This window comes from Urocitellus parryii, chromosome 7 (genome assembly GCF_045843805.1).
Source record: "Urocitellus parryii isolate mUroPar1 chromosome 7, mUroPar1.hap1, whole genome shotgun sequence".
NCBI classification, from domain to species: Eukaryota; Metazoa; Chordata; class Mammalia; order Rodentia; family Sciuridae; genus Urocitellus; species Urocitellus parryii.
The window spans coordinates 42,696,813-42,768,901 of NC_135537.1; positions in this window are offsets into that span (position 1 = coordinate 42,696,813).

The window sequence follows — 72,089 nt, forward strand, 5'->3', positions numbered from 1 at the left end:
ATTTATGGTAGAAAATAGGTAATAAAAAGGACAATATCATACACTCTGAGAGCTAAAGCAAGAAGGCAGACGGTAGCCTTGCTGGACCTCAGCTGAGAACATCCACACCAGGTGACTCAACTTGTTTGCCACTTTGTGCACGTCCATGGTGAATGGTGAAAGTATTACCAGCATTGGTTTGGAAATTCCAAATACACCTTAGCAAGGAAGTCAATTTGCAAATATGAAAACAGCAAATAATGAGAAATGACCGTACTTGAAATCATTCAAGAGGATAAAAAATAGTTTGGGGATAGACAAAGAATAAAACCTAGAGGGCAGGAAGAAAGAAGAGCTGACAGATGACAAGAAGCTGGAAGAGAGATGGGGGAGAGCAAAATCTTGGAGAAGTGGCAAGTGTCCAGTGGTACATAGTGCTTAGAATGTACAGTGAGGCTGGACAAATAGAGTGTGAATGTATCTGTTCTTCCAAGGTCACCTTAGCAGTGTGCGGTTCCAGTTGTGTGGATAGTGACCACAGAGGAAAGGGAGGTCCCTCCTAGGTACTGGTTATAGTGATATGACATTATCCATCTCCAGAGACTTTCTTACTCTGTAGAGACTAGGCAGGTAGGATGAGCTATTCCCTTAATATTCCCATATTAAACACCACTTTGTGTCAACGATTTAAACAGTGTGAACAGTAGGCCAAATTCTCGTCCACAGGGTTCCTCATTCTACTGTTGGAGTGTTCGATAGATTAACAAAGAGAAAATAATACAATGTTGAAAGTTCTCTGAAGACAAAGCAATATAAAGGGAAAGATATTGGTGGAAAGTGCTATTTATCTAAAATGATCAGGGATGAAATTTGGGCCTAAAGGAGGCAGGAACATGCAAGAACACATACCTCAAGGAGGAGTGTCCTAGGCAAAGGGAACTGGAAAGACTGTCTTCCCACCAGAGGAGCTTGTTCAGTGTGTTCCTGATAGAGCCAAGACACGGCAGTAGCTGGGAAAAGTGAAAAAAGAGGAAGGTGTAGGTGAGACAGTCAAGTGACCATAACCACAGCAATCTAAGGTGGCCCAGGGTAAGAGCTACAGGAATTCAGAGAAAAGAGAAATCCCCGAGAGCTGGAGCTGGTGTAGTTAGGAAGGCTTGGAAGGACAAGTCAAATAGAAGCCAAGATTTGAAAGAGAGAATGAAGCTCTGTGCACAGAGTGAAAGGGCAATTTGTGTGTGTTATGGTTGGGGAGGAGGTGAGTTATCACAAGGAAAAAATGGAAAGTAAAAGTGTTCAATCATTCTTCCTGGCTGGCACAGATGATCAGCACAAGGATGACTGAGGAGGAAACTTTGGAGTTGGATATGGTGTACCTTGAAGGCCAAGTTAACGGACAGCCACAGAGTTTCTGATAGTGGAGTGAGATCACAAGGTGCTTTGGAAAGGTGAAGATGGTAGTTGCATGCATTTAGCATGAAGGGAAGAGACAATCAAGGCAGGGAGACAAGTTGAGAGATGATTCATTCAGTGGCTGAGAGGATGCCCTGATGGGGTTCCTGGCAGAGGTCCTTTCTTCTAGAGGGGAAAGATAGTGGCAAATGAAAGTCCAGCAGCCCAGATGAAGAGACGTGGGGCGATGTAGAGGGATAACGGGAAGGACCATAGCACCATTGACAGACACCAGAAAAACTTCAGAGGAAGAAATAGACTATGGAACCACTGGTTAGGAAGGTGAGGAAAGAGTGGACACCAGATGAAGATACCTGCAGACTGCTAAAGTCACAGGCTGGCAACTGAGGAGGAGGTGAGGGATCAGAGGGTGCTTTGGGGTAAAAGCCTGGTCTAATTCTCTGCCTAAACCCGATCTTAGACACAACAACTGAAACTCCATCATACATGCATGGAAAGGAAGCACCTCATGAGTTCCGAGAGAGGAAAATCAGAGGTAAATGACTGACTCTGAGATGTGATGGGTGTCTGGTAGAAGGAGAAAGGGTGGGAAAGCAATCCAAAAGAGTCGAGAATTTTCACAAGATTATGCTAAGCTCATTTTAGAAAGAATTCAGTGGGCAGGAATTCTCAGGAGCAATTCAAGGCCTAAAAACACAGAGGCTACAACTGAGCAGGCAGGGAAAACACCATGCCTTGTCACTTGGGCCCATGCAAGTATCACACAAGCAGAGGTCACCGTGGGAAAAGAGGAGGCCCCACAGTTATCTGGAACAGGGGAAGAAGGTGGATTTCTTAAAGAGAGAGTCTCTAAGCAGCATCAGAATTGCAAGTGTTCAGTCTCGACTCCCCCATGATTACAGGGAGAATTTTCTATGGCTCCTACACAGCTTTATTTAAGACTGGAGAGGAGCCAACTGTCTATTGTTCAAGTTCACATTTTAGCTGATGATAGAAATTCACACATTCTGTACGAGGCCATCCTGAGGAGCAGTCCTCAGTGTGGGACTTTGGCAAAAAAAAAAAAAAAAATACTACATTCTAGGACAAACATGCTTTCCAGAGAGGCAAAGATTTTCAAAACAAACAAACAAATCAGCCAGCCAGAAAATAGATCTTTGTTTTAAGTGTTTACCACCGGGAAGCTATCTGTTGAAAAGTTTAAGAGTAGTGATAAGCATCATTTCCCCCATTAATTATTTTGCTCAATTAAAGAGGAAAACTTCCACACTGTCTTAGAATTTTCTTGTAATTAAAGTGGGAGACCCAGGTGATTCCCCACAAGCCATAATTTAAAAAAAAAAATTCAGAATCCTGAAAAAAAAGCAACTCCCAGTATTTATCAACATGTATTTTTAAAAATCTTGAGTCTGACATGAGTTTGGGAAAGAGAATGTTATACCTATGTAAACTTTGACACGTAGTCAACCCCACTTAGTTTTGTAAAATAAGAAGGGTGTCATAAACTCTGGGATTGTGATCATTTCCATAAGAAAACAGTAGCTAGCTATCCAATCTAAAGTAGCCAGTCAACTATGCTGTATTAACTACTCTCATTCATGTCTTTGCTTACCATTTATTGCTATCTAATATGTGTTTGCTGACTTACCTGTTTAATTTCTGTGTCACCTGAGCAGACTATAAGCTATAAGAGAACAATGACTATCCCTCACTTACTATTCTACCCTAGTTCATGTAACAATGCCTGTCATGTAGTAAATGCTCAATTAAAATCCATTGAAAGATGAAAGTGGGTTGCTTAATAAAAAGCTAGTCTTCTTTCACCTCCATTCCAAACTCACAAGCCAAACATACATTTTATATGCCTAGAAATATATCTAGTCTTTTAAATGGGGGTCCTTACATAACTGAGAGATGGACTGGGGATATATGAATCATTGTTCTTGAAGTAAACATTGAAATTATTCTATTACATTGTGTAGAGTTAGAACGGCTACAGCAATTTTTACTTCATTTATATATAAATATATATTATATAAAATATTTGTTATATATATATATATATATATGTATATAATCTATATTAAATGAGATGATACACCCAGGATGATGTTGGTCCATGAATAGGTGCTTAAATACATTTCTTTCCATTTCTTTCTGTCATATGTACTTCTGCTCAAAATATATTTTGGGTTAGAAAACAATGGTAAGAAAAGAACTCAGAAGAATCTCACAAACTCTGATTCCTACAAAAACTAAATGACAAAAAGGAACCAGAACATTTGAATTTAGGTTTGCTGCCTGATTTCATTAAGCATGACCTGTTTTCTTTTAGTTCCAAGAAAATTGCTGTTGCCATAGTACTTTTAATGTGCTTTTAGTTCCTTCTAAGAAAAGCTCCACCCAATACTGCCATAGATTTTTGTAAGTAAATCTTTGAGAATGACAGCTCAAAGTGTATTGAATTCAAAATACTCCAATCTTTCCCGAAACACTGCTTTGTAGAGGGGAGAAAAAAAAACACCTTAGTAGATTACCAATTCAATGTACAAAATTTCTCAGCATTTAGTTCTGTGAGGATATTTTTACTAAGACTCATTAGCTTTTTAAATATTATACTTGTCCTAATTTTCATGTAATGCACTGAACTGTGAGTCAGTTCAAGTAAGATTTAAAATAAGACTCCATTTTCTTGGGCCATAACTACTCTTAATTGAATAGAAGAAGTTTACACTGCCTTTGTCCAATGAAGACAAACGTAGAAGGGATCATTAAAAATCAATTAAAATAATAAAATGTTATAATTGTAATTCCACCTTACATGGTGTTTGGGATTCAATTTTATTTTGTTTCACATTAAAGTCTGACATAAAAAAACTGTGGATTTAAAGAAATGGTTTCTCAGCTTGAGAAATGTTGTACAGATCCTTCTGGGTAAATGTTTGACTTTATCTCCAAGAATGAACCCTAAGCAATGAGGGGATGGGATGTTTTCACCTTCTCTAAAGAGCTGAATTGTTTCCTCATCTGTAAAAAGTCATATAGACAATGTCAATATTTTCTGTACTGTTCATTAGATATAGAGTACACAAGGAGTTGTCATTTAATTAGCCTCAATTTGAATTATAATTGTCATCTTCATTTTTTGCAATTTTTACTTTAGCTCATTTTATTATTGAGAAATGCAGGTTGAGATGTTCAGGCTGTTAGAATATTTCAGTATATTCCCAAAGCGTTGAGTGCTTCTTTTAAACCAAGTTAACTCTGCTCTTATATTAAGAAATAATTAGAAACTAAGAGATCTGAGAATTCACTTGATAATTAACTTTCATCAATAAGTTTATGCTGGCTTAGAGCATCTACATTTTTAATTATTAACATTGTTTTCCCATTTTGATAAAACTCAATAAATATTTTTGTTTGTTTGTTTTAGGTGGACACAATATCTTTCTTTATTTTTATGTGGTGCTGAGGATGGAACCCAGTGCCTCGTGCATGCCAGGCCAGCATGCTACCACTTGAGCCACATCCCCAACCCCTCAATAAATATTTTTAATGATGGTTTTAAGTCTTTATGAACTTGACTTCTTTCATCTCTGCATATCATGAAGGATGGACTTATTTAAATTGCATAAACAATACTGAAAAGAACATCTTGCCCACAAATTATTTTTGCATTTCCACATATTCTATAATAAGACAGGCTTGAGAGGCAGTTTCAAAGTTTCATATAAAAGTCTATTTTTCATGCTTCTCTGTGGGACTCAATGCATTAGTGGCATACTAGAAATAGAACAATGAAGGCATGGATTACAAATAGATTTCCCTAGTATAAAAATTATTCAGAGATGGAACTATTATATAAGAAATGTTTGTGACAGTCTTGTGCTTCACTCACATGCCCAAGGGACATAATGAAGTTCATCTCCTTGTTAGTTCTAATCTCCTCTGAACCCCTAGAGATGACAAAATAAATCTTGGTTCAGAAGAAAATATTTTTAATTAATTTGTTTCCAAACAAGATTTGTTGACCAAAAATATATAGGAATTCTACAGCCATGTGAAAATAATTTGGGATATAATATGTTCCCCTAAATAAAGGCTCAAGGCATACACTACAAAGACACTATATACTTTTTGTAGAAGTTAAATGTGCATGTCCCTGCTTCATAGTTAATATTCAGGAACAATCTGCTGATACTCATTCACAAAACCATTATACAAAGTCAAGTCTATGTTTTGAGAAAAATCTATCACATAATTCCTAATTGTCAATTACATACACTGGAAATTTATACAAAGAATGATTTAGAAAGACACCCCCCAAAATCCAGAAGCTACCAAAATACAGACTTATATTATCTATTCAAAAGATAAGCCTTTCAGAGATTGGCTTTGCCATATGTCTATCTGAATGTATGTGACCATCAATAATAATTTCAAAAAATGAAATGTCAGAACTCATATTTCATTATCTTTTATTCCTAAACCCTTCTTGGTTCTGTTGTAATTGCCATTATCATTTCTAAACCAAAGATTTTTTTCTGGTAATAAAAGTAATAAACCCACATTGAAAATTCATAAAATAAAAAAAAATGTATCAAGAAGATAATAATGGATCACCCATAATCACACTGTGTGGCAAGGCCCTTATAAACATTGTTTCATAATTACTTTTTGTCTTTTTTCTACTGATTTTTTCTTTTACTATTCCTGTGTCAGCATATCTTCTGATTTCTTTCCTATCTATTCTTCACTTAATATTTGCAATCACACTGTATATATAATTTTGTGTGCTGCGTTTTGCTCAACATTACTGATTATTAAAAGCATTTTCATGTCATTAAAGCACTCTTCATTTTTAATTACTACATAAATATTCTATTGTGCAACTGTACCATAATTTACTTCCTCTAATTCAGGATATTTAAGGAGATTTTATTTTTTGCTGCATAAGTAAAATTGTGGTAAACAGTGTTGCTTCCAATTTTTTTTCTTGTATTTGCAATTATTTCCCAATGATCAATTCCTATAAGGCCACAAAGTACAAATGTTTAAGGCTTCTCAAAAAAAGCTATAGTACCTACAACTTACATGATTAATTTTTAATGGAAATATTGATTATTAAATCTTCAATGAAATTCAAAATATAAAACATTAATAGATGTGATTTATTAGTTTATGTGTTAAGGAATCCCAAGATAAGCACTTTATAGACACTTTCAAATCTGCTTTGAGTTTCACCCCAGCAGAATGCCTCATGAATGACACAATCGACTTATATACTCATGTTTGTACCAGGTTGACATAATATATCCAATACACAAGTTCCTCAAAAAATGAGAAAAATTAAAGAACAAAATCTTGATCATGTCGCATCTTTAAATTGTTGTATTTGTATGAAGTCATCATTATCATTTTGAAAAAGAAACATATTAGACATATTCAATATTAGGTCAGTCATTTTACGGTCTCCTTAAGAAGATTCTAGATTTTTTTTGTGTTTTTCCTCATCCTCATCAGCAGTGACCTGAACACAAAGAATGGAGGGAGAAAGCATTTCTATGGGGCGGTGGGCAGCTAGGTGAACTGTAGTGTTTCGCCACTCAAATTACCTGCATATGGATCCAAATCCTAACACAATTTTGTGCAAATGAGTATATTTTATTCATATAAGAAAATTAGATTCTTAAAACTTTAGTCTTCAAAGAAAGACTCTTTTAAACAAATATGGCATATTTGGGATGTGCTCATCTTCTCACACTATTGAAAGTTTAAGCTCATATTTACAAAATGTCATACGTTTTTCTTCCATAATCATCAGCATTGCACATTACTTAAGTGGACTCTGTAGTTAAAACCCCTGAGCTCAAATCCACACTCCACCATTCACCTGCTGGGTGGCACAGGGCAAGTCACTTCTTCTGTGCCTGAGTTTTGTCATTGTTTTAGTTAGTTTTTTCACTGTTGTGACTAAAGGATTTCATCAGAATAACTGTAGTGGAGGTAGAGTTTATTTGAGGGCTCATGGTTTCAGAGGTCTTAGTTCATAGAAGGCTGGCTCCATTTTTCAGGACTCTAGGTGAGGCAGAACATCATGGCTGGAGAGTATGGCAGAGGGAAGCAGCTCACATCATGGTGATCCAGAAGGAGAGAGAGAAACTCCACTCTCCAGATACAAATACATAGCCAAAGCCATGCCCCAATTCTCACCTCCTCCAGCCACACCCTGTCACTTCAGATAATCCCATTAGGGATTAACTCATTGATTAGGCTAAGGCTATATAACCCAATCATTTCTCCTCCAAACCTCCTTGTATTGTCTCATGTGAGCTTTCAGGGGACACCTCATATCCAAACCATAACAGTCATCTTTAAAATAGAGATGATAAGTCTATCTACTTCTTAGGATCACTGTGAGATTTAAATGAAGTAATGCATGCAAGGTGCCTAGAACACTTTGTTTTTCTGGCACACAGTGTTCGGTGTTAGCAATCGGCATCAATGCCACCAGACATTATCAACTGCAGGACCCCAGGAACATGACTCTTGTAATACACAGAACCCACATGCACAAAGATTAAGATATATGATAACATGGTGAAACATATCCTAGGTGCTAAGAGAATGCTCTAAGTATAGGAAGTTTCTAGACTCCCAGGCAGGAAGCAATTACTGAAGGATAGTTTTCTATCAGTAGCTTTCCCACAGAAAATATGGGACTTAAGCAGTCTTTGAAGAAGAGAAATGACCTACCACAAAAGTGAAAGAGCATTTTAAACAGTAGAAAGGTTGAGAGAAACCAGTGATATACTCTAGGAACAAGGAACAGGCCAGTTGTGCCATCACAAAAAAATGATCTTCAAAGGAACCAAAAGTGAGGGGCCTTCAGAAGTAGACCACACAGGAATTTGCTTATCTGTAAGCATCTGAGAATAAGGACAAATGACAGTAGAACATTGAGGAGGTTGGTCCATCACTGGTTTTCAAGGTGATTTAAGATTGGGAGATACTAAAGACAAAAAATAAAATTAAAACTAGCCATGAAGTTCCTGAAATATTCCAGAAACTAATTCTGGGGTATTTCATTCCTTTAGAGAGCTGATCATTCATACTCTTCTTCCCTGGAAATTCCTTTCTCTTTGTGAACTATAATTTAGGGAAAAAATTCTTGCCAAGCCTAGTAACTGAGTTTAGTTTTAAATCTTATGTCCCTTATAGAGTTCTAAAAAGAGTACTGAACTCTATCAAGCCTATTGCCCTTCTTCCACCAAAAGAGAATATGGTAAGGATTTGCTATGCATCATTTGAGAATTCAGGTATCTAACAAAATCTTATTTGTAGTTCTCTGGCTCTGAGCACAAATATGGTGAGTCTAGAATTTGTAGGAGTGATTTCTGGACATTCCAAAATTGTATTTTTTAAATAAACAAAGAGTTAACAATTTTGTTAGCAAATGACCCAGTGCTGAGATTGTGCAGCTTGATTATGAGTATTCAGGCATACTTGAGAAATTTCAAAAATGGCTCATGATATTAAAAAACACAGGCAGTTGAGAGGTACTTCCAGGAGAGCTTACAGAACATTTGTCTTTGGAAATCTTGAGGAGACAATTAGCAATCATCCATCTTTTTTCTAACACAGAAAATTTGGTAGTTAGGCGTTATCTTTTAGGACAACTCTGAAAATAAACACTGTCCAATATATCTAAATTTTTAAAAATTGGTATAATTGTGGACATGACAAAATTAATTAAAATACATGAAATATTTTCTCCACGTTTTTACAGGCTTTTTACAATGGAATTTTCTTTCTGTGAATAACATGAAATATTTTTTTTTCCCCTGAAAAGCCTATTACCTTAAAATTATGAGATTGGCATAAAGAAGGTAGAGAGACATGTCTATTTTCCAAGCCAAAAAAGAAGCCTTGTGGGTATAATTCACTCTGCAAATGTATGGGAAGACTATTTTTAAATCCTTCTGTTATTGTGATTGTGTGATATTATGAAACTTTGCTGTTGAATTACTATTGACCCTGGAAAGTCTCTCCAAGTCACTGAACCTCAGTTTCCTGATCTATAAAAGAAGGTAAAACAGCAGGAGAGTGATGAGGGCACATTCCATTAAATGCTTATAAGGCTTTTTGCAAAATATAAAATGTTGATAATCACTTCTCTAACAAGAGTTCACTCGCTATAAAATTATGTGGCTTGCTCAGTTCTTTAGAAACTGTTCGGGCCAAGTGGCATTTCTTTTACCTGAATGCATTGTGTGGTGAACAGCATCCTCCCTTCAACTGGCAGAGTCTGAAACCAAATGAGTGCTCAATTATCGTGACATTTCTCTTCCAAGGTGAGCCCACACTGGCTACAATAATAAGAGTCCCAATTAAGCTGAAATTCTCAGAGAATTTATTTACGTTTTAATAACATGGAAGATTCTGTGAGAGGCTATGGATGCTAACCATTGATTAAGTCCAAAGAACTATTTTGTTCTCTTCATTTCTCATGTTCCTTTCTCCACATTTTGCATTTTTAGTCCTTTCCTGATGTCTCCTAGATTGTACACGCTAACACCAAGCCCCAGCATTTCCTCTTGATGAAACCCCTGTTAGTCCAACCTTGCTCTACATTTTCAGTCTGCCATTTGCTAACATATTACATGACCAGCTGAGCCACCAAGCTAGAATAAACAGAATGCACTTTAGCATACAGGGATATTTTGCAAGAGATATATTCTCAAGTCTTGGAAACTTAACTGTGTGTTACCATATTGTCTTCCTTATGCTCCTTCTGTTTCTTAATTTCACACATCACTCCTTTCTTTGAAGAAATTTTCCCCCAATGTGTTAAGAAACTGAGTCATGTCCTAAATTCTGTGGAAAAACTCAGAAGGGTGGGAGGAGGTTTAGTTCGGCAAACTGGGATCTTGTTTACTCTCAATCAGTTAATTGACCTGGTCATTTCACATAGGAGTTAATGCTGGGGGGAAAAGGCTTTGAGAATTCCAGGACCATGGAAATATCCATTATTCCAGGATGCCTTCTCAGTTGTGAGCCACAAGCAGTCACACACACACACACACACACACACACACACCAGTCCTTTTGTACTTACCAGAGTCATTCTAGGGGAGGTGGCTTTCCTGAAGGTCCAAAGCTAAAAGCATTTTAGCTGTATTAGGTCACTCTCTGTCCTGAGCAATGGTGAGGTCCTCATTTGCAGGGAATTGACCCTTATGAATCTTGTTTGACTTAAGGAGCTGGAACTGGTCCTCTAATTAGCTAAATACAAAATCAAAATATATGTTTCTGGATGTTAAAATTCACTTGTTTATTCAAAATCAGTGACTTAGCTAATCTTATGGCATGCTGGCCTTTCAGACTAATATTTTCCCTCACTAAAACATTTTTTTTTTAAAGAATAGAGTCTCTCCCATCTCAGCAATAGAGAACTGAGCTATAACTAAAAACTGTTATTGAAGCCGGTAATTTGATTTCACCTTCGCAATTCGATGTGTCTCAGCTACATTCTGTGCTGTCCTGACATATGTTAATCAATGCATTTGTTACCACACAGCTTGACTATTGCATTTCTCTGGTGGCTGGCTTATCATCATCTATAATTATTTCAACTCCAATTAATTCTGAACTTTTTTGCAAGGTTATTTACTTGCTTTAAGCAATAAGACAACATGGCACCTCTTTGATTTCTAAGCATCTGGTCAACTGCAAATTGAATTCAGTGCCCTCTTCTTTGCCTGAGCAGTCTATTTCAGTGACCCTTCTCATTAGATCTTTGGCATTAGGGGTCATTGACCTGTCTAATGGCAGAGGGCAGAGGATGCTTCTAGTGAGATAAATGCTCTATCGTGACATTCTGAAAGTTATGGAAGAACACTAGAAGTAACACTAAAACTTATAGGGTCAAAGAATGAAAACAGTTTTGGAGGTGTGTTCATCCATGAACACACATAAACAAAAAATCTGACAATTCGGGTTTGGGACCCAGCTTAGGGAAAGAAGAGAAGTCTATTAATGTCCCAGGTGGTACTCAGGCACTCTGAACTTATCAGGACATTTGACTGAGAACTGTTAGCCCTCCATAATAGGCAGGCAGAGGGAGACTGAGAAAGTAAATAAGGGCTTGCTCAAGGATATACTGTAGTTAAGTGGCATTTACAGACTGGAATTCAGGCTTTCTAACTACAGCACTACAGAAGAAAACAGAGAAGCATTTAAATGAAAGTTTAGAAGGTTTCTGTGTATGAGGAAGTGGAAATAGTGGTGCACTCAGAAGTATAAAGTGCAAAGAACCAAAATCTTAAAAGCAAGGATATTAATTGATAGACAGAATAATATATAGGAATGGATCTCTATGGATATTTTCCTTTCTAGAGAAAGAGCTAGATAGTAAATACCTTCAGTTTTACAGCCCATAGTGTAAAAATAATAACACAAAGAAATAAAGGTGTATAGCTATGTTCTAAGAAAACTATATTAATGAAAGTAAGATGCAGTTCTAAGGACAGAGTTTGCAGATCCTCAGGTCTAGATGAGTGTTTCCAACGTGATACCATCCTCTAGGAATTTTTGGAGTAAAGAGGGATTTTTTTTCTTAATTATCACATTTCCAGGAATTCAAGAAGAGCATTTAGTAGATTCTGGCCCAGGATGCTAAGGATCCTCCTGCAAAGTTCCTGGGGCAGACACATCTCTACTAGAATTTTCCACTTCAAGTGACTATAGCTTCTCCATTGAGAAACACTAGATCAGGCAAAGGTGAACAACATATAAAATCCCTAAGGAATCAAAATCTTCATTGGAATCAGCAATAGGATGAGGAAAGAACCAAGACTTTATAGAAAGGGAACAGCCATTAAAATGAGATAATCTTCTCCGAATACAGTTTTCCTACCAAATGTGAGTGTCTTAAGCAAGGTTTTTTTTTTTAATTAATCAATTTATTTTAATTAGATATATTGGTTAGTTTTTAATGCAGGACAGTAGTTATATGGCTTCTTTCACTTCCTATTTTCTTTTTTATTTTAATTTTTTTTTAGTTATAGATGGACACAATAACTTTATTTTATTTATTTAGTTTTTTTACATGGTTCTGGGGATTGAACCCTGTGCTTTGTGCATGCTAGGCAAGCACTCTACCACTGAGCCACAACCCCAGCCCTTAAGCAAGCTTCTTGATATCTCTGAACCATGGCTTGTGTCACTAAATAGGGAATAATCATAACTTTCTCATCAATTGCTATAAAGACTTAGAATACATGTGAAGTATCCATGCATGGGGTATGGATCGTGTAGGCCCATGATCTCTAATACAAACCTAGTGTGAGCCACATGTATAGTTTAAAATGTCTGTTTAGCCACACTGAAAAAAAAGGGGGGTGGGGCAGTAAAAAGAAACAGAAAAAAAATAATCACATTGCACTTAAGCTAGTATATACAAAATTCTATCATAACATGCAATCATGATAAAAAAAATCATGTGATATTTTGCATTCTTTTTTCATAATCTAGTATGCAGTTTAAACTTACAATGCAACTCAATTCAGATCAGCCACATTTTCAGTTCTCAATAGCAACATGTAGCTAGTAGAGACTGTATTGAATAGAGCAGGTATAAACTGTTAGCTCAGATTATTTCCTTCCCATTCCTTCAGGTCCCAAAAAGTTACCTAACTCTCAGTCTACATAGGATTCATCCCTGTCATCTTCCATTTTTCCAAGCTGTTCTGGTGGGGAATTACCCCTTCCCATGCAGAACGGGGTCTCCTGTCTCTTACTGGGGTTCAGTGATAAAGTACTTCCCAGATTGCACTGCCCAAATGTAACAGAATGCAAAGTTAAAATAACTATATTTTCTTCACGTTCAAATACTCTGATGCCTAAGAAACAAAGAAAGCCAGGAGGGCTATATTTGGTGAAGCCTCTTTAGTAATTTCTGTATTGGGCCATTTTCTGAATTGTTATGCAATCAATTCTGATTACCCAGGAGTATCCTGTAACTTTAATATTCCAATTCCAAATAAGAAAATACTTTTAAGAAGTCCAGCAGAAGGGCATATCACAGGCACACAATTGGTGGAAAATGATTAAACAAGCCCTGTTGGTGGCCCATTGATGTTTATGAGGAATGTAAGTTTAATCATCAGCATGCCATAAGAATTCAGCTTTTCTAATTTGCTTTTTTTCTCCTACCGAAACAAATGAATTCCTTCTCTGTTATTGTTTTGAATCGTGTCCATCAAAGAAGTATGTGAAGAAATACATATGAGTGGAGGTGTTATGTATCAAAATATCTATATGTTATGAACTTATCATCATTAAGCTATGTGCCCCTGTGATTCACTTGGTATAGATAGTTCAAGAGCAAGGGATAGAAACCCATAAGTTATCCCCCCTTTCTTTCTCTAATTATTTTGAGCTGAATTTGCTGAGAATGAATATGAATAAATTTCTAGCTTTTAGGATTATGGAGGCGCCTAAAGCCTGCAGTGACTTTCATTAAAGCAGATGCTCTGCCGAAACGGCTTGACTCCGCAGGTTCCTACAGGCTGATTGAAGCCAGCACCACTTAGAGAGAGGCAGGGCTTTTAGGGAACATCAGCAGTTCAGGGGAAAAAAAAAAAAAAAAAAAAAGCCTGTTCTGTTTGATTCAGTTTCTCCTACTAGTAAAATCCTGCCTCCTCCGAAGATTTTCCTTGTCTTTTTATTTTTTTTGGTGGGTTGGTTGATTTTTAATAAAAGGCAGGACAAAGAAGATAATATTTGCTTAGTTAAAAGACTTCTCTCCAAAACCTTGCACCTACAGGTACAATGGTGTTGTGCTAATGGATACCATTGGTTCACACTCTGCTAATCGCATAACCTCAAAACTATCTCATCACATACTTATATATATACACACACATACATCATGTATCACCCAACTGTCATTGGTTAGGCAATATAAGAAACCAGCATTTTTCTAAACAATGTACTTTGGGACAGTTCCCAGAAATATTGATCTGGTTAAAGGCAAGAGAGACTAATGAATTTCAGTCCATATGGCCTGCTAATGAGGGTCTTACAGAGGCTGGAACACCTATTGATTAACCTGTTTAATATCTTAAAACCAGTGCCTCAACATGAATAGTGCCTACCCCACTGCCTACCCCCCCCCCCAGAGAATAATGCTATTGTTTGTTTTGCACATGGCAGGAGGAAGTCTCTGCTGATTCCCTAGATGACAAAGATGCAGCAAGGGCTCTCTCTCTCCCTCTCTGGCAATGAGAAAGCTGCCCCTCTAGCCGATAGGTCCTTCCCAAGTCCTGCAGGTAACTGTCAGTCAGACGGGGTGTGAAGTATGATAATTCCATCTGCGCCATTCGGATTGTCAGCTGCGTTGTTCTGCTCAGTGTGCTATGGATTGTGAAAAACAACCAGGACGGATGATTTTAAGTAATTGCTCTGACAGAGACTGATTACTACAGTAACAACAGTCAGTTATAGTTAAGGAGTAGCCTTGGCATATGGTTTACATTTGATGTGGGGAAGAGAGTGGGGGAGAGAAAGGGAAAAGCTTTATAATTTTACAGATTGCTTTATGTTTTCTAATGACTGAGTTTGCTTTTCCATCACTTGATTTGGAAAATATCACCAACAGAAGCCCGAAAAAAAAAATCTAAATATTGTTACAGATAAAGGAATTCAAAGAACATATTTAACTGCTATTAAGATAAATCATAAAATGATTAGGATTTGTAAGACCCATAATTATTTGTTGCCACAGCATTTATTATTCTGTGTATTGGGGTTTGTTTTCCACTTTGTGCATTTGGTGAACACCTTTATGAAACACTGGCTATTCACTGTATAAAACAATCGCATTCATTTTGAAAGATGAATCATGAACATTCCATAGCTTACCTTCCAACTAGTCTGATATTACACTCACTGAAAATACCCTAACAAAACACATGTTTGAACTCATATATCTTTAATAAAACACTGTGCATCTAATATTTAACAAAATAATATAGAGATTGTCGTAGCTTACTAACAGAATAATAATAATAAGAGAATAATAATAATCACAAATATTTCACACATAAAAGGATTGCCTTAAACTTGAAAAGAAAGACTTATTATGGAGCTTTGTAGCAACATGCAACTAACAGATTTTATTCCAGTTGGGTTTTAAATTTTTATACTATTCTTATTTTTCATTTTTTTTATAATACCCAAGAAGTGGCCCATAAGATTATATACAGGGCAATGAACTAGAAAGCACCTTCAAGAATAATTGAAATGATAGTGATTTTTTTAAATAAATGGTAATATGCTCAATAAAATAATTCAATACCAGATAAATAGGAAAGTCTTAGGAATAAAAATTAGGGTAATAATTTAACACTGTGAAAAGTAAGTATGATAAAGTACATCTGAAGGACATTAATTACTTAAACGTGCGTGAGCTATTGTTGGGCACATAATGGCTGATCCATTTGCCAGCATAGTCGTGCTGCTTCTCACTATTTTAACTCATTACTTTGTAAACCTCTTCCGTGCTACCTTGAGAATAAAAGGTGCTATTTTAAACCTACTCCTATTTAATATTAATTGGTGTTGAGCAAAATAATTTTCACCAATTTCTACTTAAACAAAAGAAAGTGCTGGGCTAACTAATATTTTCTAATATGTTGGCAGCAGCCGGAGGCCTAGAATTTCCAGGAGGGTTGGAAATATCATTTTAATTTCCAAATGAGTAAATGAGAAGAGCTGTGATTGAGCCCACTTGTACCATCAGGCTTCAGAAGTTATTTCCATGTACTCAGAAGTCTGAGTCTAGGGGAGTTTAGAAAAATAGAGAGCTTTTTCTTTAGTGATTTGGGTCATGACCTGCTGATGAAGAAATGCAAGTCACATTGCCAGTTGACCTTCTGGCTAGTGCAAACTATCCATACTAAATAAAATTCTCTGCTGGGAAAACTGGCAATTATTCAGGAACACTATGGCAATTGGTTCTAAATAGCACAGTTGCTTAGGATTTTTAGTTTCTAAAAATCGCTGTTCTCAAATATGCTTGTCATCTACCAAACACATCTATGCTTCAAACAAATTGGTTATAATTAATTCAAATTAAGTATCCTCCTTTACAATTCTTTGAAAATTTTTTAGCTGTGATATGATCCTGAGATTTTTCTTTAATCCAATGAAATTTCACTTAACAAATTACAAACTTTACATACTTTTAACTTGCTGAATCCAAATCTTGATATTTTGTCCTGGACATTAAGCTTCATTTAACAGGAGACAAGGTGGAAGAAACATTCAGTGGAGTCCTGCAAAGTTCTGGATCCACAGAATCATTAGAAACAATACAGCACTATTGTTTAAAGCCGCTGGATTTTGGTACGGATTATACTATAGTAGATGGTAAAGGCAGAGTTATATATTGTAGAATGATTTAAATTCTTAGTTATATTCTGTATGTTTTTATGTTTGTTCAGGATCTTCAAATGAGACTAAAATATTGAAATTTGGGTTAGCAAAGTTTTCAAACAAATGCTGTATTTTTAATTGGTTTGCTGGTCAAATATGTAGCCTCTCATTCTGCTGGCTTTAAATGCCAATGGGATGAGCTGAACATCCAGGAGAGTCTCACCCATATCACCCACATGCCTGACATGTCAATGCTTCTCTATATAGCATCTGTTTATCTATCTATCTATCTATCTATCTATCTATCTATCTATCTATCTATCTATCATCTATCTATGTATCTATCTATGTATCTATCTATGTATCTATCTATGTATCTATGTATCTATCTATGTATCTATCTATCTATCTATCTATCTATCTATCTATCTATCTATCTATCCATCCCCCTCTGTGTGTTAGGGGGAATAATATGTCTATCTCTCTGTGTCCATCTCTCTCTCTTTCTCTCTCTGGGTGTGTGTATATCAGTCTCCTGTCTCTGTCTCTCTCTTCATATGATCTTTATTCATTCAGTAGTCTTGCTATGAATTTCTTCATGTCATGATGGCTGAATTGCCCAGAAAGAGGAAGATTTCAGTCCCTTTAAAGGTTAGACCCCAAATTGGCATGGTGCTACTTCTCTATTTCCTGTTGATCAAAGCAAGCCTAAAGACAATCCCTGATTCTACAGGAGAGGAAATAGATTCTACTCTTGATGGGAAAAGCAGTCTACACACATAGAAAGAGGAGGAATTGATGGCAGCCATCTTTAGAAACTATTCAACACCTTCTAAGAAATGATTTGTCTACATGCCCAAGGTAAAAAAAGTTTTGCCCAGATAAAAGGTCATCAACTTCCTAAATATCATTGATTGATCATCATGGAGAATAGTGAACTACAAAAGTATTTGTTAATATAGTAAAAGTTTTGGCCCACTCATGCAATATTTACCAATCATGTCAATCTATATGCCTTGATAAGTTTTTGTTCTCAGTGTTTCAAGAAGTTTATACTTTTAAAGTGTAAAGTAAAATTTTTCACTGAAGATGATTACTAATGATGTTTCACAAGAGATCTAACTAACTAGGATAAAGAGTATTGACCTGATGTTCTGAAAAATTAGTTTTGGTTTTAGAATCAATTTGTTTTATAACAACATATTTGTCCTTATTCTGCTCTCATTACTCAAATATGCAAGGATTAAAGTTATTCTTCTAGGTTTAGATTTTTCTTATAGTGTCTCAGAGACTTTCCTGCAGGTTAGGTTCAGACCATTTCTAAATATATTCGTAAATAAATAAATCATTGGTTTTCAGGTTAACCTCTTAAACAAATTTTGTTACTTCCCCAAAAGAAGGGAGTCTTGTAACAGAGTATTTCTTTGCCATCAGACAGACCCAGGTTTAAAATCCCACTTCTACCAGTTTTAAGATATATGACCTTTAACAAGATTCTTAATAGTAAGTCATAGTTCACTCAGTTATATAAAGGGAATAAGTTCATCTACTATATAGAATTTTTGAAAGGACAGAATAGATGGTGAATTTCTTAGCTGGGACACAACACTTAGTGAATGGTAGTTTTTAATACTAAACTCTTCAGTATAGAGTTTCAAACACTATACTCAACTTAGTTGGTTTGCTTGTCAAAGATATAAATATAAAATGATTGCTTTAACATTCTTAAGCCTCAATTAAATAAAATCTTTGATTAATTTTCTTTGTCATGAGAAGCGATGTGTGCATGGGTCACTAATTTCCCAAAATGCTTCTTGAAAAGGGAATATTGTGATCTAATTAATTTAGGCAACATTACATACTCTTAACTCTTACAGAAAGTTATGAATGAATGAAATATTGTGAATAAAATTTTCAATATCATTAATTCATTTAACATAGCATTTTGCAAACTTTAATAAAATCTAAATGTATGATAGTCCAATTGAATCATTGATACACACACACACACACACACACACACACACACACACACACACCAGCCCACTATGAAATTCCACACTCATTGAGGCCTTTTCTGTTGTTGCTTTTTTTGGTTTGCTTTGGTTTCTATTTCATGGAAGAGACAGTGATATTTAAATATGAATGTTTCCCCTAAAAACTCAACCTTATACTGAATAACCAAAAAACCTAATATGTTTTAAAAGGTTTATTACAATTTGGGGCCACTATTAAGATGGTCAGTTTCTATATCCTCCCAATAAACTTGTATCCATTGTGAAAAGTTTCTTCCCTTTAGACTAAAAGGGCACAGACTGGTAAGTTTTAATAGTTGAGCTGTTTGGTTTTTTGTTTGTTTGTTTGTTTGTTTGTTGTTTTTTGTTTTTGTCTTTTATGGTCAGCTCAGCCTTATTGGTATGTCTGCTTTATGGCCCCTCTCCTTAACTGCTTTCCTGAGTCAATGAATTCAATGAAAGCAACAAAATTTCCAGGTGAATCAGATAACCAATTTGTTCAATCAATAAGGAAAACTTTATATCCTAAATAAATTCTATAAACTCTGTTTTCCTAATTCCTTATGATAAAAAGTTGTGTTATCTGAATTCCATTCCGCTTTTTTCCAACACTCATTCATTAAGTTATAAAAACCACTAGCTCTTCATAGTCTGACATCACGGTGCCTAGTAGTTGCTCTGTGGAACTGCATAGATAATGATCATTACAAAACAAAAAAATAGTAAATGAGGAAAGGACAAAGAGGGAAGAGGGAAGGAAAGAGGGAAGGGAAAATAGAGGACTAAAGAGAAGAGGGGGAGAAAGGACAAACTTGTAAGTTCACAGGTGTTCTGAAGAAATTTTAAGAACTGAGCACTAAATTAGTCAAATATCCTTCTAAGTTAAGAAACAAGTAGCAAACCTATGATAAAAACTGATGTGAATAAAGGCAAGGTCTACAGAATGAACATTTTCAGACAAATAGAATATTTTCATGTTTGTTTCCTTCTCTCATTCAAAGTATACTGTTAATATGGCCAACAACATCATGTTTTTTATATGTTGCTTAAATGAATAACTTTATTAGTTCTAATATTATTAAATATATGATTTTATCCTCCAAAGCTCTTGCCAAGTAACAAAAAACAAACAAAAAGGAAATACTTTGAGTGAACAAACATTACATATTTCCTGTGCTCAGGCATCCCATGAAGATCCATTATCTTCATATCATCACTATGCCTGCTTTTTGGGACCAAACGATGCCATTACAGGGAGAGTCCTTTAACAGTTAAGTCTCAAAAATTCCGACATTTTGCTCCCAAGAGCAAACAAAACTTTTCTTTCAGTATGACAGAAGACATCAGTTTTAAGGAAATATTTGGATGAAACATTTCATCCAAGGAATCAATTTAGCTGTATAAAAATAGCTACCCACAAATGCATGCCTCAATTGATGCTTTTTGGAGACATTTGTCTAGCACAGGTTAAGTCAGAATAAGTCAACGAGGGAGCATGTAAATTTGAATGACAAATATAGACTGCACATCTCATTTTGTTGAGATTTTTCTATAACAATAACATTTTTTAAATTACTATACTCATGACTTCTACAGAAAAAGATATACCCTTCACAAATTTCACACATTAATATTGCAAGATTTTCTGTGAAATAAATCAAAATCAACATTAAAATATTGATTTTTTTTCATAGCATAAAAGGGAACAGCATAAGAGAAAAAGATGATTTTCTCCCTCCCTCAGGTTTTTTAAAATTAATTTTCCAGAGATGGAAGCATTGTCTTTCTAAGAGAACAGGATGTTTCCTAATACTTTTAAAATGCTCTAATTTAGCTAAAACAAAAAAAAGCAAAGGGAAATGATTGAGAACTTCTCCATGGCTCAAAGGGTGGGATGGGGAGGAACAGAAAAATCACATAGAGCATACTAGTTATGAGTTAAGTTCTCTTAACTGATTTATTTTACCATTTTTTTGTTCAAGTAACCTATTTAAAAACGCATCCATGCATAGAGTGCCCCTATTATTAATAGTAAATGTACATTTCAACCTGTCAAGTTTTTCTAGCCCCATTTTTGCAAGGTTTTTTTTTTTTTAAGGGAAAAAAATTTAAAAAGCAAAGGCATTTCCTAGGGCACATGCTGCCAGACACCCAGCATTTATCTTATCTCAGTTGATGACTTTCCTTTTATCCTGAAATGATTTGACAATGACTCTATGATTTCCTGTACAAATTACCCTTTGAAAGTGGCAGTGGCGCTTGGCAGCGATCTTCACTTAATTACTGAGTGGATTATTAGCATACGGCTCCCCCCCCCCTTCATTTCTTTATATCTTCTAGATTGCGTTGACAGTTCCCTTTCATTGCCTGCTTTAACTCACTGAATACTAAACATTATGCAGATTGCAGCTGAGAAGTACCCGGGCTACTCCAAACCCCTAGTCTGCACCAAAACCTTTTTGATGGAGAGTAATTTACAGGTCAGAAATCAATAGTGTGTCTGGGAAGTGCATTTGTGGGTTTTCTTAATTTAGATTGGGGTGGGGTCGATCGGAGCACTCATGTTCAAAAGTGAATATTCCTCCAAAATCTTTCTGAAAAACAATTAGTTTTGTTCCTTCCTTTAATATCCTCTGTCTTTAAATAGACTAAGATCTTGAGATTCTATTTTCTTTTTTACTCCTTACGCTGTCACCCAACTTGATGGGAGAGTGTTAAAGAATCCCTGTTTTAAAGATAAGTCTCACTCTTCATCCCTCTCCAAAGTCAGGGGGAGCGAGAAGCTGACCTCCTGGGTTGGAGTGTTATTGTTTGCCAGGGTAAGACAAATACATGCAAATGATAAATTGCAAGGATCTCTTCGGCAGGCTCAGAAGGAACCTTCTCTTCTGTCTTGGCTCCCATCTTTTGGCACAAATTTGCACATATGTCGGGCATTCTCTATCCAGATCTTTATCCTCCCCCACCCCCCGAACTGCATTCAAAGGCATCTTCCATGTTTCCCAGGCTATAGTAGGAACATGAACCCCTTCCCATTTCAGCCTTATGGTATAGTTTAGTTATTTTTTTCCTCTCCTTGGGAGGAGAATACAATACATGAGTGATTTCAGGACTTGGAGGAAGTGACACCAAAGCAATAGGAGTCAGTGCGGGTGGGGGGAACAGCTGGGTGCTGACTATGTCATCTCCATTCCAGGACTATCAACCACCAGCTTTATTCTTCTAGTGTTACATCTGCTATGAAATTTGGGTCTTCCAGGTGGCAGCCCAACATGCTGTCCAGTGCTATCAGGCCATTTAAATGCTTTGAGCTAATGCTGCATATCCATTTTCTAAACAAGTTAGCAGATACCATATGCAGCAATTAAAGTTTTATTGAGTGGTGCCTGCTTACCATACTGAATTTGGATTGGCTACCATCTGTCTCAAAGCCTGTGGTACCATCCCTGTTGCTTGAGAGAGCATTTGTAAGGATAGAAGATTTTTCTCAACTTCTGAAGAAGCTGCTCACATTATTTTTTTTTTCAGTCAAGCCCACAAAAGTGGAATTTGTACAAATGAAAAATGCCAGAAAATTACAAGTTAGCATCAATTATGTGTTTTTGAGTGTCAGAGGCCATGAAACCAAGAACAACAGTCTTGGAACGTCTACCCTGGCTATTATTAATATATAGGTCCTACTGAATATGTTATTTGTCAGAGGTGCTTTCTATGAGCAACCCAACTGACCAAAAGTAGAGCTAAGCAAAGAACTTGGGAATTGTTTTGCATCTGTAAGAATTAATGCAATCTTTCTTGTTTTCTAAGAAAAATGTACATGGAACCACATGAGAAAATGAAAATATAAATTTACATTTTACTCACCCTACTGGTAATTCTCTAGGGAGACAAAGCTGTTTAGGACCAATCGGCTGAACAAAACGTTTTGAAGAAAGCATTTATTATAATATTAGTGATGCCTAAATACTAGAGCTATGATGGTTCACAAATACACTGCTAAGATTTGATATTTAAGAGATATGTTTATCTTTGTACATTTGACCTTCATGAATGCTGAGACAGAAAAAAAAATACTGTGAAAATCAGAACTTTTCAAAGTCTTAGAACAACTGCCTGAGCACTGGTGTGGTCTGACAGAGGAAGGACTGGAGAACAAATCTGTTGTCAAATTTTTGGTTGCACAGATCTTAAATATATTGGTATATTTCATGAAACTTTTCCCTATTAGATATAGATGTATTACATACTGTTTACTGTTTACATTATTTCTTTTAATTCTAACTTGGATATTCCCAATTTAAGGCTTTGAATCTTGAAAAGATCTGGCAAGTAAGAAGAAAATTATCTATAGTTTCTCAACAGGTTTCTTTTTTTTTTTTTTTTTTTTTTATTGGTCGTTCATAACATTACATAGTTCTTAATACATCATATTACACGGTTTGATTCAAGTGGATTATGAACTCCCGCTTTTACCCCGTATACAAATTGCTGTTTTTTTTTTAAATATTTATTTTTTAGTTCTCGGCGGACACAACATCTTTGTTGGTATGTGGTGCTGAGGATCGAACCCGGGCCGCACGCATGCCAGGCGAGCGCCCTACCGCTTGAGCCACATCCCCAGCCCTCAACAGGTTTCATTACATCATGTGGGGCTTTTGTTCATTGGAAGTTCCTTACTATTCAGGTCCTGGTAAGCAATGTCAATTTTCATGAATGACAAGTCCATAGTACTTCCTGTCAGCTTAAGGAAGTGTGATATGTCTGAACAAAAGCACTATGAGCCAGAATACCCGTGCCAGCCTCAACATTGCTACTCACCAGGAAGGAAAATCACCAGTTTATGACTCTCTTTCCTGTTTTGCAAAATGGAGTTCAAAAATCTATGTCAACTCTTTTGAGTTATTGTGACATTAAAAAGAGTCTAATAAGTCTCTGTAAATAATCAATGAAGTATGAAATGAAAAGTAGTTTCCAAGTTCAACCAAACATCAAATCTCATATCTTTCATAGAATCTTTAAGTAACAATCCTCTGAACCATAAAAGTATTTGTACTGTGTTAAAACAGTCTTCCTTAGTTTTAATAATCCTGGAGAAGATTTCCACAACAACCCCCAAATGTCTGCTGTTCAAAAAGTGTGTCCTATGGAATGGAATCAGCAGCTTCATGTGGAAACTGTTCAGGCATTCAGAATTTCAAGTCCCTCCCAGAACTGCTGAATCAGAATCAACCTTTAACAAGATCACCAGGTGGACTTAGGAACATTAAATTTTGAAATTCCCTTCTCTAAATAGTAATTGTGATTCTTAGGGAATACCTCATTTTTTATAATTAAGATATCTAATATGTGAAGATCTCTCAGTAAATTTAAAAGTTACTAGTACAACTCCTCTATCATTTTAAGAATGAAAGAGAGTAACTGAGTGGAATCCATATAAATGGTGAATTGCCTAAGATCAGATATCTGATTCTATCGTTTATTTGTTCAGCCATTACTGAATACCTACTGTTAATCATACACTGTCACAGACATGGAGAATTCCATTCAGAAGGAGACATAGTGCCCAGTCTCAGAATCTTGCAGGTTAGTTGAAATTTTCCCACTCCTGTTGGGTGCTCCTTCAGTCATCCCACATCTTTTTAAGGGATGTATTATCCTGCCTAGTAATTAATCTTGCCTTTGTCTTACATTTCTTCCAGATTCACACATTGATTTATCTTCACTGCTTCTGACATTGGAATATCTCTGCTTAATGAATCTTGTGAAATCAAATGGCATTCTTTGGTTACACATATATAAGAGAAAAATGGCTCTTTGGCCACCATTGGGGGATGCCACAGCTGATAACTCTTGAAGTATACCCTGTTCCTTTACTCTCCAACCCATCCTTATTCCATTTTAGAATTAATACCGTAAATAAGGATACCTAACATTTGTGGAGGGCTCACTATATGCAGGCACATTCCTAAATATGTTACCTGCATTATCTCACTTAATCCTCAACTATTTTGTGAGGCAAATACCAATCCCCTTTTACAGATGAGTTGAGGCACAGAAAAATCAAGTAATTTGCCCTATTTAAGAGAGTGATAGAGATACATTAGAACATTAAGTAATCTGACTTTTAAAACTTATCATTGTATATAAAATCTGAAGAAGATGATTGTAACTTTTGGAATAATTTTCAATAATATAGGTTTTCTCTAGTTACATCACTTTTTTTTTATCCTGAAACTAGCAGGTTTCCTATCAATGACAATGAGAGTTCCAGACACATTAGTTCCAAGAAGTTCTTTGAAAAGATTTAAACAAACTGATGACAATCTTAAGCTTAATTAAAGAATTTTCATTTTCCTGACTGAAAGGTCGGTAGAAGCAGAGAGGAACGGCAGTTTCAATTATTTATTGACTGCATAATGTTCTTCCTTTATGAACAGTCATTACCTAATTTTTAAAACTATAAATATCTCATAATCATTTTCTTTATTGCACAACATTGGATGAATGCCCATCCTGCTCCCTTGCATTTTCACTGTAATGGTTTCTTAGTGTATGTTCTTCTCACCTTTCCTGTTACAGATTCTCATCATTGAGTCATTTGTCTCTAAGTGGCCTAATAGTGTATTTAGATTTCAAGAGCTGTTTAGACTCTTATGAGGAGACTTGACCATCCAGTCAAAGGGTGACTCTAATCTCAAGTCTAAGAGTTTCTGTCAATCACCTCTTTGCTATTATAACCTTACTTTTACAATTGTATTTGATTGTTGCTTGGACAGATGCCAAGTCTACAGAAGAGAGCATACTCTGATGGTAGTGAGCTTCAGATCAAAGAACCTTCTTTCCTATGCTATCCGAAGGAAGCAACATACTAGTCACTTGATTTATGCCCTAAGTCCTAAAGAACACAAGCATAGACGTGAGTTCTTTGCTTTGGCTCCCTTGTATTCCGTTTTTCTGATTATTAATATCCCAAGAGAATCAAAGCATAGAAGTTGCATCCAATAACTAAGTCTAATGCACAGCATAATCTTATAATGCTGAAGATATTGATGGGAAATAAGATCTAAGGGTTATCTACATCTTCAATTGTCCTATTCTGTATAACTGAAGCAATCAAATACTGCATATTGTATTAACAAATTCTCTCCAAGGTTGGAACATGCAAAGGCTGTGCTTGACATCCATTTAAAAGACACATTTCTGGAAACTCACTGAAATATTTCCCACTCTGGAAAATTCCCTTGAAAACCTGGACCATTCTAAGAGGATTGTGGTTAACTATCAAAAAATCTCCTTATGACATTGTTGGACCAAAGGATGGTCTATGGTGTATGCTCCAAGGTCATATTGTATTTTGAGGTTATGTCACCTTTTTTCAACAAACTGAGGCTATCAATATGTAACCAGTAGTATCTCTACCCCTTGGCCTCTGCTTCCAGGGTTTATCACTAATTGCAGGTTTGTCCTTGGCTCCACAAATAGCTTTGTTCAGATCTCTGTTGCCAGCTTGATCTGTGGCTACCCAGATCTCTCAACAATCTTCATTGCTTTGAATTTTTCTTTGCAGTTTCTGTTCACCCTCTGCAATTTCATTTTCCTTCAACAATCAGTAATATTCTCAGCTAAGGGCTAAAAAAAAAAACACCAAAAATAATCCAAGATCAAAATCCTTCCACAATGGGCATTGACTAAAATATATAATCAGTACTCCTTAGCCTAACATTAGACATTCTCCAGGATCTGGCAACCACTCCCTTTTCCAGTTGTGGTTCAAATTTCTTCCTGCCTACAAGTCTCTCCTTCAATCAATCTGAATTACTTATGCCCTATAACTAATAATAAAATAAAAATGAGTGAAACCTGAGCCTAGCAGGACAAATTAGTGGATCACTCACACTAGCCAGCAAGGTCGAGAAGTAGCTGTGCCTGTTGTCTGGTTAGAGCAAGCCCCAGGGACTGAAGAATACACATTCTGAAGTGCCACTACCTGAATCTCCTCACATGACACCAGCTGACAAACTTGTCTATCCTCAGTCCTTTGGCTTCAATGCTTCTGACTGCATCCTGGAGGGATGTTATAATAGTAGAAACATCTAAAGGTAGGTTTGTCCCCCTTGTACATTTGTCAGATTCCTCCCAATTTAATCTTGATTTCCTTAATTTTCTTCCAAGAATCTCTTAAATGTCTTCATATAGATCTTCTCTGTGATAATAGAAAATACACTTTTCCCAGAACCCTTAATACCATACATATCCTAAAATAGGTATACGTTTGAGCCATAGGATTAGATTTGTTTCCTTGGATATTCAAATCCCACTCTTATTCTCATCTGATTTGTTTTTTTTTTCTAAGCTTTATTTGAAAACAAATAAGTCTCCAACCTAAACTTCCCTCACTGTCTCCCATGCCCCATTAACCAGAGTAAGATCATAATGCTAGGGCAATAAAAGTATGCATTCCTGAAACTCAACATGTCCAGTATGGAAGTTTTTGTTTACCGATTCCTGCTGCATCATGATAAATAAAATGATTTCCACTCCTCCAAATTGTAAGCTTATTTCCCTTTTACAAATTATATCTAATTCCTATCAATTCTCCTTCCCAACAATCTCTTGAATTTGAATTTCTCATCACATCTACACACCCACTATTTGCTCACCAGATACACATGAAATTTCTCTCTTAGAATACTGTAAAAGTCTTCTAACTTGCCTTCCTGATTTTACTGTCATATCTGTCTTTTGACATCAATCATCCACAGGATCTCTCTTGGAACTTCTATAGTCAGGAATAATCACCTCCTTAAAAGTACATCCAATGCTGCCTAGAAAAGGAAGTCTCATAAGAGGTACACTCCACCAACTTCCTAGCCTCATCCTGGACTGTTTCCATTGCTACAGAACTTAGGGGAGTCGGCCAAATGATCCCATCTCCACACCTTCTCCTTATTCTATTGTCTCCACCAAGAATGTTCTCCTCACTGGTCCTCCTGATGATTCCAACTCATCCTTCTAGATCAGGTTCAAATTTCATCTCTTTTTGGAAGTATTCCCTGATCATTTCTGATAATATTATACATTTCCCAGCTTTATATATACTTAGTCTTTTTGTAGATCTCTGATTTCCATTTATCAGACAAATGAAATGACTTAAATACAAGTCTGTCAGACTTCCTTACCAGTGGCATTTCTAAAAGAATACAAGGTTTGATGTTTAGCAATAAAATAGGTCTTTCTTGGCTAATATTTAAGGCCAAGTGCACTGTAGGCTGTTTACTTTCATCTGAATTAAGTGTTTCTCAGATATCTGGTCAGGTTTCAAGGTGACCTACCTGAGAAATATGCATTGCTTAGAAGAAATTTGGGGTTTCTCCAAAAAAATACAGTGTCGTTTTGCAGAGAATTTTTAAGTTTTTTTTCTGCTTTTCCTCTTTTGAGTTTGGGATTGTACTTCAGTCAATAATTTCAGTAATAATCACTGTATTTAAATGATTTCATACCTTCATATGGGCTATGTACTGGATAAGTTCTGTAATCATTAAAACAACCCTATTAGGTCAGCATTCTTTGTACTAATTTTCATATGACAAAGCTAATGATGAATTCTCCTCCCTAGTAAATACAAAATAGTAAATGATGAATAATCAATAACGTAACTTCAAAGCCTTTGCTCCTAACCACACTGCCATGCTACTTCACTGAATCAACAATTAACTCTTAGCTCTATTGCTATTTATCTTCCTAGGTGAATGCCTCTTCCTACTTTTTCTTGATGAAATGAGACCCAGTAACATCCCAAGAACTCCTTGTAAATTATATTACACCAGATTTAGTGCACATACACATATAAGACATCAAGACACTCTACAAAAGCCAGGCAGTAATATTTGGAGTTTTGTAGACATTTGAACCATCTCACTATTCTTTGGTATCTAAGCCAATTTGAATTTATGGTCATCTTGTCACCTTATTGTTTGCTGATTATATTGGGGAAAAAAAAAACCTAAGTTCTATTTGATCAGTTTTATTTGATCTGGCAGCATGAGAAAAAAAAAAAGTAGAGTACTTTAATGGCATTTCCTCTCTTAACATTTTACTATACAGAGAGATCCAAGATGGCGGATTAGAGGAAAGCTGCATTTTTTTCCCCCTAAGGTTAGGATTCAAGCGGTAGGAGTACTGCTCCTCAGCAAGGTGGGTAAAAGAGGGAATTTACTAAAATTTAATATCAGGAAATCAGTCTCTTAGAGACTTTGAAACTCAGGTGCATTGAACCAAGAATTGTTGGAGGCTATGTATGAATTATGAATTTGTTTGAGTCATCACAAGGCAGGGAGGTTGCTTTTCTGGGAACTCCCAGGTGAAATTTCCCTGTTCAAGAATGCCCAGATAATGTTGACACCCTGCCTTAGCTCACAGCCCTAGCTAGGTTCAAACACCTAGAAGGTAGAGGAGGTGGGCTTAACCTGCTAAGCTCCAACAGAGTTGTTTCTTCTGCCATCTTCCTGTTTCCTCAGTAAATGTTTCCTGAGACTCCATTTTGTGGGGTTAGACCCAGTCTCCATCAGAGCTGGTCCCCATTGGATCCTGCTTTTCACTTATTTTCATGTCTTGTCTTATTTCTTAACTTTCTCATACGTTTAATATTTCTAATCTGACTCACTGCTCTAGTCTGGAGAAACAGTAAACTTCCTGCAGGTCCTGACAAAGAATAAGAAAGTGTCCACTGGAGTCCAGCTGGCTGTTGCAGCGGAATGATGCTGGTTCACTGCAGAAGAGAAGCATAATACAAACGCAGAGAGAAACACAGATCAGAAAAGCAAATGAATACAGCTGATCCAGAGCCTGCACAGCAAACTGGTGTTTAAAAAATATTCCGTGTTTCTCATCTGGCCAGCAGAGAGTGAATTATCTTAAGGAAGCCATACTGGGGCTTGCTGCTGTGTGAGCTTAGAAGACTGCAATAAACACTGCCATTCTGTCCCAGCAAGCACCTATCATGTGGCCTAGGGTGCACCTAGTACAATGTGAGAAAAATGGGCACAGAGAATCCCCAGGGGGATTCAAGACAGCAACGAGAAGTGGAGTAGAACTTCCCTTTGAGATGGCAGCTAATGTGGACAGCCATAGCATGTGGGGAAGCTAAATAGGTGGGCAAGACTACCCATAAGAAGTAAGACTGGGAAAGCCATAATCAGGAGAAGAAACTGAATATGAGACCCATGGAGGCTTGGCTCCCCTGTCCTGAAAGTAGAATTCTTGAGAGGCTTCTGAAATCCAGATTTCCAACCTCTGCCTGACCCTGGAGATATGTTGATCTACTACCTCCAAAACAGATACCGCCCAACAAAATCTGTAAGACCAGGTCAGACATAAGCCCCAGCTGATGGAGCTCTGCTCTTAGAACTCTGCAGCATCCCCAAACTGAGAGTGCATTGATCTGATTTGTGCAGAAAAAAAAAAACCAATCAACCGTGCTTCCCACTACCTCATACTGTGAGAAGGGAAACTGAAAGCTCTTTCAACCGGCTTCAATATTAGACCACTCCAACTGCCAGCTCTGTGAACGACATATGTGAATGCTAATTCACAATGGGGTTGGGGGACATTAGGGAAGAATAGAGTTATTTTGGATTAGGTAGAGGGAGGGGAGGGATAATGGGATAGGAAGGATAGTAGAATGATTTTGACTTTATTATGTTAAATGTACATATATGATTACATGAACAGTGTGAGTCCACATCATGTGCAACCAGAAGAATAAGAAATTATACTCCATTCATGTATGATGTGTCAAAATACATTCTAGTGTCATGTATAACTAATTAGAATAAATAAAAAATCATTTTTGATTAAAAATCTTTTCCTTCTTTCTTCAGTGTGTATGTGTGTGCATGTGTATGTGTGTGTGTGTGTGTATGTGTGTGTTCTTGCTGTGCTGTTTGTGGATATATATCTATATATCTATATAGATATACATAGATCTCTCTATATATCTATATAAGTATATATCTATGTAAATATATATTTGTTTATTTTTTCTCATCTTTAACATTTTTTAAGATAGCAATTTTCCTTATTTTTTGAGAGGGTTTTTTTTTGTTTATTTTGCTTTTATTTGTTTCTCTTATTTTTCTTTTTCTCATTTCTTTTCCCACCAACAGCTAAATTCTCTTGTTCTCTCTCCCTTTACTGTTTTTTTTCTATTTTCCTCCTCCTACTTTATAACCATCACTTATTACATCTCTTCTGCTTTCTATCTGTCCACACTTTGAACATTCTTTTTTTACCTTTTGATCATATTTCTTTCCCTTTAATTAATTGTATTTTTACCATCTTTTAGAATTATTGGGTTTATATAACTCCTGTTCCCAATATTCATGCTGTTGCAGTTATTTCTCCTATTGATAGCATAGTTGACACCTGCTGTTTACCTTAGTGCCAGATCTAATATAGGACTATTTATGTTTTTTTTGCCATTAGCAAATGCTGACCCCACCATTTATGTTTTTGTGGTAATTAGTGTTGCAAATGTTATAGTAGACATTAGGTTTTTATTTTAATGCTGTATATTGTTTGTTTTGGTTCTTGATGTTGTTTATTTTCACCTTTTAGGTGAGAGGCTAGGAATCCACAGGGACACTACAACTTCACAGAGTAGAGACTGTTGCCAAACTAAACTCAGCCAAGAGACAGAGCACCGTGGTCTATACACAAATTAGCCACACTCAAACTTCATACTTTAATATGAAGAATAAAAAGAAAGAAAATCTCCAAACTAATTGCCAGGCCCCAGGAGTGAACAGCTGGTAGTGGGGGGAGCTCAAGTTTCACTCATGGACATCAACTACCATAGTAAAAACAAAGAATTAATACAAAGATTGTGGATAACACACATACAAATCACACTAGGATATAAAAAAAAGGAGACTGTGCCCTAAAAAGGCTCACACTACATCATGTGGAAGAGAAATTCATCTTAATAAATGTGCAACACTAAAAACAGGAATACAAGATATATGACAAAATAAAGTAATAGGATACCTCCTAAAGTTTACAAATCACCAGAAACTGACTTAAAAGATATTGAAGTAGATGAAATATCAGATAAAAAACTCAATGAATTCCAATAGAACACAGAAAAACAACTGAATACACTAACAAAGTCAGTACTGGATACAAATGAGAAATTCAATAAGGAGATAGAGATATTGAAAAAGAAACAAACAGAAATTTTGGAATGAAAGAAACAATATATCCAATTAAAAGTTCAGTTGAATAGAGTAGACCATGCTGAAGACAATCTCAGAGCTGGAAGACAAAATTCCCAGCCTTGAACATTCTGACAGCATTAAAGAAAAGAAAAGAAATAACCATGATCAGAATATACAAGAACTCTGGGATGATATTAAAAGACCAAATTTAAGAATCATTGGAATTTAAGAGGGTTATAAGAGGAAGGCTAATGGCATGGATAATCTCTTCAAGGAAATAATAATCAAAAAGTTTTCAAACCTTGAGAATGAAACGGACATCCACATACAGAAAGAAAGCAAACCCAAATAGACAAAATTTTAAAAAAAGTACTTCTCCATGGTACATTATAATTAAAATGCCTAACATACAGAATAAGGATAGAATTTTAAAGCCTCAAGAGTAAAACATCATGTCACAATTTTAGGCATGCCAATCAGAATTATTTCTGTTTTCTTAGTATGAATGCTAAAATTCAGGAGGCTTTGGAATGATGTGTTCCAAGTCCTGAAAGAAAATAACTGTCAAACAAGTTTGCTATATCCAGCAAAGCTATCCTTCAGAATCAAAGAAAACATAAAAACCTTGTAAGATGGGCAGAAATAAAAGAATTTATGACTACTAAGCTGACACTACAAAAATACTTTAAAAAATACTTTGCACAGAAGTAAATAAAAAGAAACTCCAGAGTATACTAAAGAACAGATCTCATTGTAAGAAAAGTTAAGCAAATGAGAAACAGGGTCAAATGAAACCTTAGAGATAAATTAAAATGGCAGGAATTAATAAACATCTCTTTGTGTTAATATTGGATGTAAATGGACTTAATTAACTCTCTATTCAAAAGACATAGGTGAAGCATGAATTGAAAAACAAGATCCAATTATATGTTGTTTGCAAATTGTTGTTTTCAAGAGACTCATTTTACAGGCAAAGACAGCTATAGGATGACAGTAAAAAAATGTAAATTGATATGCCATGCAAACAGAGCCTGAAAATAAGTAGGAGTAGCTACTCTTATACCCCCCAGAAATTGACTTCAAACCAAAGTTATTCAGAATAAACATAAAATGTCAGTTCATACTGATAAAGTAAATAATAAATGAGAAGATATAATGATATTAAGTATATCCCAAACATTGGTGCAACAAATTACCTTAAAACAGACACTACTCAAAGATTCAGTTAAGGGCCAGGGTGTGGCTCAGTGGTAGAGCGCTTGCCTAGCATGCATGAGGCACTAGGTTTGATCCTCAGCACCACATAAAAATAAACAAATAAAATAAAGGTATTGTGTTCATCTACAACTAAAAAATATATATATTTTAAAAAAAGATTCAGGTTGACCCTAGTACAAGAATAGTGGGTGATTTCAACACACCTCTCTCACCAGACATTAATTCAGAAAAGACTCTTTAGACCTAATGTGTGTGTGTCTCTCTCTCTCTCTCTCTCTCTCTCTCTCTCTCTATATATATATATATATATATATATATATATATATATATATATATATACAGACACACACACACGTATCTATAGAATATAACATCCAACAACAGCCGAATACTGTTTCTTCTCAGCTGCTCATTAAACCATCTCCAAAATAGACCATATTTTACCTCACCAAGAAGCTCTTAGCAAATTAAAAAATAAATAAAATTTTTATACCATATCTGATTATAATGGATTGAAATTAAAAATTAGAATTAAATACCAAAAAAAGAAAAAACAACAGAAACTAATAAATACATGGAGATTAAACATTATTTTTGAATGATGAGTGGGTGATAGATAAAATTAGGGAAAAAACAAAGAAATTTTTAGGATCAAGCAAGAATAGTGATAAAAAAATACTGGAACTTCTAGAACAATATGAAGTTTAACTCTAAGAGGTAAGTATATAGTTATGAGTACCTACATAAGAAAATGAAAAAGGTCCCAAATAAACAACTTAATGATGCATCTCAAGGTCCTTGGAAAACAAGAATGAATCAAATACAAAACCAGTAGAAGGAAGGAAATAACTAAAGTCAGAGCCAAAGTTAATAAAACTGAGAATAAAAAAATAGATCAATGAAATGAAGAGGTATTTCTTTGAATAGATAAACAAGATTGACAATTCCTTAGCCAAACTAACCAAAAGAAAAAGGGAGAAGAACAAAATTAATAAAATTAGAAATGAAAAAGGAGAAATCAGCATAGTTATCACAGAAATTTAGAGGATCATTGGGGACCATTATGAAAACTTATACTTAAATAAATTCTAAAATTAGAAGAAATTAATACATTTCTAGGCACATAGACCTGCCAAAATTGAATCAAGAGGCCATAGAAAATCTAAATATACCAATATAAGCAATGAGATAGAAGCATTAGCAAGAAGTCTTCCAATAAAGAAAAAGTCCATTACCAGATGGATTCTCAGCTGAATTCTACAAGACCTTTAAAGAAAAAATGCCAGCATTCCTCGAATTATCCCATAAAATAGAAAAGGATGGAACACTTTCAAATTCATTCTATGAAACCAGTATCACCCTCATACCAAAACCAAACAAAGGCATCTCAAGGATAGAAAACTATAGACCAATATCCCTGAGGAAATTATATGCAACAATCCTTAATAAAATATCAGCAAATCATATTCAAGAATATATTAACAAAATTACACATCATGTCCATTTCATTTTTACTCCAGAGATGCAAATATGTTTTAAAATATGCAAATCAATTAATGTAATTCACCATATAAATAGAACTAAGACAAAAATTGCAAAGTCAAATCAATAGATGCATACGAACCTTTGAGAAAACCCTGTAACCACTAATGATTAAAAAACTGAAGAAACTAAGGATAGAAGGAATCTACCCAACATAATAAAGGCTAAAATATGAAAAACCCAAATCCAACATCACAGTGAATGGGGAAAAACTAAAAGAATTTCCTTTAAAATTTGGAGCAAGATAAGTATGTCTACTCTCACCATGCTAGCCAAAGCAATTAAGCAAGAGAAGAAAATAAAAGGAATAAAAATAAAAAGACAGAAGTTAAAATGTCACCATTTGCATATGATATGATCTTATCCTTAGAAGAGCAAAAAACTCCACCAAAAGACTTCTTGAACTAATAAGCAAATTCACCAAAGTAGCAGGTTACAAAATCAACATATAAAAAATCAATAGCTTTCCTATATATCAATAATGAATCTTCTGAGAAAGAAATTTAAAAAATTCATTCACAATAGCCTCAATAAATAAATTAATAATAGATAGATAGATAGATAGATAGATAGATAGATAGATAAAATGCCTAGGCATAAATCTAACCAAGGAGGTGAGAGTTCTCTACAATGAAACTACAGAACATTGAAGAAAGAAATAGAAGAAGATACAGGAAGATGGAAAGATCTCCATGTTCAAGGATAGACAGTATTGATAAAATAGCCATACTACCAAAAGCAATATACAGATTCAATGCAATTCCCATCAAAATACCAAGGACATTCTTCATACTAGAAAAAAATAGTCTTTAAATTCATTTGAAAAAATAAAGGACACAGGATAGTCAAAGCAATTCTAAGCCAAGAAAGCAATGCTGCAGACATCACAATACCTGACTTCAAATTATACTGTCAAACTCCAGTAACAAAAAGTGAATGATGGTGGCATAAAAATAGACGCATAGACCAATAGTACTAAACAGAAGACACAGAGACAAACCCACACAGATACAGCTATCTGATCTTTGGCAGAGGTGCCAAAAACATACACTAGAGAAAAGATACTCTTTTTAATAAATGGTGCTGAGAAAATTGGTTAGCCATATGTAGAAGAATGAGACTAGATCCTTATCTTTCACCAGCACAAAACTGAACATAAAATGGATCAAAAATATAGAAATTGGACCAGAATCTATGCAATTTGTAGAAGAAAATATAAGATCAACACTCCAACATATAGAATCAGGCAATGACCTCTCAATAGAATCCACTAAAGCTCAGAAAATAATGCCAAGAGTTTTTAAAAAATGACATCAAATTAAAAAGATTCTGCACAGCAAAGGATATAAGAATATGAAAAGAGAACATACAGAATGGGAGAAAATCTTTGCTATCTATTCTTCTGGTGAAGGACTATCAGAACTTGACACCAAAACTTAACACCAAAACCCCAAATAATCCAGTTAATAAATGAGCAAAGCTACTAAACAGATACGTCTCAAAAGAAAAAATCCAAATGGCCAACAAATATATGTAAAGATGTTCAAGAACATTAGCATCCATCTAAAGTACAAACAATAATAAATTCTGGAGAGGATATGGAGAAAAAGGAGCACTTTAATTGTTGCTGTGATTGTAAATTAGTACAACTACAATGGAAATCAGCATGGAGTTTCCTCCAAAGACTAGAAAAGGAACCACCATATGAGTCAGTTGTAAAATTCCTTGGAATTTGACTTAAAGAATTAAAGTCATACTATAGTGGTATACACTATAGTGGTATAGTTTGCATAATAATGTAATATTAATGTTTACAAAAATCATTACCTTATTTCATCTAAAAATTCCCATTTTCTCACCTTTTGAATTATGTTGAAGCAAATCTTAAATATATCATTTCATTCATATATATTTCCAAATACATTATTTAGTCACTTAAAAATATTATCTACACCTAAAAACATCAACAGTAATTGCTTATTGATATTTAATATGCAGTCAGTATTCAAACTTCATCAGAGGTTGCCTCATAAACATATGTCTTTTTATGTATTAGTTGCTTTGGTCTCATTGGAAGTGAGTTAAGGTCCACAATTTTCACTGACTTGGTTTCATTCCAAAGGCTCTTCTAACCCATATTTCACACTCTTTTATTTCTCCTGGAGATTTATTTTTAAAAATATCTTTACCTTTTGTCCTGTAAGATTTCCCTCATTTTAGAATCTGCAGATTTCATCTACATAGTGTTACTTAATAGGTTGCTCTGTATTTCATAGTTCCTGTAAAGTGGTAAATAAGTCTAGGGACTTGATCTGATTTTTTGATGTTTCTTTCAGGGGTGGGAATACTTTGTTTCATATTTCATAAAAGGAGAATGTTCTTTATAGTTATTATTGTTATTTATATCTTAAGTTGTCCCTTCTTGGCCCAGTGGGAACCCCTTCAAGGCTCAAGATCCCTTGTTCCACAGTTACAGTTGTCCCTGAAAGTTTCCTGTTTTCTGGTACAAGATATATCAGGCTCATCTTACAACTGTCAGTGTCCAGAGTCAGCTATTTGTTCAAGAAGGCTATTTTGAAGGGGAAACTCATATTTATAGACCACAGTCTGGGGGTCAGAAATGCTCATTGTTTTTTAGGCTAAAGATTATTTCTAGATCTTTTTATAGTCAATAGTTTAAAGAATCTTGGTTTAAAACTTTTTAATTGTTCTATTGATTTACATATGTCACATATAATAGCAGAATGCTGTTTATTTGCCTTCGTTTAACTTAATGTATCTTGAAAACGATTTACTGAAAATTTATTAAGATATTCTTTATTTTTAAATAGGTGCATAGTACTCTATTTTCTGGGTAAACCATGATTTATTCAACTGGTCCCAATTATTATAGACAGTTAAGTCATTTCTATTGCTATTATAAATGCTATAATCAATAGTTATATATATGTATCATATATCTAATATGTGAGTATGTCTATATATATACACATATATATGTAGATATGTCTATATATATATACATATATATATATATGTGTGTATGTATGTATATATATAAAGAGAGAGAGAGAGAGAGAGAGAGACATATATATGGGGGTATTTTCTCCTGTATCTTTGGAATATACTTCCAGAAGTAGGATATCAGCCTGGGGATATGATAATCAATGATATATGAGTATACCTTTTACTCTACAGCCTCATTGACAGGTTATGTTGTCAGTTTTTGGATTATTTCCTAATTGACAAGTTAGAGATAGTATCTTAGTGAAGTTTTAATTTGCATTTCTCTTATAATGAGTAGGGCTGAACATCTTTTCATGTTTTAGGATTATTCATGCTTCTGTGAACTGTGAGTTTCTAATTCTGGCCCATTTCTCCATAAAGTTTCAATTTTCTTCTTCTTTTTTTCAGAAGATCTTATTATATTAGGACTATTAATCTTCTGACAGTAGAGTTTCATATTTTTTCTCCAAGTTGTCATTTGTCTTCATAGATTGATTAGCTTTTATTTTTATCCAATATAAAAGTTTTACATATAAAAGTTGACTGAGTTTGCATAATAATGTGTATCAGTCTTTATCCTTATTGCCTTTGGATTTCGAGTCATAGTAGAAAAGTTTAACACACTATCAGATTACAGAAGAAACCTTCATGTTTCCTTTCAGTATTTATATAAATTGTTTACATTTGTATCTCTTAAACAGAGAATTTAGCATAATGGATCATACAAGAATTAGATCTATCTTTATTTTCTTATATCGCTACTAGTTATCTTAACAGCAATTAATAAAATTTCATTTTTTTTCTTCCTACTGGAGATTGTGCTTTATACTGACATTCCATATGTAATGTTGGAAATATTTCTGAATTTGACTACATGTTATATTAAGACATCTTTATTCATGAGCCAACATTCTGTTTTAATTATAGAAGCTTCAAAATATACTTTTAAAGTCAGAGTCAGTTCCCCTTCATTATTCCTATTTTCCAGGGTTTTCCTACTTGTTCTTTCCTTTCATGCTTTTTTCAAATAAATTTAATAATCCAATTGTCTGGGCCAGTAACAAAACATGATGGAGTTTCTGAAACTGCACTGAATTCATAAATTAACTGGGAAAGAATAGACATTTTTATTGATGTTGAGACTTTAAATCCAAAACCATTGATATTCATTTCTGTTCTTTCAAATTTACTTTTATGCTTTCTAGTTTTCCTTATGTAGGTTTTGTACAATACTTGTTATATATTCTATTTTGTCCTTATCAGATATAGACGAATAGATAGATTTAGCAATGTTTAAAGTGTTAAGAAATTTAATGGCATTTTCACTGACAGTATAAGTTCATGTGCCTCAGGGCCTCTTACTTTCTGTGTTACGTGTTACAGTGTTCTCTTCTGGAAAGCATGTTAACCAACCATAAATGCAATTGTTGCAGAATGCATACTGGTCAGTAACACAGTGACAAATATAAAAAATTTTTGAGGCTTAGTGCCTTCCCTAGCTCTTATCAGAAGTGTCAAGATTTTTATTAGTAAGAAGATGAGAAACAACATAATCTGTATGTATTTTTTCATTGTTCCTGTTTTTTTTCATTTATTCAAATGATCATCCATTGCATGTAGTAACCCTAAACAGTCCGAATATTTTTTTTTAAAAAGAAATAACTTGGAATTTGAATAACTTAAGATTGGTAATTCTGACCAAATTAATTATGACTTGACTGTTATTTTGCCAAATGAATAAAATTTTCATTTGGAGAATGTGATAATTTCCTCATGATGTTTTATTTTGTTGTTGTTTGTTTGTTTCATTCCATACTAAACTTCTACTGCTCCTCTCCTGATTTTAGTGGCTCAAAACAATTTGCAGAGGGGCTTCCTGGAAGCAGTCCAGTGAAAACAACCTAGAGAGCTATAGTTCTTCATTTAAAATGGGCTATTTAAGTTTAATTATCCTTTGGCTGGTCCTCCAGATGCCACATTCATTCATCAGTACCACAGAGAGAGTACAACAAAATAAAGCTTTTTTTTTTCCCTTCTTCTTCTTAAGGATTTATTTCTAAACTTATCTTTTTCAGTTAAAATATGTTGATTCTATGTCATGGTAGATTTTTCTCATTGTGCCCAATTCGTGATCATCCTAGCATCCACATTTCCTATCTTGGCCTCAATGTAAGTAGAATGAACTTTCTTACCCCTTGTCTTTGCATTGACTCATGTGACTTCCTGTAGTTTGTAGCATGTGAAAGAAATGACAAAATACAGTTTCTGTACAAAGTTGGAATTTAAAAAGTCTCTTGTTTTCCCTTTTGCTATGTTGCAGCCATGAGAAGTAAGGGTCAAGGTCATGTCATTACCATGAGATTGTACCCTGGCTAACACTTGGTACAAGGAGAATAAGAGCCATAAAGGGGAGATCCCCAGCTGGATTGCAGTAAGGGGTTGAGCTGCCTTCACTGTCCCAGTGTGAACACAGTCTCATACCCAAGCCCAAATAACATCAGAAGGGCTCCATTTACCCCCAGATTTGCAACGTTATAAAATGATTTTTAAGTTACTGAATTTGGGGGTTGTTACACAGCAGTAATTGATTGACTCAGAACCACTCAAATGCCCAATCTAGGTCCTGACTTCATGTTTTGGTCTTCTTTTTCTCTTTCACTCTCCAAATCTTATCAATCATCAAATGTTGATTTGACCACTATAAAGTTTCTTCCATGTCCTCTTCCTTTCCATTTTCTCTAACCCTACTAATTCACACTATATCATCACCAAATTTGCAGTATTATAATAACCTTCAAACTAGCCTTCAATTTCCTTCCCCTCCAATTCATCTTTCTCCCTGACATGAAAATGATGTTTTGTATGCTTTGTTCTCCATATTATAGATCTTGCCATGTTTAGTCTTTGCTTGGAAAATTTAGATTAATGTCTGAAAAATCATAGCCATTTTTTCCTCATTTTCCTCATCATGGCTCATAGCTACAAGTTTTTCTACTGAGCCCCCAAAAGGGTCTTAACATGACTATTTCCAGCAGCTACTGCTATCAGTACTAATTGTCTCTTTCCTACACTAGAGGTAGATGATTCATCATCAGAATTTACTTCCACCAGCAAAGGCAGAGTATGACCCCAAATTATTTATCCCACCTTACCTTCTATGATTCTTTCCATGTCCCATTAATCTCATTGCGCGGACTTCACTTTCTTCAAACAAGCTGTTGCTCTCCACAATAATGCTCATGATGTTTTCTCTTTCAGATACACTATTCAGCTCTGCTCACATCAAAATGGAGCTAAAATATTTCACCCTCTATGGAGATCACTTTAACCTCACCCTGTACTCCTATCCCAAGGCTCCACTCCCTGAATTTCAGTAGAATTTGAGTGTCTTTTTATATCAGCAACATTGAACTTCTACCTTAGTATCTCCCCCGCTAGTCCTTCATTTAAAAATAGAAAACTTATCCTACTAACCAGGCCTCCCATGGTACATAGCATTTGAAACACCCATTATAGGCTGATAGATAAAACTCCAAGAGATACTTGAAAGTTGTGTTCAATGTCTCAGCTGGAAATTATAGCTCCCACCTGTAATTCTAGCACCTCAGGAGGCTGAGGCAGGAGAATCACAAGTTCAAAGCCAGACTCAGCAACTTAGCAAGTTTCCAGCAACTTAATAAGACCCCATCTCTAAATAAAATATATAAGGGATGGAGATGTGTTTCAGTGGTTAAGTGCCACTGGGTTAAATTTCTAGTACCAAAAAACAAAACAAAAAAAAAAAGGACAGAAGCAATGTGCAATATGTTCCTTCTAACTATGATCGAGAAGAGGATTTTAGTGTATCTTTTATTAAAAATGCTTTTCAATTGAAAATTATTTAGAAATCAGAGACTTGATGAAGCTCCAGGGATACTATCACGGAGTAGTATAATTTGTAAAATTAAATGAGTTTTCAAGGTAGATTTTACACATGCTAATTAATACCATTTAAGGAATGCCTGATTTAATGAGACACTATTGCACATAAAAGTGTTTGAACAAATTGGAGTAACAGAAAATTGATACCAAAAAAAAAATGTGAATGCAATTATCATTTGACCATGCTTATCCAAAAGCCATATGTACTCAACAGTTTATTTATGCAATAGAATAAAGAAAATAATTTTCAGCTTTTGAATCAGTATAATCACTTCCAGCAAATATAGGCATTGCAATAACAAATTAAATTTATGAAAGAAAAGAAATAGGTGTATCATTTATTAGGTTAAATAGAACATAAAATAAGCTCACTACTTAATAGACACATGATTCTGTATATGCTATTTATACCACAAGTATCAGTAAAGTTTAGAAATAGCAAAATGTATCACCTACTCAGTTAATACAATCCATGCTTTAGAAGACTGAGTGATCATGCTCAACAAGGCTCATGTTTTCCATGTCACTGCCCAACCCTGACAAAATGACCCTATTCCTTAGTTCAAGGGTTCAGGGGCCTGCTTTTCATCTCAATTGACAAATTGTAAGATAAAGTGGTTTCTTTTAGAGGATTTGTCAATCAAACTTGAAGTCCTGAGTCCATTGGGAGCTTGAGAATTCAGATGATAAGAGCAGAACCAAGGGAATCAGAGAGTCTGGACTACATTTCTAAGCACCACTGCTCCTGGGAAGGTGGGAAAAGAGGAAAAGTCATAAATATAGTCACCTATTGTGATCACCTCCTTGTTTATGATCATTCACATTTCTTCTTCCTTGCTTAAAAACCAAGGGGAAATTTCTACCAATAGTTTCTAAGAAAGTGTTTTTGAAAATAGGGTGCACAGGGGTTGGAGTTTAGCTCCATGGTAGAGCACTTGCCTACCATGAGTGAAGCCCTGGATTCAATCCTCAGCACCAAAGTAAACAAACAACAGAAACAAAGTAAGGTGTACAAACAACCAGCAATAGCAGGGAAAGCAAACATTAAAGCTTTCTGTTATGTATATTTTATCTTGACCTCTTTAATCCAAACATTTTATTTTCATATGTTTGTAATAAATATGTATACATAGTCCCTCCTTATCTATGTATAAATATACATAGTCCCTCTCTCTTATCTGTGGCTTTACTTTTCATGGTTTCAGTTACCTGCAGTCAAGGACTGTATGAAGTGGAAAATTCCAAAAGTACAGAATTCATAAATATTAAATTACATTTGAAAATAAATAAATAAATAAATAAATAAATGGCATGCTGAGCAACACCATGACATCTTGCTCATCCCACTCCATCTCATCCAGTACTTGAATCAAGATGTCCTTTCCATGCTGTACACACTACTCACTAGTCACTTGGCAACCACCTCAGTTATCAGATATGCTGTTGCAGCATCACCGTGGCTGTTTTCAAGTCACTCTTATTTTACTTAATAATATCCCCAAAGCACAAGAGTAGAGATGGTGGCAATTTGGATTTGCCAAAGAGAAGATGCAAAGTACTTCCTTTAAGTGAAAAGGTGAGCATTCTCAATAATAAAAGGGAACAAACAGCATGCCTAAGTTGCTGAGATCTACTGTTCAGATGAATAGGAAAATCATAGCATGTATGGGGTTTGGTACTGTCCATGGAATCAGGTGGACACTGGAAGTCCTAGAATGTGGATGAAGGAGACTACTGCAATTTATCACGATAATATGTGTACTTTTTTCTAAACATATAAACATGGTAGGGTATGAAATTAGTGAATATTTTTATATTTGAAATGTGATCCCAACCATTTGAAACAAGTTCACAATTTAAACAAGTTTGGTACAGATATATAAATAGATAAATACATGGATGGATAGATGTTATTTACATGGGTTTTAAATCTCAAAATAAGAAAAAAATGTTTTACTATATTCCACATGTGGTCATCACTGAGCCCCGCTCCTGATACCTCTCCTTAGTCCTTTGACTCAGAAGACCAACTGTTCATCAGCTATGTAAGACTTCTGCAGGAAAATATGGATCATGACTCTTGCACTTGTTTCTAAAATGTATTGTAGTGTACTATAGTTTCAGGATGTGCACATACATTGATTTAAAGGTTATATTTAGCATTAACTAACCAGATCGTCACAAAAAAATGGACAAGTTTTTTTTTTATTTGTTTTTTTTTCCCTGAAAATAAAAGCACAAACAAGAAACTGGTAGAGTTAATAATCTTCCTGTCCCTGGCATTATCAAACTATCTGCTGCATAGTAAGGTAGAGATAATGTCGATTCAACCACATATTACAAGAAAAGAGCTACCGATTCAAAATTATTGACAGGACTATTTAATATAGCCAAAAAAATCATTAATGAGGAACTGTGTACGGTTTATATTGCACCCTGAGATATTATGTATCTTTTTCAACCTAACTATATTCTTTTCTAATTTATAAAGGATATGTTTCAAAATGTACACAATTATATGTACATTTATAAATGACTAAATTGCATCATCTTATACATTAATATTTATTAATGCATAGTAAAACTTCAATAGATAAAAATAAATAATTTTAAAATAGCTATTACAACTCTAGAGAAAATAGCAAAAACTTGTTTTAATATTCCTTAAGAGCTGTTAAACAATTAGTTACCTTCACAAACCCTATAAAGATGTAATAGGTAAAACGACCTAGTTAGAAGGGGAGATAATTTTTAAAGCCAAATGCATAATTATTTCTCCTATTAATTGATTCTTATTGAACTCTTTGAGGAGAGGAGATTCTTCTCTGACTTGCTCCCAACAATCATGTGAACTGAAGAGTCCTGCTTAAAAAGTCCTTGAAGTTTGTCCACTAAGTCCTGTACTTTCACTTTCTAAATGAGTCCTTAATTCAAAAAGAAGAAGCAACTTGTGGAATTCCCACAGTAACTTAGGAGCAGAACCTGTTCTACAACACATGGAAAATTATGGGTAAGTTGTTCTTAATGTTTGTGGTTTATACACATATTTATACACTTCATCTCATTGGATAAGTCTCTGAGATAGGTAATCATTACTGCATTCATTGTACTGGAAGCAAACTAAATTGACTAGCCTAAAATCACATATCTGATTAAGGGTAGAAATGTGTTTACTGGAACCTGGGTCTTCAGATTTGACCTGCACCCTTTCCACTGTTCTTTTGATTTGGGCTTGAATGATGCATATTTACCTTTGCCATTCAGTTGTTCAGTGAGGTTGAGTAATTCCTTCAGCTGAATTGCTCATATGCATTGAACTCTACAAACAACATATTAATACTGACAGATATTAAATATGAGTATAATTCCTGACCTCTAAGAACTGATAGTTAAATGTTAAGAGTAAAAACATAATTAAGTTAATTTTTAAATATTAAAATTTTATATATTATGAAAATTATATATCTTACATATTAAGAAATATTTAAAACTAAAATTAAAAACCAGTATTGTATTTTGTTGACAGATTGCAAGCAATTACTTTTAATTTTCCATACTACATGAACAGAAATTATAAAGATTTGACCCTTTCTTTCTTCACAAGAAATTAATAAAAACTAAAAGGATATCAGATTTTGTCCTTCTTGAAAAAAAAAATTTTCAAGACTGTGAGCTTTTACTAGTATATATTTAACTTTGTAAAAGATAATGATACCATGATGTTATTTTTGAGTAAGTGAAAAACAATTGGCACCAAAAATGAAATGAATTTGAAAACTGAGCTATTAAAGTATAGAATTTTGCCAACAAAATCAATGTTTTCTTATTTAAAAGACAATTTGTGAATAACTCATTCTATTTAAACAAATTCTAATTTTTGTTTTCTGTAGTAAAGGAAGTATTTGTTCAACAAACTAGCTAAAAGACAGGATAAAAACCTCAATAATATTCCCAAATGTATATACTTTCTAGACACTATTTGGGTTACTAAATCCTTTGTGGCCCACCCCAAAATAAGTCCTGCCTGGTCATAAATCATTTCCATTTGAGTGAAGGTATTTTTTTACCCTTACACATAGCCACATCACTCTAGTGGGAAACTTTCCATAATGTTTCCAGTGTGTGGTGTTATTCTGGGTCGTATGTGTATATAACATGGGGCATGAAGTGCAGTTAGGAAAAATGAAAAGATGACATTCTCTTATATCAACAACTTTTTCTCAAAGTACTGGCAATTAGTGCCAAAGATTACATCAGCTTTGTAAAATTCAGACAGTTCAAGAAAAGCACAATATACAATAAGCCACATCACTGAAAGAGTCAGTCATAAGTTAGAGCAGTTAACTCTTCGTGATTTAAAATCTGAGTGTTATTTAGTGGAACAAACCTGATTTCTTTGGCTTCCTTCTTTATTTAAAAAAAAATGGGGTTACTTTGCTGCTTATTAGCACCTAATGGAGAAATGGAGAAAGAAAAGTAAAGGAAGCAAAATTCCTAACAGTAAAACTGTCTATAAGCAATTCTCATTAAAAAGCTGTGTAAGAAAATATACTAAAATATTATGCTAAACTGAGAATTGTGGTTTAGCTCTCTTTTTTTTTTATTTGGAGTCTTGGGCTCTTCTTTTTTTTCCAATCTTTTTTTAAAATTAATTAATTTATTTTAATTAGGTATATGTGACAGCAGTATGCATTTTGATTCATTGTACACAATTGCAACACAACTTTTCATTTCTCTAGTTGTACACAATGTAGCATCACACCATATTAATGTGCAGTCATATCTGTACCTATTATGTTCATCTCATTCCACCATCTTTCCTGTCCCCATACCTTTTCCTCTCTTTGCCACATCAATACCCCTCAATTTTTCCCATGCCCACCCATTATGGCTCAGCATCCACTTATCAGAGAGAACATTCAATCTTTGTGTTTTTTGGGATTGGCTTAATTCTCTCAGCATGATATTCTCCAACTCCACCCATTTACTTGCATTTGCCATGATTTTATTCACTTTTATTGCTGAGTAATATTCCATTGTGTATATATGCCACGTTTTCTTTATCCATTCATCTACTCAAGAGCATCTAGGTTGGTTCCACAGTTTAGTTATTGTGAATTGTGCTGCTATGAACATTGATGTGGCTGTGTTTCTATACTATGCTGATTTTAAGTCCTTTGAGTACAGACCAAGGAGTGAGACAGCTGGGTCAAATGATGGTTCCATTCCAAATTTTGTAAGGAATCTCCATACTGCATTCCAGATTGGTTGCACCAATTTGCAGTCCCACCAGCAATGTATGAGTGTGCCTTTCCCCCCATATCCTCACCAACATGTATTGTTGTCTGTATTCTTAATGACTGCCATTCTAACTGGCATGAGATGAAATCTTAGAGTAGTTTTGATTTGCATTTCTCTAATTACTAGAGATGTTGAACATTTTTTCCTATATTTGTCGATCAAATGTATATCTTCTTCTGAGAAGTGTCTGTTCTGCTCCTTAGCCTATTTATTGATTGGGTTATATGATTTTTTGGTGGTAAGTTTTTTGAGTTCTTTATATATCCTGGAGGTCAGTGCTCTATCTGACATGTGTGTGACAAAAATTAGCTCCCAAATATAAGTTCTCTGTTCACCTCATTGATTATTTCTTTTGCTGAGAATAAGATTTTTAGTTTGAGTCCATCCCATTAATTCTTGATTTTGTTTTTGGCACCTGTGTCTAGTATGAGATAACTATATTTATGTGGGTTTGTCTCTGAGTCTCCTATTCTTTCCCATTGGCTACATGTCTATTTTGATGCCAATACCATGCCATTTTTGTAAAGGTAAATGAGAACTCTGATACCACTTATCAAAATCTCTGGGACACTATGAAGGCAGTGCTAAGAGGAAAGTTCATTGCAATAAATTCATTTATTAAAAGAAGAAGAAGTCAACAAATAAATGACCTAACATTACATCTCAAAGCTCTAGAAAAAGATGAACAAACCCAACCCCAAAAGTAGTAGAATATAGGAAATAATTAAAATCAGGGTGGAAATGGAATTGAAACAAAAGATATGATTCAAAAAATTGAAAAAACAAAAAGCTGGTTATTTGAAAAAATAAATAAAATTGACAAACCCTCAGTGACCCTAATGAAAAGAAGGAGGACGAAAACACAAATTACTAAAATGTGTGATGAAAAAGATCAAAACACACACTATTGAAATACAGAAAACAATTAGAAACTATTTTGGAAACTTATACTCCAGTGAAATAAAAAACCTTGAAGACACTGACAAATTTCTAGAGATATATGATCAACCCAAACTAAGTCAAGAGGACATAAACAATTTAAACAGGTCAGTTTCAAGCAAGGAAAGAGAAGACACCTTCAAAAGTCTACCAACTAACAAAAGCCCAGGAACAAAGGAATTCACAGCTGAGTTCTAAAAGACCTACAAAGAAAAATTAATACCAATACTCCTCAAATTATTCCATAAAATAGAAAAGGAAGGAACCCTTCCACACCCATTCTACAAAGCTAGTATCATCCTGGTACCAAAAGTAGGCAGAGACACATCAAGAAAAGATAATTTAAGATAATTTCAGAACCAATATCCCTGATGAACAGTGATGCAAAAATTCTCAATAAAATACTGGCAAATTGCATACAAAAACATATTTAAAAAATAGTACACCATGATCAAATGGAGTTCATTCTGCATATGCAAAGTTAGTTCAACATACAGAAATCAATAAATATAATTCATCACATCAATAGACTTAAAGATAAGAATCCCATATGATTACATCAATCTATGAAGAGAATGCATTTGACAAAATACAGCACCCTTTCATGTTCAAAACACTAGAAAATCTAGGGATAGTAGTAACATACCTCAACATTGTCAAAGCTATCTATGCTAAGCCCAAGGTCAACATCATTCTAAATGGAGAAAAACTGGAAGCATTCCCTCTAAAAACTGGAACAAGACAGGGATGCCCTCTTTCACCACTTTTATTCAACATGGTCCTTGAAAGTCTAGCCAAGGCAATTAGAAAGACAAAAGAAATTAAAAGGATACAAATAGGAAAAGAAGAACTCAAATTATCATTATTTGCTGACTACATGATTCTATACTTAGAGGATCCAAAAAAAGCTCCACCATAAAACTTCTAGAATTAATTAATGATTCAGCAAAGTAACAGGATATAAAATCAATACCCATAAATCAAATGCATCTCCATACATCAGTGATGAATTCTCTGAAAAAAAATTAGGAAAAATACCCCATTCACAATAGTCTCAAAAAAATACTTGGGAATCAACTTTAAAAAGAGGTGAAAGACCTCTACAATGAAAACTACAAAACAGAAATTGGAGAAGACTTTAGGAGCTGGAAAGATCTCCCATGCTCTCAGATAGGCAAAATTAATATTGTCAAAATGGCCATACTACCCAAGGTGCTATTCAGATTCAATGCGATTTTAATTAAAATCCCATCATCATTCATTATAGAAACAGAAAAGGCAATCATGAAATTCATTTGGAAAAATTAAGAGACCCAGAATAGCCAAAGCAATCTTTAGCAAGAAGAGTGAAGCAGGAGGCATCACAATACCAGACCTTAAACTATACTACAAAGATATAGTAAAAAAAAAAAAAAAAAAAAATTTATCTCATTATGATGTTCCTGCATTCTCATAATAGAAATCAAATTTTGTTAGTTATTCTGCTATGTGATTGTAGAGGGAACACTTTATATTTATCACAGTGTACATGTGTGCTTGCCTCCCGTACCATTGAAGTTGGTAGTATAGCTTAGAAGTCAAAAGGTGAAGATGAGAGGCCATGTTTGGGGACCAGACGAAAGCCTCTCCAATACTGAATAAAAAAACATATTTCAAGGGCAGAGTCCAGGTAACAAGGCTTGACTCCATCTCAGATGTGGAATGTAGAATTCCCATTCTGCTGGGAAGTTCTCACTGCTAGGACCATCAATACCAACAGCTGCTTCTTGATAGTCTCATCACAACTACATACAGTCAAGTAGACACAAAACCAAATGCCAAATGCTTTTGTTTTGGAGTTCTGTGAAGAGAACAACCCCTACTTCCCATCACCCTTCTTACTTTATTTTGTCTCCATACCACTGAAGGTCATCCCTTTTGCCACCTATTTTATCTTGGTTCATAGCACATCTTCCATTGAAAAATGCAAGCTTCAGGAGAATAAAGGGTTTAGTCTTTGTAGTTACTGCTGTACAATTTGTTTGCAGAAAAGGACTAAGAACCTAGTAATTGCTGAATAAATATTTGTGAAGTGATTGAATGATTTCTCCCATATTCCACTTCTCTGCCTGGAAGCCTAGAGTTATTTGGGCCACATTGAAACCACAAGTGTCACCAAAGTACCTTCACCAGGGTATTAGACTGCACAGATTTCACTTATGAGAACCCCTTCCCTATCTACCTCTCTCAATCTTGGTCAAGGAATATGGGAAAAGGAGATAAAAAGAAGTTAAAAATTCTACCTGAAGCCAGAAATGTCTACTTATTCACAATCTAGTATTAATTGGTTTAGCATAAAATAATTAATTATTGTAGAAGAAAATGAATCTTGACCAAAACTTGGAAGTCAGACCCAACATGGAGGCTCACAATGGTGCCCTAACTACCTCTACTGTCACTTCCAAGGCCATACTCAGGGCTAATGTCTATTTTAGGGATGCTATTTCATACTTCTGAGTGCTTTACTCCATTGAGAATGCTATTACAAAATACTTCAGACTGGGTAATTTATAAGCACCATAATTTTATTGCTCACAGTTCTGGAAGTGAGGAAATTCAAGGTGATGGCCCTAGCAGATTTGATATCTAGCAAGGGTCATTATTCATTGATGGTGACTTCTATGTGTCCACACATGGTAGGAAGAAAGGGGAGGGGAGAGGGAGGGAGGAAGGGAGGGAGGGAGGGAGGGAGAGAGAGAGAGAGAGAGAGAGAGAGAGAGAGAGAGAGAGAGAGACTAACAACTAACTAATTCTCTCAGGCCTCTTTATAAGGACACTAATTCCATTAATCTCTACCCTCATGACCCAACCTCGTCCCAAAGGCTTCACGTCAAAATACCATTACTTTGGGGTTAGTATTCATCTTATGAATTTGGGGGAGATGTAAATGTTCAGACCCCAGCACCAAGCTAAAGGCAGTGCTGTCTACACCTGCTAAGGCCATGGTTACCCTTGAAAGACCCTAGCTGTCTCATGTCCTTGTTCTCACCCATCAGCCTGCTGCTACCACTGTCTATTAAAGTTATCAACATCACACACTGTATCAGGTGAAGCACCATGATTGACAGGAGCTGAGACTCGCCCCCATGCAAAATGAGCCAACAGGGTGGCTGCATTTTACTATTCACATTGAACAGAGATTTTGTGCATATGAAAACAAATTGGTCAGCTGTATAGCTAAGATCTTATTGGGTCCCTGTCCCCAAGTATCAAGAGCAACAAACATGGAAGGGGTTTGGTCCTCCAATGAGTCCAAGCAGCGCTTTGCTGAGTTCTCATCCCTGGGCCAAGTGTTTTGAACATGCTGTCTCATTTGATTCTCACACATTCCTCAGACTTGAGCGTCACTTTCAGTTTCAGTCAAGGATAACATTTTTTAGAGAGGTTGTTTGGAGCTGGAAATTAAATACCACTTCATCTCTCGTTGCTCCTCCCCTTTGCCTTCCACATTCAGGATTGACTACATCCAGTTCCCAAGTGGTAAGGCCTGTCATTCTTTCCACTTTGCAAGGGGAGAGCTGAGCCCTAAGAAGCTCAGTGACTCAGCCAGTACAACACAGTGGGGTACAGGACAGCTGAGACCCAAACACACACCCCAATCACTTCACAGCTCAGCTTCCTAATGATTCCTCAGACAAAAAGAAGGGAACATGCACATGTATGGCATTTCAAAATTCACAAACCTTCTCTCACACATTAACCCACCCCATTTGTGTAAGTCCTGTCGTCATTACATTAAGCCAGAGAGGAAGGACCTATAAAATGACTACATCAGACTTAGCAGAGTTGACAGAAAATGCAGCACAAGCAATTGTCACTGTTTTCCTCCTTCCATCTAGAATGACAGAGACTGGAAATCCTGACGGAGCAACTGAAAAACTTCCCCAACCCCTCTTTATTTGTTCTCATTTTTAGCAGACTTGTAGTTATTACTGACCAAGTCAGCTCCTGACTTCTATATGAAATGCAACATAATTAGGAACTTCACATACACAATCTCTCCACATAAACTATACAACATTCATCTAGGCTATACCAATGGAGGTGAAGAAGTTGTCTTTGTCTTAGACTTTTCAGATAGTATTTTCCCCAAGATTTCATGACTGTTGTTTTGATTGGGAAAATATTTTGAAAGTATTCTTGATGTAGAAAGTGCCTGAAATTGGAGGTGTCGGCATTCATTCTTATAATCACAGCCCTAGGATTACCTTCCTGAGAGACGCCATTGGAAAGAATTCATGTTACCCTAAATTTTAAATCAAAGCTAGAGGAAAAGTTAAGAATAGTGGTCATTTCCATAATTATCTCAGCTCTACTCTAATGAGGACTTGTAGCAGCTAAAGCCCATCTGCCAAAGTAAAGAGCTCTGAGTTCACATTTTTTGGTTTTTCTCATTCATGATACAAGATTGTGGCATGATCAACAGATATCACTTCACCAAATGCCTTTGGTGTCTACCTCCCACTAGTCTGGAGAGAAGAAATTCACTCAAAAAGACAGTGCCAAGCTCATTGAAGAGATCCTTGTGACAGGAATCATGATGTGTAGTCAATCTAGGCCTCCCTGGGCTGCATTAGACTTGTAGAATATATCTAGTGGACACTGCTTGTGAGTAGAAGTCACATTGTCTCAAAAGACAGTGACAACACTGTCCAACTAAGACATCAGAAAGCAAGCAGACAGATATTGTACTTTCAAGGAGCCATATTTTAGTTTAAAATCACTCACAAAGTGTCAATTGTGATATTGTTTTGAGAAAACAATGTGTCCCTGGCTTTCCTTCCCCACCCTTGCGCACTACATTTCAAGATTTTTCACTTGTAATCCCAGAGGAAACCAACCTCTCTTTACCCCCCCCCACCCTATCCCACCCCGCCCCGTGTCGATGCATGCACTGGTCTCTAACTAGAACACACTTTTCCACTTCTCTCTCTCTTCCTTTAATTCATCCTGCCTGTCTTGTCTTTGAGATGATTCAGAAAGTCTTTTAAGACCATGTTTACCCATTTAAAGGAAGAGGATGGAAATTCCTTATATTCTGCATCTAATTTACTTATAGTCTATATTCTCATTACCCATTGACTTGAACCTTTCTACTAGTGCCTCTAGTTGAAGGATTATAGCAGGTTTATCTGCCCAAACTTAACATCATGCCTGCAACCTAGAGGTAATTCAACAAATGGTGAAAGGATAAATAAATAAAAGAGGAAAACTAAATGGATTATAGTACGCATCATTCTTTCCTGGGACCCAAAGACTTTTGCTAAAGCAAATAGGAAGATAAATAGGTTAACGAGCTCCATGTGGTTGAAGCAGAGATCTATCTTCTGAAGTCTAAACTTAGGTCAGTGGGCTTGAGACCTCCATGCAGTTGAAAGATCTGCACTGACACCAGGAAGCAGTCAGTCATGGATAAACCACAGTGAGAAATTAAACTGGGAAATGCAAGTTGGAGAAATAAAACTAGGCTCATGAAGAAAGGAATGGATTAGAACCAATATGAAAACAGCTTTGGGCTCTTGACCAACAACAAAAATTCAATGTAGTATACATTTTGCAGGTGTGTATGTGATATATATATATATATATATATATATATATATATATATATATATAAAATTTGGGTATAAATTTATCATTGAGCTAACAGTAATTAAAATATCATATATATATATATATATATATATATACAGAGACACACACACACACACACACACACACACACACATATTTCATTCCATTATCAAATAATCATTTTGTGATTCCTCAAAAGTGTCCAAGGGAACTGGGTTTGTGACTTAGTGGTAGAATGCTTTCCTTGCATGTACAAGGCAATCCCCAACATGAAAAACAAAAGTGCTAAGGGGAAAGAATTTCTTTATGTTTTCAAAATAAGAATTGTTCAAATCAACTATTTTAGCAGATAAAAATCACATTGTATGTCAACCACCATGCCAACCTCTACATACACATCTTCTTCAATCCTCCTGATAACTCTGTGCTATAGTGTAACTAATAGTTAGGACTTAAGTAATTTCCTGTTAGTCTTTCATTTGGAAAGTTGAGGACAGGGCATAATTCAGATCCAAGTGTGTCTTGGTGTGTCTGACCTACTTCATACTCTTAATCACTGTATTATATTATCCCTACCAAAACAAAACGGGCAGTAGGTTCACTATTTTGCTAAAATATTTAGGTAAATCAGGTAAGCATCCCCTACTTAGCAGCATAAATATTTGTGTGGGTCAGATCTCACTTATAATGAACATAAACTCTGCATTTGTACTGTTCAAGGGCAATGCTTTCTGGCCAAGAATTCTAAAACAAGGGAATAGTGGCAAAAGTTACCTTCTAGCCAAATAAAAGAGATGATTCATTTTGTTTTTACTGTTGTCTTGGCTGAGAATACTGATTCATGCAAGTAAATTGATGCAAATCATACTCACGCACATTAAAAACTCACAGAGCCACCTTAGGGGAAATAAAATTATAATATCTGAGATTTTTGTGAGGATATTTTCAGAAAATGAGTATTCAGTTTCCACTTCAATTTAGCATTTTTTTAATTTATCATTTTTTGTAATATCCCTGTACTGGCCATTCTCTGACTAGTTTCTAGAAATATTTAAAATCTAAGGAACTGCATCTCCACATAAATATATCACACATATTGCTCAAGATGATTGTTTTTTCCTCCCACAGAGGGTTGTCCCATGAGCTACATATCCTCATTTGCTTCCTAAAGGTAACATTAATCAAAAGAAAAACTACATAGATATTCAAGCTCCTTAGTTTATCAGTTAAATTTAGCAACTTTCCTGAAAAATGGCTGATGTTAGATTTCCAGTTACCTGAGTTTTTTGTTTGTTTGTTTGTTTCTTATGTAATAAACTTTCTGAGTTCCAACTGTTCATCAAAGAAGATCTGTGATTAGCTTTATATCTTATCATCTGACCTGTCTTCTGCTTCTTTCAGCCTTTCCACAGAGCTTTAAGATGGGTTAATTTCATAGAACCATTATTGAACGCAATCAGAAGGATCCTTATGGGGAAAGGATTAATAATAATACCTCTTTCTATTTAAGTGTCAGGCCATCAAAGTCAAAAACTATCCTCATCATAGAATACAAATTGACTGCTTAAATAGCAATATGCTGTCTCACGTAACTCAAAAGCTTATAAACCAAGGCTCCCCAGAGAATATTTTCCAAAACAAATAATACATTTTTTAAACTTTATAAATCTTTGGGCCACTTTTATACAAGTGCAGACATATATGATAAGCAGATGGCAAAGAGAATAAATTTACTCTCACCTAGAGAAAATTCAACAATGTTTTTTTTTAAAATGATGCTAAAAAGTGCCAGAGTCATAATGTTGAATATGTAGTTTTGTACAGTTCCATAGTACTACCAAAAATATTGCCTTGGTCTTAAAAGACTGTTACAGCATTAGGCATTTATAATCAAATTACCTCTCTCCAATCCAAGGTCAAGATCCCAATCTGGGACATGTCTTGCCTTAGGAAGCACCTTTAACTGTTAAAGGGCTTATAGGATTCAACAAGACCAGGTCACTTCATAAGATGTTGCTCAAATGTTGATAACTCCTCTTATTAAATTTAATCCTTTGGAGAAATCATCTTATAGAAACATGGTTCAGGAGACCACCCCAGTTGCACACACCTGTAATCTCAGCAGCTCAGGAGGCTTAGGCAAGAGGATTGCAAGTTCAAAGGCAGCCTTAGCAATTGTGAGGCACTAAACAACTCAGTGAGACCCTGTCTCTAAATCAAATACAAAATAGGGCTGCGTATGTGGCTCAGTGGTCAAGTTGCCCCTGAGTTAAATCCCCAGTACCATCCCTGCAACCTCCCTAAAAAAGAAACATGGTTCAAGGAAGTTCCTGAGGCACCAATAGGGATGTTCCCTCTTGGAGAACACCTTGAGAAATCTGCTTCCAAGAGTCTCTTATGCTAAGAATAAATGTGGCCTATAGTTAATGTCCTTGTGATCTTAATTAGTTCCCAATCAATACTGGCGATACACAAAGTACTGAAAGTTGAGCCACTTACCACAAGAAAACAATAATGTATCGACCCTTGCTCTTCCAACTCTCTGGTTCAAAATTGAGCACATATTACCCTTTTGAGCCTCAAACTTCATCAAGTCTATATACATCATTCTTTAATCAAAATACAAATGTACCAACATCAAATATGCATCTCATGCATATCATAACGCTACTACATTACCTCAAAAATGCAATACTCTGACATTACCAGATAGTATTTTAAAAAATATTCTTGCCCAAACAAAACCTAACACAAACTCTATAAGCAAATGTGTGTATAGTCATGTCCTCTGCTTTGAGGTATTATTTCACCCAAAACTCTTAAGTAGTAGCATCTCATCTCCTTTGAGAGCAAGGACTTTATTTGACTGACTTGCTCATCTATACATTGTTCTAAGCAGTGTGGAGAACTGTGGATACAATGAATAAGTTCCCCGGCTTTTGGGAGCTTCTACTATTACCACTACTGCCATCAAAATGGCTCTGAAAAGGGACAGTAAAAGGACAATGCAGGAAAAGCAATAGAAATAAATCACAAAAGTCTCCTAATTTTAGATGAAGATGATAACGTGCACACCAATTTGGTTGTTCACAAGTAGGAGACTCACAAGATACTTCAATCTGTACCACTGTGCTGCCCATCTGTACAGTTCAGAGAGCCCAGCAAACTGCTGTCCTCGAGCTATCCTGCTGTGTCACATTGCTTGATGGAATGCCACTCTACCTCAAGTATTGCCTGCAAGATAGCTTGCCAGGCCATCCCACAAGTTGTCAAGAAATTAATATTTCATTTCCATTATTTTGATATCTTCTTAATAGAGGTATGGTAGAAGATTTTAGGAATAAGTCACGTAGACATCTGGGCTTTTGTTAGGTTGAGCTGGTCAGATTTGAAAATTATGTACTTGCCACACATGTTACTCTAAATGAGTGCCAGTCTGAATATCTAACATTTCTAACTCAGTCAACCATACATTGAATAACTGGGAGAATAAATGAATAAATGAATGAATGAATAGATGATGTAGTCAGAGAGCCAGGGTGGACTGAAACCCAAACAAGATTCCTTCCTATTGTTTCCCCTGTTTTCTGCTCATCTCTTTTTCATATTTCTGCCTCATAACCACTTTATAACATCCCTGAAGCTTCCCTCCAGAAAACCCCAAATTATCTCCCAAGAACATGTACATGCTAAGTTTTGTTATACCATACACCATTTATCTTCTCAGGAAATGGAAGAATCCCCCAGGGCCATATATCCATGTATGCATGACAGAGGGGCAAACCTTCCAAGAGATCAATCCATATATCTGACTGCTTTGTAAGGGATTTACTAAGTGCAAAACAAATCATTCTTGGCGCCTGACTTTTGAAACATTTCCTTTTGTGTTTAGAGAGTGCAGTCACCCGGTCACTTGCCTTCTGAGACATGAGGTCTTGCAGATGGTTTAGTGTGTGCTCACTAAGATGGTCTTCCCCATTAGCTCCTCTGCTCTCAGCACATGCTGTTTCCAAGTCTGTTTGGGGTGATAATCTCATGGCCTAGCAATAGCCTAGTAGAATTAGTTTTAGGTGCTTGGCTTAGCACTAAAAGATTTAGAAATATATTAACAGAAGTTCTACTAAAATGGCCCATCTGCAGAGCCTGAATGTAGAGGCTTTAAAACACACACACAAACATACACACAGAGAGAATAAAAGAGCAGCATTTGCAAAAGAGAAAGAAAGTTTCAGGGATCATCTAAACTTTGTACTCCTATGTTACTTTGAGTTCCTTTGAATCCTTGAGACTGGCATCTAAATTAATATTAGAAGGGTCCAGAGAGGGAGGAAAGCAGGATTTGGTAGAGGGGTCAGTGAAACAGAAAAGCAGTAATAGCTAAGATCGAAGCCAACAGAGGAGCACCTGGGCAGCATAGCACCCTGTGTTGACTCTGCCACGTCTAAGCCTAGATAAAAGGGCACACAATAGCCCGCTAAAAGTACATCCTTCTTTTTTTTTAAATACTATAATGGTTTTCTTCCAAAGTGTATCATAAGGAAAACATTCCTAAAAGAAAACTGGCATATCTGGAGATGTCACAGCTCTGGACTTGAACCTTTTAACAATTCTTTACCCAAACAAAGAATCCCAAACTAGATATGAGCTGCCAGTCCAACATGGGGGAAGGAAAAGCGATTTTAATCATTATTTTTATACTAACATGATCTCTCCAGTTCTTAAACCTATATTCAAACTAAGAAAACTATGTGTAGATGAATTATCAAAGGTACATATGTAGTTTAAACAATTCCTGGTTTCCGTTCAGAAACCTATGAGTTTGCATTTCACAGATAAAGAAGCAAAATCCTTTAGAGGTTCTTTTGTAAATATGGAAGAAAAATTCTTCTAATAAAATCACTCTTCCTGGGCTGGGGATATAGCTCAGTTGGTAGAGTGCTTGCCTTGCATGCACAAGGTGCTGGGTTCAATGCCCAGCACCAATCCCCAGCACCACAAAAAAAAAAAAAAAAAAAAAAAATCACTCTTCCAAATCCTAGAAAGTTAGAATTGGAACCCAGGAGTCACAGAAATTTGTAGGAATAAGGCACTCAGATACCTGGACTTTTATTAGATAGCTGGTTAAGATAGCAGGTTCACTTTTTAAATTAGCATATTGAGTGGAGAATGATCTTTTTGCTAGTGTAAAATGTTATAAAGTTTTGTGTATATATATATATATATGTGTGTGTGTGTGTGTGTGTGTGTATATGTGTGTGTGTGTGTGTGTGTGTGTATATATATATATATATATATATATATATATATATATATAATATGATTTTTCAGGAAGGGATTTGATGCTGTCTATAAAAAAAGGACACTGATTTTCCCCTTGAAATATATGAAGAAAATTCCTATCAAAAATATGGCATCTGCTATGTGCATCTATTATCCTAACTAGATATTATATTTTAAAAGATTCATTTTCTCAAGATTTAAAAGTAGGCACACTACTTTAAAGTTTTTCAGAAATTTTGAGACTGAAATATTTCTTGTTAAACCTCTAGAATATTACAACCATCGTGTTGAAGTCATCAATTATGACAGTTCCAAAGTCAAAATCATTCTCTCTCTGGTTACTAAGAGTTGTAAGGATGATTCATCCACTTAATAAAGTCTTTAATAGATGATTGCCTAGTAAAGTTGTAAGAGAGAATCCTGTTGACCTCTAACCTCAGGGTCTGTATCAAATTCCTTATTCTTTACTTTGTGATCTACCAAGACACTGTGAGATCCCAGCTAGGTCTTGACCCGTCCAGCCCTATACATGCTGTTCTGTGACCTGTTAGCCTGTGGTCTGTTAGGGAAATACAGGTCATCCAGAAGGTCAGAAGTCAAACAATTGGAAAATATCCATGTCTTCATCCTTTCAAAGTCTGTTGATACAAGCTTCAATGCTCATGAAATAAATCCAAGGGCAGAAAAGGCAATGCCATGTCTTGGTCAGCTAATCTGCATCGTTACCTCCTCCTCAGCCCAGCACTCAAGGAAGTACTCCACCCTGTAACTTAGGCTACATCCCTTGAAGTGCTGTGTAATGTCACTGACCAGATAGATCCATCAGCAAGGCTACCATGTCAATGACAACTCCAGCCCAATTATCTCAGCACTCCCAGGGGGGACACTTGACAGAGAAAACTGAGAGTTGCAGATTAATTCTTTTTTTTTTTTTTAAGTAAAGGGGATTGGGAAGAGAGATAAAGGAGAAAATAAATAAATAAATAAATAAATAAAATCTACTTGGTTAAAACTGTAAATGATTCACAGACAATGTCACTCCATTATCCTTCACTTCGTTTTTAAAAGGGTGTTTGATAAGTATATAATGTGCAAAAGGGACTGTGTTAAGTACTAAGGAACTAACTGTACATGAGAAAACATGGGTGGGCCATGTGAAAATAACCATATGGGCAGAAATACTATAGTTGTTAACCAGAACTTGTTAATATGAACCACTTGCTGGATTTTATGTGAATAGATAGTAAAGGATGCCTAGACAGCCAGTCCCTCAATTGTGACTCTTTGCCATGCGACAAAGGGTATATATCCTTTATTCTTAGCAGAAATGAGATTTTCCATCAGTTGTGTTTTGGATGTGAGGTATCTCCCAAAAGCTATGTATGAGACAATGCAAGAAGGTTTAGAGGAGAAATGATTGGGTTATGAGATCCTTAACCCAATCAGTGAATTACCTGCTGGGATTAATTGAGTGGTAATTGAAGGTAGGTGGGGTGTACCTGAGGTGATGGGGCATTCAGGGCGTGGCTTAGGGGTATATATTTGGATTTGGCAAGTGCAGATCCTGCTCTCTGCTTCCTCATCCCGTGAGCGACTTTCCTCCACCACACTCTTCCGCTGTGATGTTCATCCTCATCTCTAGCCCTGAGGAATGGAGCCAGCTGTCCATGGACTGACACCTCTGAAACCGTGAGCCCCCAGATAAATCTTCCTCCTCTAAAATTGTTCTGGTCAGATCGTGTAGTCACAGCAGTGAAAAAGCTGACTACAACATCATCCAAGAGAGATTTGGAGGTTTTGAGACATTATAGCCAGGGTGGTATTTGCTCTTTTAGGAACTGCTTAAAATTTGTGTTCAAATGAAGAAAAAATACACATACCCAGGTTACTCTTTCCAAGAGCATAGAAATTAATACAGTATAACACCAAACTCAAAAACAGATAAACAATCATAACTTCAACTAATAATAAAGGAAGTTAGTTAGATGGTGTTTTTAATTTCAAGCGTTTGTGGAGATATAAGCCAATGACCTTCAGACTCCGCCTAGGCAACTTGTTTTGAGTGGCTTCATCACTCTACTAGCTGCAGGTGCAAACACCGCACCTGCAGTTAATTGCAACCACAATTAGACCATTGTGGGTACAATTAGGCACTTAATTTTGAGGATGTAAGTGACTGGCCCACAATTAGTCCTGGCTAAAGCATTTGTAGCCATATGAAAGGAGATTCTATTCAAAGAGTCAACCCTGTTGACTGTGCACTTCCAAGTTCTCTGTTCTCCCTTTGAAGATAGAAATGAGGCAAATTGGGCATGCAGTGGTAAAACTCATGTGCTAAGAAAAAACACACTGAATGAAAACGAAGCTTTGTTGATAAACATACATGTAAACATAAACCAGAAAAGAAACTCTGTTGGAGGAGTTGCTTTAGACAATGAATTCCTTACTTATGTCTTCCTTGCCAAACTAGCAATTTACGATAATGGTGCAGGAAGATTGCTGTGAGCTTGAAATCCTTAGGTGAGTGTTCTTCACCTACAATACGTTCATCCTCTCCAGTGGGCAGATTGGTGGAGATTTATGCCTACACAGAAGTCACATCCAAACGGACTCTTTGCAGACTTAAATCTCATATTTTTTTAACCCTTAGGTCTTCCCATGGGACATGCCTCACCTGTTCATGTTTTGAAAATTCAAATGTTTTCTACTTGGGAATAGGGGAATTTATCACATTCAGTTACACGTTCAAAAGTGTTTACTGTCGATCCAAACCTGTTTCTTGGAACAGGTTAGACTTGAGAAAAGAAGGCATGATTTTTAGATTTCATTTTTGATTCTTATAAGAAAAACTGGAAGTCTTTCAATCACATTTTTATATTATACTAAATACTATATAAGCCTTAATTGTTGGTGTATTTGTTGCTTAACTAGAAAAATACAAGGCCAAATTCTTATCATAGCAAAGTACCCTTCTTAATGTAAGATAAAGAGAATATTCTTCTTTTGACCTATCGTTTCATTTTCTTGAAAGGTTTATATTTCATCTATCATTTAAAATATTAATAAATCTTAAAATGGAAATTTCCACATAGAAATGTCTTGCTCATGCTCACAGACAAGTCAGTCTATTACATTCTGCTGCAGACTTTTTAACTAAATCATTTAATTGGTTTTCAGAGTTCCTGAATTTACTGGCTGAAGTTTAAATGTACCCTTAAAATCAAGCAAGAGGAAATATAATAAACGTAGAAACTCTTTATCATCCCTTCAACTCCAGGACCACTTCTAAGTTAATGCCGTGCATCATAACTGCCAGTTACATAAGCTCTGTTTATAAATTATTAAGCACTTTAGATAGCAACACTAAAGCTTGTCCAAATGGAAAGATGCAGTGGAGTTCAGCCATTTCTATGACTACAAACTAGCAAGCCTTCCTTTGTTATGGCCACTGCACAAATGTCAGGAGGATGCTGTCAGGGATTTCATATCACCCTGAACTGCGACCTTTGCGTGGTACCATCCGTAACCAAGTGACCTGCTGCAGCTCATTAAAGTTAATGTAATGGATCATTCCCCCCTAATTGTAATCATCAGCAAATTAGACTCCTTTCTAAGCTAGCCAGGCGGTGGGGAAGTATGTGATCAAGTAGACTGCATGAATAACTTTTCTCTGTCAGCCATGGGCTGTTCAGCGCCAAGGAGAATAATGCAGAGGTATAAAAAAAAAAGATACAGATGTTCTAATAAGTGCTAGGATGTGTCTATTTACATTATTACAAGATAGCCACAAGATAATGCTTTTTCTGAGCTTCTGAGCTAGATCTTCATCTCAAAGGAGAGACAAAAATAGAGAAAATGATGTGGGTAATGCAGGTGTGGCTCTTATTTGGCTAATTTTGTAGTTATTGCCTTTTCCCTTTGGCTGATCTCTTCTACTCCCCAACATTAGAGATATTATTATCTAACTGCTGGTTGTAATTGTAAACTATTTGGAAACCCAAAGCTGTCTTATTGATTTTTTTTTCATTTAAAAAAATGATATATGGAAACCCAAACGCAAAAACACGTATGAAGGAAAAAAACCACAACTTTTTAGAATTAATCAGAATAATGTATCTACAATTCTTGTTCTATCTAATGGTTTATACTTCAAATACATTTGTCACTGAAAGATCATTAGTGCCCATTTTATGATCGTACTGTGGTTTTAATAGTTCCCTAGCATTTGGAATGTTACGGGAAATTGAAGGTTAAAGAGTAATCTCATTAGATCATGACATTGTGTGAAGGATTTTCTAATCTACTGGGCTAAGCAATCTCTAGAGGAGAGCAATTTTCAGCCTAAACAAGAAAGGTGCTAGGCTGTCATGGGAGGATTTATTGGCTCAGTTAGCAAAGTGAGCTCTCTACTGCTCCTCCAGGTGAAGGTTGACCAGCTGTCTTATGATTGGATGTCAAAAGTTCAATAAGCATCCAGAAAATGGATATGGAAGAATTAGGAAACACCCTTAATTCCTATGGTATAAGAGCCTCCAGACATGCCTTAAACATAGTGACACACACAAATGTTTTCTAATAGCCATGGTTCTCCATGTTTGGTCCCTCAATCTGAAAACCAGTAAGAGATGCAAGCTCTCAGCCTCACCTTAAATCTACTGAGTTGGAAACTCAGATAATGGAGTCTAACAGTCTGTTTTGCCAACTGCTCAAGATGACTCTGATGCATGCTAAAATTTTAGAACCACAGTTTTAGAAAAAAAAAAATGAAAGTTTTCTAGGCAGTTGCTATGCAGAGCAAATGGCCAAGGCCTCAAGAGGAAGAAGTTAAGGCTCAAATGATCTGAGTGAGGCATTTGAGGTGTCTGATAGAGTAAAAAAGGCCTGGACTCACTAAATAGATTCAAATCCTTGGATAAATCACTGAATAGGATGGGACTCTTGAAGATTCAGGTTGGACGGTCTATTAATAAGTCAAGATTCACCAGAGAAAGAGAATAGTACCTAGATATGTAACAGATAGGAAGGGATTTATTATAAAATTGCCTCACATGATTAGGAGGACCAAGAAGTTTCATCATCTGCCATTCTCAATATGGGAAACTGGGAAAGCTGGTGGTATAACTCATTCTGGGTCAAAGACCCATGAACCAAGGAAGCCTGGGGTCTAACTCTTAGACCAAGGCCAGAGGCATGAGAAACTGGAGGGATGTTGTAAAGGGGTAGGCACTGATATAAGTCCCTAGTCTAAAGACTGGACAACAAGGAGCTCTGTTCTATTCAGACCTTCAATGAGTTGTGTAATCCCTATCCACATTGGTGAGGGTTATCTTTATTCAGTGTACTATTTTAAACGCTAATCTCTTCCTGAAAAACTTTCAGGACCCACCCAGAAATAATGCTTTACCAACTACCCAGGATATTCCTTAATCCAGTCAATTTTACACATAAAATTAACCATCACAGATTATATCTAAATTGAACAATTAAAATTCCTTTTATCCATGCCTTGCAACCTTCGTCCTTATCACTTAGAGAACATTAACTACCTTTTAGGATTCAAAGGAGAGATAGGCATGATTTTTGCATTGTCTATTGGATAACATAATCAACTGAAGCAGATATGAGGTTTATGCTATTCATATTTTATGTATTCAATGCTTTACTGGCCTAAAGTAGAACAACTAATTTTGGACAATTTTTATTTTCCTATTTTCCTATACTTGAAAACAAAAGTGATTTTAAAATAGTTTTTCTATTCACAAAATATCATGACTAAAAGTCAAGTTTTATGAACCTGGTTTTTCATTTCCTCCTTTTTAAAATTGATGTATTATAGTTGTTCATAATGGTAGGATTTGCTGTTATATATTCATTTATACATGCACACATGCAACAATTCAACTTGGCCAATATCATTCCCTAAGATTTCTTCTTTCCCTCCTGTCCTCCTTAGTCCCTTTCCTCTTTTCTATTGATCTCCCTTTGATTTTTTTTTAATATTTATTTTTTAGTTTTAGGTGGACACAATATCTTTATTTTGTTTTTTATGTGATGTCGAAGATTGAACCCAGTGCCCCACACATGCTAGGCAAGCACTCTACCACTGAGCTACAGCCCCGGCCCCATCTCCCTTTGATTTTCATGAACTTCACATCCCCAACTTTCTTTTCCTTTTTCCTCTCCAGCTTCCACATAAGAAAAAATATATAACACTTCACTTTCTGATTTGGAGGCTTATTTCACTTAACATAATCTTCTAATGTTCCATCCATTTTTCTGCAAATAATTTCATTTTTATTTATGGCTGTATATAAACGTTTTCTTTATCCATTCATCTGTTGATGGACACCTACGCTGGTTCCATAGTTTGGCTTTTGTGAATTGTGTTGCTATAAACATGGGTATGCATGTAAGATGACTTGAATTCTTTAGGATAAATACTGAGGAATGGTATAGCTGTGTCACATGGTGGTTCAATTCCTTGTCTTTTCAGGAACCTCCATACTGATTTCCATAGTGGTTGTACTAATTTATAATCCCCAAAACAGTGCAAAAGTGTTTTCTTTACTCCACATTGTCTCTAGCATTTACTTGTTTGTATTCTTAGTGGTTGCCATCTGACTGGAGTGAGATAGAATCTCGGTGTAGGTTTGATTTCTATTATTTTTTTCAATTTTTAACAATGAGAAGTATTTTTCATATATTTTTGGTCATTTGTATTTCTTTGAGAAGTATCTATTTAGTTCATTTACCTATTAATTAGGGATTTGAAAGTTTTTTGAGTACTTTATATATTCTGGATATTAATCTTCTATCAGAACAGTAGCTAACAAAGATTTTTTTTCCTGTATGCTCTTCTCATTCTTAATATTCCTTTTGCTGTGCAGAAGCATTTTAATTTGATACTATCCCCTTTTTTAACTCTTGGCATTATTTACTGAGATTTCAGGTGGACCTAATTTCATGCCATGTATGAATAGAGTAGCATATCAATAGTTATTCTTTCTCATTCTGTGTGAGGGGAGAACTATAATTGTGCTTTGTGGTTAAAGGTATTAAACTGAACTATATGTCCTTAAAAAGATGACAGTTTTGTTTTACAGCTATAATATAGTAGTTGGAAAAAACCATGATTGCTGAAGAATGAGAGTAATTTTATAAAATTGTTATCTTACCATTTTATATGTATAGCATTTTATAGCTTCCTGTCTTCTTTACATCTTAAAATAATCCTCAAAAATATGAATTGGTTGATTATAAAACTAAAACATAAGACATTTAAATTTTGAACTTTAAACTTTGCTAGCATGTGTTCAGTAACTTGATTAAGTTTTCCACATAATATAAAATTTGCAACATCAAACAAAACTACTAAGAAACAATGAGCTATTGTCTTCCATTGCCTTTTTATATCTAAGTTGACATGTGTTTATACATTGCAAAAAATATTAATTCTAATGTGCTTGTACTTTTATCTCTGTTAGTTTTTCTTGGACTTTAAAATTTTCAAATCTTATGGAGTACCTTTATTGGAATATTATCTAATCATATGTTACTTGACTAATATTCTAATCATGACTCCATGTATTTTATCATTTTTTATCTTTAAATTTTTACTTTCAAAGATATCTCTGAAAAAAATTACATTAATAATTTACTTATATTCCAAATAAGAGGATAAGAAAATCTTGTACTTTTAGAGCTGAGGTTGTGGCTCAGCAGTAGAGCATTCACCTAGCACATGCAAGGCCCTGGGTTCAATCCTCAGCACCACACACACAAAAAAATATATAAATAAAGGTATTGTGTTCGACTACAATTAAAAACTCAATTTTTTAAAAAAAATCTAGTACTTTTAATTCTCACGAATTTTCTTGTAAACGGCCATACTTTTTCTTCTTAGAATATGTTTTTGGGACAGACATGATGGTGTAGATTTCTAAAACCAGAGACTCCAGAAGCTGAGACAGGAGAAGTGCAAGTTTGAGGTCAGCCTGAGCAACTTAAAACCTAAGCAACTTAGCGAAACCCTGTCTCAAAAAAAAGGCTGGGGATGTAGCTCAGTCATAAAGCCCCTCTGGGTTCAATTCCCAATACAAAAGAAAAAAAAAGAAAAATCTTTCAAATTTTTGCCCTTTTCTTTGTTTATTTCTTCATTAATTGTGAATTTTTCTTTACTCTTTTCATTCATTCCCATTTTCTTAAGCTATAGATTTTCAGAGAGATGGTTACCATTCCCTTCTGTCCCAACTAATTTTCTGTCACTAATTTTTCTTTGATGTTAATGAAGTTCAATTTATTCTGATGCTCACAAACATAAATCTATAAAAATGTTAACAGGTTGTATAAACTTTTCAAAACATTACATGTAAATACCTGTCAGTCTTCAGAGTTTTCCATTGAAGGTTCTTATTTTGGTTCAAAAATTCCACCATTATATAAAATATTTTTCCTTTTTTGGAATTTCCTTAAAAATTAGCTATTTTTCTTATAATCGCAACCAAAATAGAGTAACACACAGATTAATCACCCTCTTAGCTTTTCAATAATTAGCAGTATAGTACTTTTTAATGGTTATCCTTATCATAAAATATCATAAAGATTGCCACAATGTCTTTGATACTCTTTCCATCACAATTTAGTTTAGAGGCTCCTCTTTATTTTGGTGGATCTGTGATTGCTTTCACCAAGAGACTATGGAGGAAGTGAAGGACACCATGCTACATTCTAGGCAGCCCATAAGAACTGGAAGCTTCTATTCTCTTTCATAGCATTCATTTTTGAACTGAGTTAATATGTGAAATGTCCAACCATCTAAGCATACCATGCTGTGAGGGCACAGACCAGCCACATGGAGAAACAATGCAGAGGGAAGAACAGATGTCCAGGCAAACCCAGGTGGTACTCCCAGCCCTGAGTTTAAGCTATCTGAGGGGCCATGAATTAGAACAGAGACAGTCCATAACTACTTGCTCCTGACACACAGAATCATGAGTTGTGTTAATGTGTTTTATTGTTACTACTATAACTTTAATGGTAGATTTTTTTTTAAATACAGCAAATGATTCCTAGAACCTTAAAATAATCCTGAATTCATCCTGTTTGGGGGAAATTGGGTTAGTTTCAGTTTCATATTATTGTAAATGATTCTAGGTTAAACATATTTGTATATAAATCCATATTTCTTCAGTATAAATTCCCTTAAATATAATTATGAGGATAAAGTATATAAATAAATACGTTTAAGCTTTTTGATTCATACTGCCAAATTTCACTCAGGAAAGATTATGACAAATTACACTCGTACCAGCAATGTAAAAGGGTGTCTATATATTCACATCCTTTCAACATGGGTAATTAGTATTTTAAAAATTAGTGGCCAGAAATGGAAACTTTCATCACTTGGATACACAGATTAAACCTTTTACTTTCAGATGATTATTCAACTTCTTTTTCTTTGGTGACTTGCCCAGTAATGTCAGAAGAGAGTATTTAGAAAACAACTTAGAATAATTAGGTAACTCTTTATTCTTTGAATTCAGAATTCTAAATGCCAAAATTGAAATGAGCTCAAATATAAAATCAGATTTAATGTTTCTAATAAAAATATAAGAATATAAAACTCAGTTCCAATAATTAGTATATGTTTTTAAAATTATATATGAAATATATGTACATAAACAAAATTATTATACCACATAATATTAGGAACATGTTTTGTTCTGGAAAATGCTTATCTATTTAGTGTAGCCAAATTGGAGAGAAATACCTAATCTTAAAATTGATTATAGAATCTTTTTTTCTCTATTTTCTTTTGTTTAAGCTTTTTATTTTAAGTATTTTTATTAAAAATAGATATCCAAAGAAATGTGTACATAATGTCTTTCTATTAGGAAAAAAAATGCTGTGTGGCACATGATTTTAGGTTCATGTGATGTGATCCCCAGATACATGTGACAAGGATTTCTATAATTAAGAATTAAGAAAGCATATCCAGGATCAGACTTTAAGGTATGTCCCTTCATATTCAAATGATGGACCTCAAAGTGATCAAACTGATATCTCTACTCTCATCAGCACTATATGAGTATTCCTGTGACTCCACAGCCTGCCAATAATTATCATTTATTCTGATTTATTTGGAAAATTTTTAACTAGTAAAATTTCAACTGAATTTCATACAATCATTTTAAAGGTATAACCATGTAGCATAGGATAGACATTTTTGAGTACCTACTATGTGTTATACATGTATTATTATATTCACAGTCTTCCATGAGAAAGATATTTTCATCACAAATTGGCAATTTAGAAAACCATGGTACAGAGGGATCACTAGTAAGTTTACATGGTAGTAGCAAGTATTCTAACCAAGGGTTTGGGGTACTCTTTCAAAATCGAAAATGTGTAGTCACAGCCAATGTCACAAACCAACTTCATGTACAAACTTACTGCTTTAAAAAATTCTAAGAACTAAATTAGAGTGGAAAACTGCCACTCATTTTAGCAATACATGATGCACTGTTGACAAAGAAGAAATCCATATTTAATGCTTCGGCATATCATTAGGGAGGCAAGCTGACTGAGTGAATTGAGCCTGGCATTTATCACTGAGCCCAGATAAAGAGCCACTGAGTTGTGGTATTCTATGACCTTCTTCCTGACAGCCACTGACAATGTATCCAATTACTTAAGTAGTCTTTTCAGCATCTAAGCAGGTCTAGGTTTTCCTGGGCCACTGTAATAATAATAATAACAATAAAAAAAGGGTGTTCCAATAGTAACATCCTGCATGTAGACGATCCTTTCTTTAAACTCTATGATCTGTGGATGCATCTGAACCTTGACAATCCATTTTTCAGCATAGTCATGAAAAAAAGATGGGAATAATAATCCATTTTAATATATGATCATAAAAATAACCATTGACACCTGCTTCGCCCTTCTTGCCCCTTTAGATTTTAAGGCAGATAGTAAAAATAAGACATCTTGTTTAAGACAGAACTTATCCCCAAAACTGGGTCTCTGCCCCTCCAGATATTCTTAGGGATATGGTGCAGAACATAACAAAGTACTGACAGTATGAGAGAGAATTTGCTCTTGGTGCAGCCTAGTAGATCCCCATAACTGCCCACTGACAGCTCCCTGTGATGAAGAAATGATCCAGTGCCCACCTATTACTAGCCTTACACAGAGGCCAGGTTCAGAGACTAATTGGGGCCACTAGCTCTCCTGTCCTCACAAGATCATCACTAGGCAGCATGACTAGAGAATTGCCTTTACAGAGGCCAAGATTTCCAAATGATACTTGAAGGAAACATTTGATTTAGTAAATACAATTTTGGTGTTGAGACATTTATACTGCATGTATGTCAACCTCCTTCTCTCTGAATATCCTGATATTACAAAGATGATTTTTGTTATCTGGAAAAATTAGAAAAGCTAATTACAAAATCCTTTATACAAAAACATTTTTGTGTGTGTGCTGCCCAACCCCACATCTTATAAAAATCTATCAACATGTCTGTAAAATAACCATTCATATTCTAACAAGCAGCTGTAAGGTTCAATGTAAGTGAAATTGTTTAGATTTAGTGTTGATTTTATGTATATCATTATGGTCATTTCATACTGTAAACTTAATTTAAATAATGTAAGAAATTGCTAAAAAACTTAAAAGTAACTGCTTTTATGGGTAACAGTACTTGGGACCAAATCTTTACAGTCTATAAAACATCTCATTTGATCTTTCCAATAGCTCCATGGAGAAGACACAATTCAATTTTTTGCAGTTCTCTATTTAATATAATTATTTGAGAAAAATAATTTACTTCTGGGGAAACAGGAAGAAATGGGGAAAAATTAATGAAACCAAAATCTGATTTTTTTAGAAAGGCCAAGGAATTATAAACAAAACCCTAGTCAGACATATAAGAGAAAAAGAAGAGTGAATATAAATTACCAATCCAGGGAATGAAAGAGATAACTACAGCACTTAGGAACATTACAAAGATAAGGGAATACTACAAACAACTGTATGGTCACAAATTATAAACCTCAAATAAGTGGTCAAGTTATTTTAATGATATGTATTACCAAGTTCACATAAGAAAAATATAGAAAATCTAAAAAACCAACATCTCTTAATAGAAAAAATAATTTTAAGTAGATACCTTTTCACAAAAAGAACTTGGGTCTAATAAAGAGGATTACTCAAAATAATACTTTTTAATAAGAGCTGTGATACCAATTCTGTACAAACTGTTCCAGAAAATAAAGGAAAAATATTTCTCACTTTATGAGGCCAGAACTACCCTTATATCAAAACAAGACAAAGACATTAAAAAGAAAAGCATAGTCTAATAAACTTATAGACAGAGAAATAGTTTTTTAATGCATTATTCAATTTGCTAATAATTTATTATCAGAAGTCAAACAATATACTTCCAAATGCAAGTATAATTCATTATCAGAAAAGCATATGTTCACCTCGGTAAGTAAAGAAAAAGTCTTTGGAAATCTCTGACAACCATTTAAAATCAAAACCCTCAATAAAACAGAAATAGAAGAGAATTCCCTCAACTTGAACAAGGACATCCATGAATGACATTAAACTAACTTCATACAGAGTGGAAAGAGTAGACGCTTTCTTCTAAGAAAAGCAAAGCAAGGATTTTGCTGTCATAATTTCTATTCAACATTTCACTATAGTTTCTTGCCAGTGAAATAAGGTAAGAAAAATAAGTAAAAAGTATAGATTGAAAAGGAGTAAGTAAAACCATCTTCCTCACAGATGACACTTGTCTAGGTACATAAGGAATCTACCTACCAAAAAAGAATGACTATAACTAAGAAGTACATTTAGGAAGGAAAATATACAAAGTCAGCATTAAAAAATCAATTATATTTTTATATGCTGGCAACAAAAAATTGGAAATTAAATTAAAAGGCCAGTACCATTTACAATCACATTAATTATGTCCAAGATGTATATACCAAGAAATATAAAAAATGTTACTAAATAAATAGAATATCTAAATAAATATAAAAATATAACATTTATGAATCAGAAAAATCAATAATGCTATGATTGTCCTCAGCTATCAATTATCTGTCAGTTGATCTATAGATTTTATCCAAGTTCAACCAATATTTCAGCTATAGTTTTATAGAAATTAACAAACTGATTCTTAATTTTATGTGTACT